General features: G+C 34.6%; 2 protein-coding genes across 7 annotated transcripts; both read left to right on the top strand.

Annotated features, from left to right (window-relative positions):
• Positions 1–45,478: 45,478 nt before the first annotated feature.
• Positions 45,479–48,881, top strand: LOC139867231 (uncharacterized). 6 transcript variants are annotated; one of them, XR_011765787.1, is made up of 6 exons: positions 45,479–45,859; positions 46,103–46,182; positions 46,867–46,919; positions 47,151–47,212; positions 47,831–48,236; positions 48,690–48,881. XR_011765787.1 is itself a non-coding variant. In XM_071855568.1 (5 exons), exons 1-5 carry the CDS (start codon positions 45,677–45,679, stop codon positions 48,702–48,704), a joined length of 393 nt encoding a protein of 130 aa, XP_071711669.1. In that variant the 5' UTR covers positions 45,479–45,676; the 3' UTR covers positions 48,705–48,881. The 6 variants fall into 6 exon arrangements, 3 of the variants coding, with proteins under 3 accessions (XP_071711669.1, XP_071711668.1, XP_071711667.1); XR_011765786.1 differs by having other exon boundaries at positions 46,864–46,919; XR_011765788.1 differs by having other exon boundaries at positions 46,847–46,919.
• Positions 48,882–62,078: 13,197 nt separating this feature from the next.
• Positions 62,079–69,879, top strand: LOC139869138 (hevamine-A-like). The gene is made up of 3 exons (XM_071857459.1): positions 62,079–62,092; positions 62,190–62,221; positions 69,014–69,879. Exons 1-3 carry the CDS (start codon positions 62,079–62,081, stop codon positions 69,877–69,879), a joined length of 912 nt encoding a protein of 303 aa, XP_071713560.1.
• Positions 69,880–72,089: the final 2,210 nt, after the last annotated feature.

The raw sequence follows: 72,089 nt of genomic DNA, 5'->3' as shown, positions 1-72,089 counted from the left end.
TTATAATTATAATAGCGATCATTAATAGTAGTTAAGGGTGCAAGTGGTGTGCATATAATTATATATATAACTACATATCTGTAACTATCACTTTATAATAATAGTAATATAGTAGATAGTGATATTCATAAAGTAATATAAATCAAGAAGAAACGTGTTTGGAATTTTAGCAGTCATCTATTTTGAAATTAATCTACCGACAATTTATCACAGACTACTATTTCGTACTCTGTTGTTAATCAGTGGCGAATAAAATGTCCTCTGAAAAATTCCATATTTTAAATTAAATAGCTTTATTTATTTCGGTCATTAACTATTAAATAAAAATTACATCAACTGTCCCTCTCATTTATGGGTATAATATAAAAAGTATTAAAATTAAATAACTAGATCCTAAGTACATTTTTAGTAAGCCTAAAATTTATAGAACTCATTTCCGGATCACCGTTTATTTTAAAATCATATATATTTTCAATATTCATATACGCGTTGCGAGTTATTTATATATTTAATTCTAATAATAGGTATCCTATTTATATATTCATATTATGTTATTTAAACAAAATATTTTCATAATCATATTCTATTGGGTCGAAAAGCGTTTCCTCAAGTTTAAAAAATAGATCAATCATTTATTATGAAATTCAGTTCTCCACTAACTTTTGTCTAACTCTTGATAGGTGACACTTTGATCTCACTTGTAAATTACTTTTCCATTTATTCTGAATACCGTTAAAAAGGACAGATTTCTCAAATCAAAGTGGACCTCATAACAGAGACTCGTAATCATAATTCAATGTATCTGATAATTCAATCATATGATATTATCTTTTAATCTCGTCGATAACTATAATAAACTTATATTGGAACAAAATGCGTTCATGTAAAATATTACATATCTAATACTTTGTTAACGTTTTCAATTAACAAGTATATATTGTATATACATATCTATATACACATAATTGTTCGTGAATCGTCGAGCACAGTCAAAGGGTAATTGATTACATGAATATTGATTTCAAGACTTTCGAGACTTAACATTATAGATTTTGCTTATCGTGTCAGAAACATATAAAGATTAAAGTTTAAATTTGATTGGAAATTTCCGGGTCATCACAGTACCTACCCGTTAAAGAAATTTCGTCCTGAAATTTGATCGAGGTCGTCATAGCTAACTATAAAAATGTTTTCATGACAAATATGAGTTGATAAATAGAGTTTTATCATCATTGAGTAATATAGATAAAACAATTTGATTACGCGAAGAGTATAAGTGAAGCTATCGCAAGAGAGTGAAATGGGTAAATGTAGAATCGTTTTAACCGATGACGTAGTTTTGATTGATTTTCGGAATTTGTGGGATTTAAAGAAAATCTTCGTAATAAGATTTGGTTCTTCGGCGATTAAGGAAATCAGGATCTTCTTTGATTAAATGCGATAATTTGTCTCAATTTCTCTGTCAGATATTTAACTATAAATCCACCCCCTTCGTTTCCTTACAACTCACACCTTCTATTCTTTCTCTCTTGATTCATACTTTAAAGCATTCATCACTATGCTCCATCCAGTTCTGATCCTTGATATATTCTTAACTTTTATATATGTCATTCTTCTTTTTCATTTACCACCGGAGGAAGTCACTTTCTTCTACCATTACCTTGGAGTTATAGTGTTTTTCATTCTCCCGTGTCTTTATATTGCTATACGTATTGATATACACGGTTTGTAATTTATGCGCTGTCGTTGTCGAGCTTTATATTTTCTTTTATATTCAAGGGTTCCATACTTTTGTCTCCTCTTCCCGACTTCCAGTCAAGCGAATAATGGTCCAAGATTCGTATGGATTTTGAAATGAACATAGTTAATGTACTCAGAAAGAAATTGTAATGGCACGATCTTGATTTGGCAAATTACCAGAATCTTTGAAAAGATAGAACTATCAAGAAGATATGTTCTTATTATGTTTGGAGATTGGGTAGAATGTAAGAGTCATGTAAATGGCACATGATGACGGTATGTTCTGTGAATCATCACGTTCCATTAGAAACTCAGCATGAATTACTGTAATATAATCACGTTGATCAAGTGTCATTATATTATACTAACTCATGCATCAGTTCCCAACATTACTTCAATAACATTCATATTTTAAGCTCGAAAGTTTACAGAATATAGAAACTAACAGTTTTCTATATGATGTAACACTGATAGCACGAAGAGATTAATGATTTCAGATAAGAATAGTTATAAAAATATCTTTAGAAATATGGAGGATATTTATAATGAAAGATACGATGATATCTTGGAATTTTTAATATCGAAGGATGGTGAAGAAAATTTGTCCGCAAGAGTTTGGAGTCAGAAGCAAGGTATTCGCTAAAGATTTCATCAGAAATGGAATCATCAGGATTCTTAATGTATAAGTTTAGTCCTTGTGTTTTGTTCAGAGACTCCTTCGTAGTTTGCTCAATCAGTTTTTCAGTTTCAACTTTTTTTGAGCTTTGCCAACATACAGTTCTTTATCATCAACTTTTGGCCGTTGAGGTTGTTTACGGTTGTCTACGGTTTTTTCTGCTTCATTCAGCTTCCTCAAAATTTGGAGTATTGATTCGTAGACTGGGTGCTTTTCGGAATTTCAGAATGAAAGATCATAATTCTTAAGAGACGAATATCATACATATAACTGTTGATGTATATATGCTGTGAGTTTTCAAAGTACCGATTGCTGATTCCCGTTAATTGGTATGGCAGTTCTCGTTACAAAATGCAGATGAGTATATGATAGGGTTTTAATGAATAAATATAATGATTTATCAGAGAGATTTAAGTCAAGAAGCAACGAAGTTGCTGGTACGTCTGCTGGTAATATGGTAGAATATAAAAGATTTCCCGGTAACAATAAAAGAGCATACATATAAATCAAGGTGATAATAATGTTGTTTCGAACGAAAAGTCGAAGTTGACTTGCCGGAGCTGTGACAAAATTTGCTACTTTGGAAGAAATTACCAAGTTATTTTGGGTAATAATAACGCTAAAGGAATTAGCACAGATACGTGTTAAACGTTTACTCAGGTTCCGAGTGTTTTCAAGTGCATAACTATATGCATAAATCTCTTCTTACGTAGATGAAGTATGGTTGGTTCATCCTCTCGATTGATGTGTTTTCAAGAATTACAAAAGGTTTGGACGCAGATTGTAATCGTCAAGATACAAATGAGGTTTTAGGGTGAAATCAAGTGGCAAACTTGAAGATTTGTTTAGTTTCATATGTTATAATCAATATTTTAATTCTTTTTAATTGTCCAATGTTGGTAGTCCTCGATTGAGAGTCCACAGTTAGCAATTCAACAATTCATATATAATTTAATATATAATATTCGAATTAATTAATACGTATCGTGACCCGTGTACATGTCTCAGACTCGATCACAACTCAAAGTATATATATTATTATAGAATCAACCTCAACTATGTATAGAGAACTCGATCATTACTGCATATAGAGTGTCTATGGTTATTCCAAATAATATATATATATGCGTCGATATGATATGTCAAAACCTTGTATACGTGTCCCGATATTTAAAGTGCGTAAAATAAATACAGAAATTAAATGACAATAAATAAAATTGCGAGAATGTAAATTGCGAGAATGTAAATTGCGATAATTAAATTGCGATAAATAAAATGTAATCAGTTAGCTAGGAACAATTAGCTAGGAACAGTTAGCGTGGATTCTTAACACAATTTCTCATAGTTAATTAGTCTGTTTCTAACAAATTTTATTTTGTCATATGTTTTCTTCATTATGCCACTTGTTGGATTCTGATAGGTCAAAATCCGAATATGAAATTGAATAAAAATGGTTATTTTGCGGTGAACGGATACGTATATCGGTGGTTGTAAGTAGGATAGTAAATGACTGTTGAATCAGATTCGAAGAATGTACAGTATAACTTATTAATGTGAAATCTAAATATTCCTCGGGTATTACCTACCCGTTAAAATATTTTCACCATTAACAGTTTGTACGAAAGAATTTTTAATTACAATCTTTATGAAAATATATATACATATATATTTTCTTCAGATGTAATTATGGATTTAATGAGTCAATGTGATATTAAACTCATCAGATTTACGGCTAGAACTAGAGTACATAATCTCTAAAACATTAGAGATTACATAATCACTATGAAGGACGAAGATAGTTTATGTAGAACGATTCGTAGAACGATGATTATGCTTGAGGTATAGACTGCGAGGTTGAGACGTGTGATGATGTTGTTGTTGTTGGTTCTGATTATGCTACTGGTGCTGCTGATGGTGGTACTGTTGCTGTCGGTGCTACAGGTGTTGTTGGTGCTAAGTTTGGTGATGATGTTGGTGTAGTAAGTATAGCTTGTAAATCACGCACCATTCTTGTTAGGTTTTCTATCTTACCCTCTATCATTTCTATCCATCCACTCATCTGATTCGATAGATCTTGATCATCAATTTTAAGTTTCCTAACTTCTTCTAATATTCTCCTTCGATTGGTATTCGGAAGTAGAGGTTGAATATTTTCTAGGATTGCAGTAATACAACCTTCGAGGTGGAAAACTTTAGCAAGAAGGGTGAATACAGTATTGCGCATAGGTTCACCGGTGAGTACATCGTTTTCTCCTATGTTAGGAGGTAAGTTTGGTTCGCGGTAGGGCTCGCCTTCTTCATTTCTCCATCGAGTGAGTAAGTCTCGGACCCACCCCCATCTCCTCCAGAAAGAAAAATAACTAAATGGTTGAGGCACTTCTGTTTCATTGACTTCAGAGTCTGCTTCAATATACATCTCGAAATCGCTTCCGGAACTAATGGAATCCAAGCTAGGTGTAGGATCCATCTCTCACGATCAGTTAAAGGGTTTTGATATGAATTGATTTTCGAATATCGAATGATATTCTAATTATATATAGAATATCTATACCTACTTCCAAAGATCCCGTGAATTACAGAGAAAATTAAGGAAACGTGTCAGATAAAGTCTACAGTGACAGATACGCTAAGATATGGATTAGTAGATATGCTAAGATATGAATTTTGTCTATACACTATTCATACAGTCAATGCAGTAAAACGTGTCTAGACTAAGAATAATGAGCAGATAATTTCCTAAGGATGATAAGCAGATGATTTCTGACAAAAATGATAAGCAAAACTTTTGACATGCAGAAACGGTCGAAGTTCAGACTCACTAATGCATCCTAATGACTATCAGTTAGACATACTAATGCAAGACCTGGTTTGCTAAGACCACCGCTCTGATACCAACTGAAAGGACCCGTCCTAATCCATTCGGACGAAATCAATATCGATTATAAACGATTCACAACAGTTGATTACATTGCGAGGTACTTGACCTCTATATGATACATTTTACAAACATTGCATTCGTTTTTGAAAAGACAATCTTTCATTACATCGAAAGTTGACAGCAGGCATACCATTTCAAAATATATCTAACTATAATTGATTTAATAATAATCTTGATGAACTCAATGACTCGAATGCAACGTCTTTTGAAATATGCCATGAATGACTCCAAGTAATATCTATAAATTGAGCAAATGCACAGCGGAAGATTTCTTTCGTACCTGAGAATAAACATGCTTTAAAGTGTCAACCAAAAGGTTGGTGAGTTCATTAGTTTAACATAAATAATCATTTCATAATTATAGTAGACCACAAGATTTCATATTTCCATTTCTCATAAACATACGTCCCATGCATAGAGACAAAAATATCATTCATATGGATTGAACACCTGGTAACCGACATTCACAATATGCATATAAGAATATACCCATCATTCCGGGATCCTCCTTCGGACATGATATAAATTTCGAAGTACTAAAGCATCCGGTACTTTGGATGGGGTTTGTTGGGCCCGATAGATCTATCTTTAGAGTTCGCGTCAATTAGGGTATCTGTTCCCTAATTCTTAGATTACCAGACTTAATAAAAAGGGGCATATTCGATTTAGATCATTCAACCATATAATGTAGTTTTCGATTACTTGTGTCTATTTCGTAAAACATTTATAAAAGCAGCGCATGTATTCTCAGTCCCAAAAATATATATTGCAAAATTATTTAAAAAGGGAATAATGAAACTCACCATAATGTATTTCGTAGTAAAAATACATATAACATCAATGAACAAGTGTAAGGTTGGCCTCGGATTCACGAACCTATATTATTCATATATTTATTAAAACATATAATTGTAATCGAACAAATTTATATATTATACCTTAAATTATTTATATCTTTTATATTTAATTTGTAATAATAATATTGTTAATAGAAAATAATAATAATAATAATAATAATGATAATAATAATAATAACAATAATAATAATAATAATAATAATAATAATAATAATAATAATAATAATAATAATAATAATAATAATAATAATAATAGAAATAAAATTAAAAGAGTTATACCCTTAAAGGCTTCAAGTAAAAAGAAATGCTCAAGACGGGACTCGAACCCGCAACCTCTAGTTTAGACCACAACACTCTTAACCATCCCACTGTTTCCATTTTTCTGATTTAAGTAACAGATTAAATTTATTTAGCCCGTAATTTACTGCCTTCTTAAACTCACTTACAATATCTCTGACCCAATATCAAATGATCCGTGGCCCACCACAAAAAAATGGTACAAGTTCATGGTTTCATTTTTTTTTTAATCGAAACAGTAAGCAAAGTCTCCATCATCTAATACTATCATCATCATCGATCATACCCACAAATATAGCATCATAATTATCGACTTTATCTTCATCTATATTCATCATCATCAATCGTTATCACCATTATGATCTTCATTTTCACCGAAACATTATCATCATCATTTTAGAAACAGAAACATAAGCTACTAACTATAGAAAACTGAAAACATTCATAGGGTTGTTAGGCGTCGGTTTTTGCATCTGATCGAGAATAAACCAAAGACAGATAACATCGTAGCAGTAGCAGGAAGAAACACTATGGTGATGGTTCAAGAAGAAGAAAAAAAAAATGGATGAGAGGGAGAGAGAAATTAAGGGAGATAGTAGTTCTAGGTGGGTTTAAGGTGATGAATGATTGTGGTGGTTTGTGGTAGGTTGAGGGGTGTGAACGGCTGCAGAGATAGCAGCAAAAAGGGCGGTGTGTGGTTGAGGTGATGGTGATTTCAAGGTGGTGACCGAAGGTTGTTTAAAGGTGATGATTGTTCGATCTTTAAAAAAATAGAAAGATAGAAGTAACATTTGCATGTAGTCGTTCGAAGTAATAGGAGGTGTTTTGCAGCAGCTGTAAACGGAAAACAAAAGTGGTTTTATGGTAGTCGAGCATAAACAGTCGCTGTGATAGCAATAAATAATGTATCGATCAAAAAGGGCGTTAGTGGTTCAGTTTGATGATCGTCCAGAGTGGTGCAAGGTGGCGGTTGGGATCCCAAGTGGTGGTGTTTGAAATGAACTAGAACCGGTCGTAGTAGTATGTGACACCCCCAAATAGGGCCTGGGGTATTTGTGTCTAATTATATCAAATCACAGTTGTATAAACGAGAACGACTCTACATTAGACATTTTATTGAGTTTTGCAGCGAAAGATAAATATGTCTTTAATTGATATGATATGTAATGAAGACTCCAAGCATAGCAATCAATCATCGTCAAAGCAGTAGATATACAGCGGAAGCAATATTTAAGTACCTGAGAATAAACATGCTTAAAAAGTCAACACGAGGTTGAGTGAGTTTATAGGTTTGTCATAAATAATGATTTCAGTAATAGTGTTAGACCACAAGATTTAGTTTGTAAAGTAGATCTCGCAAGATCCAAAAGTTGATCTCCCGCATGATCAAAAGTTATGCCAGTGCGTGATATTTAGACTAAACATTGTTTGCCCCGTGAAAAGTTGTTCTGTCCTTGTCGTTTAATTTCATTATCAAGTAATACAAAGACTTAGTCAAATGTATCGGGGACGTTACTCCTGATAGGCCTATCCCCAATAATTAAGAATGCCGCAGTAATTAAAAATATCACTGTAGGGACTTAGTCGGACATAGCCGGGTATAGCATAGTTTAACAGTTTGGTACTGATATTTAGACTAGACTTTCAAGTTTGCCCCGTAATAAGTTATCGTTTATACTTGTCGGTTGGGAACTTGCTGGTCATAGCCCAACATATCACAGTTTAATAGTTGGTACTGATATTTAGACTAGACTTTCAAGTTTGCCCCGTACAAGTTATCGTTTATACTTGTCGGTTGGGGACTTGCTGGTCATAGCCCAACATATCACAGTTTAATATTTGATACGTGTAAAACAGTTATAAAAGTTGCGCATGTATTCTCAGCCCAAAAATATATAAAAAGGGAACAGATGAACTCACGAAAAATCAGTTTTAGTATTTGTATTCATTTCATAAAAACAGTTATAAAAGTAGCGCATGTATTCTCAGCCCAAAAATGTAAAGAGTAAAAGGGAGCATATGAAAACTCACATTAAATAGCAGTTGAAGTATTCCACGCAAGAAGGAAAGTAAAGCAAGTAAGTGATCTGGATATCAACCTTGAGGTATAACGTTTGATTAGTTAATGTCTAACTTGACATAAAGTATGTTTATTAATATTGCAACTATATTGACAGTGACGGTTTTCGAGAAAAGTTCCTATTTCTCAAAAGTTTCTATTTTTGGAAACCTACTATTTATGAAAAACTTCCACTTATAGTAAGCTTCTAGTTTAAGAATGTTCGGGTTATAATTCTTAACAAAGATGTTGTACAATCTCGCCCAAACTTCGTCGCTAACATGCAAGTCACTCGAATGATCTATTGTTACCGAGCGGCCCAGGATCTCTTGACCAGAATCTAAGTCTTGGCATTCGAGATCCACAAGCGTCTCATAATGGTAACAAGGATCACCCTAGGCCACAAGTAGCGGTGATGTTTGTAGTCTTTGTACGCTATCTTTAATTATAACATTCACGTTAGGTGCGTATATACATGCATATTCATTAATTCGATTTTAATTATAACTCCTATATATTAATTCATAAAAATACTTTTATAATTTTTAGTAACATATATTACTAATTATAACATGTTATTTATTTTAATTTTAATTGCATATAATTTATAACATTATTTACATGTTTCGGTAAAAAAAATAATAAACTGAAGTAAATAGTAAAAAGTAAAAAGTAAAAAGTAAAAAGTAAAAAGTAAAAAGTAAGAAAAGAATACTTACTAGTAGTAATTCTTCAAAGAGAGAATGAGAGAAATTTTTGGTGTGAGTTTGAATGAGAAATGAGGGGTATTTATACTTGAAAAATTAGGTAAAAAGAATAAAATAATTAAAAGAAAAAAAATATTTTAATTTTTAATGGGATTTTAAAATTCAAAAGTATTAAATGTTAGGTCATGGGATAATGCACAAAATAAAATAATAAAAGTAGTTTTCCATTATAATTTTTAAAAAAGTAATTTATTTATTTATTTTATTAAAAAAATCATTTATTTTAAGGATTTTTTTATATATTTTTTTTTAAAATAAACAAATTGATTTACTACTTTTCCAAGAATATTTATCAATATTTGTTTTTTATTCATAATAACAATACTGATAATAAAGATATTAATTATTGATATCTTGTTTAAAAAGGATATTAATAATAATAATATTAATATATCAAATTAATGCGTAATTATTTACAAATAATTGTTCATGAATCATCGGAATTAGTTGAGGTTAAATGAAATCATATAAAGATTTTTGTTTAAATTTTGCCGGAAATTTACGGATTGTCACGGTATCCCCCTGTTAATAGAAATTTTGTCCCGAAATTTAGTTGTTGCCATCAGTCGGCGTTGTTTGTAAATAGGTGAGGATATTTTCGTTTTATTTGGTCTTCACGTTCCCAGGTATGCTCGGGGCCTTTCGTGAATTCCAACTAATAGGATATTGTTTTGTTTCTAGCGTTTAAATCTTACAATCCATAAATTCTACGAAGTGCATTTTATTATTAATGCGGAGGTTATCTAAAGGATTTAACAAGAGTTTCATTGATTAGGTTTTCCTCAGAAAGAGATGATGACGTTATACAAGCATTTCAATATACATGAAATGTGTGATGAATAATAGTGAGCTTATTTAAACCTTCAGCGTTTATACCACAATATTAGGGTAGACAAAATAGAGAGGAGTTCATAAAAATCATAATCATGAAATTTGATAGAGATCGTTATTCTTTACAACAAGAATGATGAATATGAGTTGAAAAATAGAGTTTTTATCAACATTGGGTAATATGGATGAAATGATTCGATTACAAGAAGAGTATAAACGAAGCTATCGTAAAAGATTGAAATGGGGAAACTAAATGTTCGCCTTAACTTTTGATATGGTTAAAGTTGATTTCCGGAATTCAAGGGATTTAAAGAAATCTTCATAATCTTTATAAGATTTGATTCTTCGGTAATTAAGAAAATTAGGATTTTCTTTAATTAAATGCGGTGAATTGCCTCGATTGCTGTGTCTGGAATTTCGCTATAAATTAGCTTCTTCCATTTCATTATCTTCACCACTTCTATACTTTCTTCCTCAATTCATATTTCCAAAAGATTTGTTAATATGCTCAATCCAGTTCTTGTTCTTGACCTTATATTGGTTATCGCCACAATCTTTCTTCTTTTCCAACTCCCACCAGAGGAGTCTGTTTACTTCTATTATGCTCTAGGATTTATTGTGTTTTTAGTTCTCCCGTGTCTTTATATTGCTATACGCATTGATATACACGGTTTGTAATTTCGGTGTTGTTATCGGGCTTTATATTTTCCATTATATGTCGAAGCTTCATGCTTTTGTAAAGCAAGTAACGGTTCAGAATTCGTAGGTATGAAGTTTCGAATGATCATAATATATAAAGTAGAAAGGAAAGGTAATAGCACGATTTGATTTGTCAAATTACCAGAATATCCGGAAAAGACCGAATTATCAAGAAAAATATTTTCTTGATATGTTTAGAGGTTAAATAGAATGTAAGAGTTATGTAACATGGTTCATGATGAGGGTATGATCTGTGAACCTTTATCACGTTCCATTAGAAACTCAGCATGACTTACTGTAATATAATCACGTTGGCCTGACGTCATTATATTATACTAACTCATGCTTCAATTCCCAACACTTCTACAGAATTCATTCATAATTTAAACTTGAATTTTACAGATTATAGAAACTAAAACAGTTTCCTTTATGACGTAATAAAGATATCGCAAAGAGATAATTAATTGCGGACAAGAATCGTTATGAAGATATCTTCAGAGATATAGACGATATTTATAATGAAAGATACGATGATTTTATAATCGAGGAAAATTCTTCTGTAGAAATTTAGAATGCATAAAGAGATCTTCGGTGATTTCCTTCAGAAATCGAATCATCTAGATTCTTTGGCTATAGGTTTAGTCTTTGGGATTTGTCCACAGCTTCCTTCATGTTTTGCTCAATCCGTCTTTTAATACCAGATTTTCTTTTGAGCTTTTCCAACACACAATTCTTTATTATCAAGCTTCTGGTCATTAAGACCATCTACGGCCTTTGCTGCTTCATCAAATTTATTAGGGTTAACGAATCTGAATCGTTGGTTATAGTTCTAAGGTGTTTTCAATAATTTTGAAGAATGTATAATGTAACATATTAATGTGAGATATAAATATTTCTCGGGTATTACCTACCCATTAAAATATTTTCACAATTAACAATTTGTACAAAAGAGTTTTAATTACAGTTTTTATGAAAATATACGTACATATATATTTTCCTTCAGATGTAATCATGGATTTAATGAGTTAATATAAGATTAAACTCATTTGATTTACGGTTGAAACGAGAATGAATAATCTCCAAAACCTTAGAGATTTCATAATTATCGCGAAATTTTTCGCTAATGAAGTTATGAATCAATACATTCGTCGTTACACTTGATTTATCATGAAATGGAGTTTATTGTGTTGAAGCAGTGATTAACAATTGTTAAGTCATTAACGAAGGGTGTACATCATAGCATATTAGTGATATGAATTAACCAAGTAGTACATACTAGTTAAGATTCACACGTAATAGCTTAGTACGAAAAGATTTATTATTGTTCCAAACCATATATATACATATATATATATATATATATATATATATATATATATATATATATATATATATATATATATATATATAAAGTATACATATATAATTCTTCAGGAAGAATGAGTCAATACATCTTAACTCATTATTACTAATATTCCTTGATATCTATGGTGTTGTTGTCTTCAGTAGTTTCGGATTTTGCGGAGCTTGTGATGCTACTGGTGCTTTCAGTGCTTGCGGTTTTGGTGATGTTGGCGGTATTTCTGGTACTGGTGGTGCTGGTTATGCTGCTGGCGTTGCTTGTGGTACTTGGGTAGTAGGTGTGAGCCTAGCTTCTAACTCGTGCACCGTTTCCTCCAGGGTTTCTACTTTATGCTCGAGTCTATGGATTTGTTCTACCCATTCCTCCGTAAGGTTTGTCAATTCTTGGTATTTAGTTCGAAGTCTTCTAACTTCTTTTAATAACCCTATCTGGTTAGAATTTGGGAGTAAAGGATGAATACTGTCTTGGGTTACATCGAGTCGACCTTCGAGGCGGAAAATCCTTGCGAAAAGAGTGAAAACGGTATTGCGAACAGGTTCGCCGGTAAGCGGATCGAGTACTCCGATGTTTGGTGGTAAGTTTGGCTCGTGATAAGGAGTACCTTCTTCATTTCTCCATAGGCTGAGTATTTCGCGAACCCAACCCCATTTTCTGAAGAAATTACGGTAATTGATCGGTGGGTGTGCTCTCGTCACGCTATCTTCAGAGCTAGAGGAACTTGAGGAATCAGGTGAGAAATCCATATTATATGATCGAAAAAAGGGTTTTGATATAAGATGGGTGTTGGATACTGAATGATATATTCGTCTTCTTGAATACGTATATATAGCAAAAAGATTTCCGTAATTTACGGAGGGACTTTAGGAAAAGTGTTAGACAAAGTCTATTGGGATAGATATGATAATATATGATGTCTCAATACTCCATTTATGCAATAATGGCAGTATGACGTGTCGAGATTTAAAAATGATAAGTATGTAATCATATAAACTTTCGATTAAAGACTTTCAATTCGCAATGGCATGTTCAGGTCTAGGGGCTTGAGCTATAGGATCCTTTAAATCGGTAATCCAAACCCTTCCATTCTAGAGTTTCGTAGACACCACCCGTCAAGAAAGTTCAATGATAAAAAATAACGAGAAAGCAAAGATTTTGAAAGTAATGAATATGAATAGTAGATATTTCAAGAATCATAGTTAACATTTCATGTAATACATATGTAATACACAAAACCATGATAGATGACAAAGGAATGTCGAGAATTTCAGAAATCATGGTGTCGCATTTAAATGTGGTGGCGGAATTGGATAGTACTTAGGAAAGTGAGCAGAGTTCTTACATTGGCTTGGCATTCTAAGGGAGATTAAAGAATTTAATAAGCATAGTTTCTAAGGTATAGTGTAGCATTTAACAGTTAAAGGCAACAATTAAAGGCACTATGGTCAGGGAAAGTTGTAGTCCTATATTGCTAAGGTACCTAATTGTATAAGGCACACATAAAATGCAATCCTAGTTTTCTACAACAACCTGCTCTGATGCCAATCTGTGACACCCCCAAATAGGGCCTGGGGTATTTGTGTCTAATTATATCAAATCACAGTTGTATAAACGAGAACAACTCTACATGAGACATTTTGTTGAGTTTTGCAGCGGAAGATAAATATGTCTTTAATTGATATGATATGTAATGAAGACTTCAAGCATAGCAATCAATCATCATCAAAGCAGTAGATATACAGCGGAAGCAATATTTAAGTACCTGAGAATAAACATGCTTAAAAAGTCAACACGAGGTTGAGTGAGTTCATAGGTTTGTCATAAATAATGATTTCAGTAATAGTGTTAGACCACAAGATTTAGTTTGTAAAGTAGATCTCGCAAGATCCAAAAGTTGATCTCCCGCAGGATCAAAGGTTATGCCAGTGCGTGATATTTAGACTAAACGTTGTTTGCCCCGTAATAAGTTGTTCTGTCCTTGTCGTTTAATTTCATTATCAAGTAATACAAAGACTTAGTCAAATGTATCGGGGACGTTACTCCCGATAGGCCTATCCCCAATAATTAAGAATGCCGCAGCAATTAAAAATATCACTGTAGGGACTTAGTCGGACATAGCCGGGTATAGCATAGTTTAACAGTTTGGTACTGATATTTAGACTAGACTTTCAAGTTTGCCCCGTAACAGGTTATCGTTTATACTTGTCGGTTGGGAACTTGCTGGTCATAGCCCAACATATCACAGTTTAATAGTTGGTACTGATATTTAGACTAGACTTTCAAGTTTGCCCCGTACAAGTTATCGTTTATACTTGTCGGTTGGGGACTTGCTGGTCATAGACCAACATATCACAGTTTAATATTTGATACGTGTAAAACAGTTATAAAAGTTGCGCATGTATTCTCAGCCCAAAAATATATAAAAAGGGAGCAGATGAACTCACGAAAAATCAGTTTTAGTATTTGTATTCATTTCATAAAAACAGTTATAAAAGTAGAGCATGTATTCTCAGCCCAAAAATGTAAAGAGTAAAAGGGAGCATATGAAAACTCACATTAAATAGCAGTTGAAGTATTCCACGCAAGAAGGAAAGTAAAGCAAGTAAGTGATCTGGATATCAACCTTGAGGTATAACGTTTGATTAGTTAATGTCTAACTTGACATAAATTATGTTTATTAATATAGCAACTATATTGACAGTGACGGTTTTCGAGAAAAGTTCCTATTTCTCAAAAGTTTCTATTTTTGGAAACCTACTATTTATGAAAAACTTCCACTTATAGTAAGCTTCTAGTTTAAGAATGTTCGGGTTATAATTCTTAACAAAGATGTTGTACAATCTCGCCCAAACTTCGTCGCTAACATGCAAGTCACTCGAATGATCTATTGTTACCGAGCGGCCCAGGATCTATTGACCAGAATCTAAGTCTTGGCATTCGAAATCCACAAGCGTCTCATAATGGTAACAAGGATCACCCTAAGCCACAAGTAGCGGTGATGTTTGTAGTCTTTGTACGCTATCTTTAATTATAACATTCACGTTAGGTGCGTATATACATGTATATTCATTAATTCGATTTTAATTATAGCTCCTATATATTAATTCATAAAAATACTTTTATAATTTTTAGTAACATATATTACTAATTATAACATGTTATTTATTTTTATTTTAATTGCATATAATTTATAACATTATTTACATGTTTCGGTAAAAAAATAATAAACTGAAGTAAATAGTAAAAAGTGAAAAGTAAAAAGTAAAAAGTAAGAAAAGAATACTTACTAGTAGTAATTCTTCAAAGAGAGAATGAGAGAAATTTTTGGTGTGACTTTGAATGAGAAATGAGGGGTATTTATACTTGAAAAATTAGGTAAAAAGAATAAAATAATTAAAAGAAAACGAAATATTTTAATATTAAATGGGATTTTAAAATTCAAAAGTATTAAATGTTAGGTCATGGGATAATGCACAAAATAAAATAATAAAAGTAGTTTTCCATTATAATTTTTAAAAAAGTAATTTATTTATTTATTTATTTATTTTATTAAAAAATCATTTATTTTAAGGATTTTTTTATATATTTTTTTTTAAAATAAACAAATTGATTTACTACTTTTCCAAGAATATTTATCAATATTTGTTTTTTATTCATAATAACAATACTGATAATAAAGATATTAATTATTGATATCTTGTTTAAAAAGGATATTAATAATAATAATATTAATATATCAAATTAATGCGTAATTATTTACAAATAATTGTTCGTGAATCGTCGGAATTAGTCGAGGTTAAATGAAATCATATAAAGATTTTTGTTTAAATTTTACCGGAAATTTACGGATTGTCACATAGTAACTAGCACAAGGTGATGGATTGCATGAGGGTCTCGGTTCTTGCTTGGTTCGAACAAAATTAATAATGAGCTTAAACAATTTGGGTTGCAAAGATTGATGATTAGCGAGAAGGATGGAGGTGATGGTCATTAATGACTTAAATGGGTTTGTTGTAGTGGTAGTAGAAAAATTAGTTCTAGATTTATAGTACTAGTCATGGATGATGGTTTTGTTATGGGAATCGAATTAGTTGTTTTTCCATGTGGTGAAAGGTTGTGTAAGTGGGTTTCATTAATCATGAAAGAAGTATAAAAAAAATAACACAGAGGTTTGATGGTGGTTTTAATTCAAGGTTGAAGATAGTGGTTAATTGATCATAAAAGAGAAAGTTGGTTATGGGTCTTTTGTTGTTAAAGCAAAAATTGAGCTTTGTTTTTGTGATGTACTCGAAACCAAAACAGAAATATGTATATTAGGCGAATAGTTAGCAAGAGGTAGGTAGACAGATATATCTATATGTTTATAATTATAATAGCGATCATTAATAGTAGTTAAGGGTGCAAGTGGTGTGCATATAATTATATATATAACTACATATCTGTAACTATCACTTTATAATAATAGTAATGTAGTAGATAGTGATATTCATAAAGTAATATAAATCAAGAAGAAACGTGTTTGGAATTTTAGCAGTCATTTATTTTGAAATTAATCTACCGACAATTTATCACAGACTACTATTTTGTACTCTGTTGTTAATCAGTGGCGAATAAAATGTCCTCTGAAAAATTCCATATTTTAAATTAAATAGCTTTATTTATTTCGGTCATTATGGTATAAAATTCGGTCATTAACTATTAAATAAAAATTACATCAACTGTCCCTCTCATTTATGGGTATAATATAAAAAGTATTAAAATTAAATAACTAGATCCTAAGTACATTTTTAGTAAGCCTAAAATTTATAGAACTCGTTTTCGGATCACCGTTTATTTTAAAATCATATATATTTTCAATATTCATATACGCGTTGCGAGTTATTTATATATTTAATTCTAATAATAGGTATCCTATTTATATATTCATATTATGTTATTTAAACAAAACATTTTCATAATCATATTCTATTGGGTCGAAAAGTGTTTCCTCAAGTTTAAAAAATAGATCAATCATTTATTATGAAATTCAGTTCTCCACTAACTTTTGTCTAACTCTTGATAGGTGACACTTTGATCTCACTTGTAAATTACTTTTCCATTAATTCTGAATACCGTTAAAAAGGACAGATTTCTCAAATCAAAGTGGACCTCATAACAGAGACTCGTAATCATAATTCAATGTATCTGATAATTCAATCATATGATATTATCTTTTAATCTCGTCGATAACTATAATAAACTTGTATTGGAACAAAATGCGTTCATGTAAAATATTACATATCTAATACTTTGTTAACGTTTTCAATTAACAAGTATATATTGTATATACATATCTATATACACATAATTGTTCGTGAATCGTCGAGCACAGTCAAAGGGTAATTGATTACATGAATATTGATTTCAAGACTTTCGAGACTTAACATTACAGATTTTGCTTATCGTGTCAGAAACATATAAAGATTAAAGTTTAAATTTGATTGGAAATTTCCGGGTCATCACACACGAGTTGTAGTCAACTTCTTAAAACGTCTTTTTGTAAGGTTTGGAACACCGAAAGCTTTAATAAGTGATCGGGGTACTCATTTCTGTAATAATCAACTTGAGAAAGTTCTCAAAAGATATGGAGTAACTCATAAAATCTCCACTGCTTATCATCCACAAACAAGTGGACAAGTTGAAAATACCAACCGAGCTTTAAAACATATTCTAGAGAAAACTGTAGGATCAAATCCGAAGGAATGGTCCATGAAATTGGAGGATGCACTTTGGGCTTTTAGAATAGCCTACAAAACTCCAATTGGAACCACACCTTTTAAACTTGTTTACGGAAAAGCATGTCACCTTCCAGTAGAAATTGGGCACAAAGCATTTTGGGCTTTGAAGACATGTAATCTTGATTTACATGAAGCCGGACGTCTACGGTTAAGTCAACTAAACGAATTAGAAGAATTAAGACATGATGCATATGAAAATTCGTTAATCTATAAGGAAAGAACGAAGAAATGGCATGATAAAAGAATCAGAAGTTCAAAAGAATTCAAGGAAGGAGACAGAGTTCTTCTTTTCAATTCACGATTCAAGCTATTTCCTGGAAAATAGAAATCAAGATGGTTTGGACCATTCATAGTCAAAAGAGTTTTCTCATACAGAACAGTAGAGTTAATAAATTCAAATGGGATTGAATTTAAAGTTAATGGTCACAGAGTTAAACATTACATACATGATCCGATGGAAGTTGACAATGAAGTTAATCATAATGTAACGACCCTAGAATTTTCAACGTTTATTTATTAATAATTGTTATTATTAATATGTGTGATTAAACAAATGTATGTTATTACATTTACACGTTGCCATGACTTAACGTACTTGACTTTAATTGCCCGAAACGTCTTTGTGACACCCGGAACTTTCACGAATAATATTTTTAGATATTATTTACATTCATGATTAAGTTTATTAATTATTTTAATTAACTAAGACTATTAGTTAGTTACTTGGGCTTTAATTGGTTTAACTTGTGATTTATTGAACTTGGGCTTTGTTTAATGTTAATGGACTCATGGTTTTGGTTTTGGGCTTATAAGCCCACCCTACATTTTAAGTGGACTAACTAGCCACTCTTTCACTTGTAAGTATCAATTAGATCATGAACTAGTTAGTTAAAAAAAGACTTGGAATCTAGTTGCACACCTTCCCCATGCATGCACCCTTAATATCCATCTTTTGTAAGCTTTTCATCCAAGTATCCAACAAACAAACTTCTCCCTCCATTTTTCTGCAGCAAAACCGTGAGGTTGAGGGCACCATATGGGGAGTTTTGATTTCATTATTCATCACTTCATTCATTTGAATTTCTCTCTCAAAAACACACACACATACTTGCTTCATTTCTCTCTCAATTCTTTCTACATACTTGTAAGAACATGAAGCTTTTCTTCCTTTCTTTTCTCTTGTAAAACCGTAGCATATGCTACCGATATCATCATCATCATTTGTTGTTGTTAGATTACTTGTTGTTGTTAGTTTATTACATATAATTGTTAGTTGTTCTTTACTAGTTACAAGATCAAACTTACTAGTTTGATTCTTCATAATATCTTGTATTTATCAAGAACATAAGAACATAAACTCACTAGTTTATGATTCTACTTTTATTGTTTCAAAAGTTTGTAAGTTCTTGTGTTGTAACTCATACTTGTAGTTCTTGAAGTAAACTTAAAGTTTACTTTACTTAAAGATCAAACCTTGGTTGAATCTTTAAAAGTATGAACAAACCATGAACCTTTTTCTTGTTTACTTAGTTTATTTAGTTACTTGAACTTTAATTTTATGTTTGTTGGTTATTATTGGTCAAGTGTTACTAGTTAACCTTGATCTCATTAATCTTGAACTAAAGGTTAACTTTGAAAGTTCAAGAACACACAAATAATTTTTCTTTAAAAATAACTTTGTATACTTATGCTTGATCTAGACTTTTGGTCTTGGATCTTCAAGATCTAACTAAGAACTATGTTCTACATCTTAAGATCTTGATTAGTTAGTTTACTTTCAAGTTTGTAACTTGTTATTAGCTTTAAAGTTCATGTATGTGTTAGAACTAAGACTTTGATGTAACTTTGGTTCATCAAACTTCATACAACTCTTAAGTGAGTTGTGCTTCATGTCTTAGACTTGCACTTGGGTTATGATGGTAAAATCTTGGTCAAGATGATGTAGACACATCAATGAGTTGTACACTTGAAGCTATATGCATCAAGGACGAGAACCATGATGAACATCAAGCACCAAGACCACCGGAACTCACCTAAACTTACTGTTTCTGTCCAAAACCTACTGACCTGCTGTTTCTGTAACAGACCAGTAGACCTGGGCTGTTCTAACCATGATTTTCAAATAGATCTTTTCGAGTATATAACTTTTCATATAGGACTCGTCTTAATCCGAGTTACGGTTTAGGATTTATGGCCCTCCGATCGTCACTATGTCCTTTAACGTTGTGCAGAAATTTCTGACCTACTCGCACTTAGATCGTCGCCACGGTCAAAACAAGACGAGTTTACTTCTGTAAATTTTACCACAACTAAAGGACTCATAGACGGAGCCATGGCCACTGGTCTCAACTTAATTCAGTAAGGGTAGAGGCCGTGGTGACTGACGGAAATCAGCCTTTGTTGTAAACTACTTTCATAAACGAAACTTACTTTACGCCTTTTTGTTTGATGATGAATGATGATGAACCTTAAGACCTTATTTACATACTTTTAAACCTATTAAGACGATTTACTAACTTAGTACTATTTGACTTAGGTTGAGGACTTTCGGACCGTTTACTTGCACACCTTTTCCGAACCGACTTTACGACTACATTATCATTATGAGTTATAGCATTCCCTTTTTACTTTAACTTATTTTGGGAACTGAGAATATATGCGGATTTTATGTTTTACATACTAGGTACGAGTACTTAAACTTATATATGTGTGGGTTATATAACGGCAGAAACATTCCCTTTAGCTCGGTAACGTTTAATCATTGGTTTTTGAACCGTGAACGCGAATCTTAGATATGGATCCATAGGGTTTGACATCCCCACTCGGGCTAGTAGCGCTAGCATTTAACGGGTGTTTAATACTTCGTAGCCATACGCACTTGCCAAGTGTACTTTCAGGGGGTATAAACGTTAAGTTAGTTACCAAGTGCCCACGGTTAACATATACTTTATCATACTGTTTTGAAACGCTCTTTGTAGCACTGAAATCTCGTGGCCTACCTTACATACTGTTATACTTAAACTATAGCTCACCAACCTTTGTGTTGACGTTTTTAAGCATGTTTTTCTCAGGTGCTTGAGGTTAGCTTCCGCTGTGTACTAGTCGTGCTGTAGACACCCGCTGCTTAGAGTTGTCGTCGCATGAACTACTTTACCTTGCATTCAAACTTTAGTACTTTTGAACTATGACTTGTAACGACCATTGTAGTCACATACACTTATTATTCGCTTCTACTTAGTGAAGCATGCTTTTGAAATGTAAAACATTTGATGTCGGTTATGACATCACCTTTTTATCGTGAATGCAACTTCTTAAATTACAGCATACAGTACTTAACCTTGTAATGATCCTGTTGTTGATGATTCGTATACGATGGTTTTGTACAGGGCATCACATTTGGTATCAGAGTATTGGTTGTAGGGAATTAGGTTGCATTAGTGAGTCTAAGACCGACCCGAGTAGGATTCACTAATAGGACTAATCTACAACTTGCTAGTTTACGTGTTTTCGCTGAACTTACTGCATGCTGCTGCTTACTTTCACTGCTATATGCCATATGTTACTACATGATTTCACTACTGTATGATATTACTTGCTTTCGATTGCATGCTACCTTGGTACGATTTGCTGTTATTGCCATGCTACTTATTGTTATACATGATTTAAACTGTTGGCCTAATACGTGCTTGCTTTATGACTTACTGACATGGAAAATTTATTTTCCTTGTTCAGATGTCGGATGCTCCACCTGCTAGCGTTTTGGGCAGTTCAGACTCAGACCCCGTCGCCCCACCTGCTGCTGCTGCCGATACACCGGTCCCGCTACCCATTAGTGATCCCGGCGCTTCTACTTCCGGAGCCAGTAGTAGTACACCTGCCCCAGTGGCTGCTTCCGATGGACACGTAGGCCCTACGGAGATTCCAGCTCCGTCTGCTCCCGGACCCTCGGGGTCACAGCCCCTCATCGGTGGGATTGAGATTCCCGCGGAGTTCGGGGAAGGGCCATTTCGTAACCATATGCGCACGCCTTGCCGACGCACTCCCGACGGACGTTTAGTGCCGATTCCGCTAGGCAGACACAGAGAGATGTTGGCCGCCTTCGGACTACCAGTTCAGCCACCCGTACCACCACCACATGATTCAGATGACTCATCATCCGCCGATTCTTCATCAGACTCCAGTGACGACGAGGACCCGGCTGATATACCTATTCAGGCACCCTCCACCCCGCCGAAGAAGCGGTACCTTCCTGATGGCACCTAATTCCAGGGGTGAATGGAGGTCATGCTTTCACGGACGCTTTTGGTCGACGTCGGAGGGTTACTGCCCGTAAGCGGCTTGTGCCGTACCCTTCCGACCCACTCATACGTAAGGCACCTCGTTACGTGCTGACTATTTCTGGAGCCGGGACATCTGCACCCCGCTTTGTGCGGTCTGCACCACCCGCTCCACCAGCACCACCCGCTCCACCAGCACCATCCGCTCCACCGGCCCCACCTGCACCACCAGCACCGCTTGCCCCACCAACTCCCACTGTCGAGGAATTGACAAGGGTGGTGGGAATCCTCCGATCTCGGGTTACTGAGCTCGAGGAGCAGTTGGCTCAGGTTTTAGACATCCTACACCCACCTTCACCGTAGGACCTTTTGTATTAGATTTCATGATGTAATCTAGTTGTAGTTTCATATTTCACTTATGTATTGTACGAACTTATTCAGATGTATGAAACTTATTATTATTAATGAATGGAAACTTTGTGATGTTACTTTTTGCACAAGTGTTCTATTTACGTTACTGTATGGTGTTTTGTAGTACTTGTATCAACTTGCGTTACTTAATTAACATGTGTTGTGCTGTTTACATGTTGGTTGTTATATATATACTATATTATTATATATTGAATACTGGATTTTGACTTGAGTCAAAATTTTTGTTTAGAACATCATGGCTAACGGTCGATCCACACCTACTGCTGCTTAAATTGAAGAGATGATCCAAGAACGTGTAGCCACAGCCCTAGCAGAAAGAAATCTTCAAGCTCCACCACCACCACCACCAGTTATCCCACCCGTTCAAAATGGGTGTACTTACAAGGAATTCCAGAGCTGCAAACCACATAACTTCAGTGGAACTGAGGGACCGGTTGGTCTCACCAGATGGTTCGAGAAACTTGAATCAGTATTTCGAGTTAGCAACTGTTCGGAGGATAATAAGACTAAGTTTGCTTCATGCACGCTATATGACGGCGCGCTAACGTGGTGGAACACGTTAGCTCAAGCAAAAGGCATTGAAGAGGCGTATGCTACGCCATGGGAGGAATTCAAGGCTGCAATGATTGATGAGTATTGTCCGAGAACCGAAATCCAGAAGATGGAAATCGAATTTATGCAGTTAAAGGCCGTTGGGAACGACCTTGATGGTTACAACATGAGGTTTCTTGAGTTAGCTCTTATGTGCCCGACAATGGTCACACCGGAATTCAAGCGTATGGAGAGATACTTCCGGGGACTCCCTAAGTCCATCAAAGGAAACGTCACATCGTCCAAACCACCGAATGTTCCCGAAGCAATGCGCATGGCGCATACTCTCATGAACCAAATCATTATTGATGAGCCGGAGAAGGCTAAGTTTGAAGCTGGTAGTAGCGAAAAGCGAAAGTGGGATAATAATAACAACAACAACAACAACAACAACAACAACAACAACAGGGGGAGAACCTATGACCAGACCCCCACCAAGAGGCAAAACAACAACGGTGGAAACCCCAACAACAACACCAACTCCAACCCAAATTACAAAGGAACTTTACCACAATGCAAGAGGTGTTACAAACACCACACTGGGTATTGCAATGTTGTCTGCGAGAAGTGCCAACGGTCTGGGCATATCGGAAAAGACTGCAAGGTCACCACTTTGAATGGGAAGCCAAACACCAATGGACCTAAGAAGTGCTATGAATGTGGACAGACGAGCTATTTCAGAAATGCATGCCCAAACAAGCGAAAAGACGGAGGTTCACCCCGTGGTAGAGCTTTTAATGTTAATGCAAGGGATGCACGCGATAACCCCGACTTGGTAACAGGTATATTCACAATCAACAATCTTTTAGCTTCTGTCTTGTTTGATACTGGTGCGGATAGAAGTTATGTATGTAGACATTTTTGCGATAAGATTAATTGGTCATTAGTCCCGTTAAAAGAGAGTATGCTTGTCGAGGTCTCCAATGGAAAACTTGAGAAAGTTGACCATATTAGTCGTGGAGCTATTATCAACATAGCTGGTGCAGATTTCGAAATTGATTTGATACCCATCAAACTGGGAAGTTTTGACGTGATCGTCGGTATGGATTGGTTGAGCAAGATAAGGGCCGATATTATTTGTGGAGATAAAGCACTTCGCATACCACAAGGAGATGGCGAACCACTGATCATCTATGGAGAGAGATGTACCTCGAAGTTGAACCTCATTAGTTGCGTGAAAGCGCAAAAGATTATGAAGAAGGAACGTTTTGCTGTCCTAGCACATGTGAAAGCGGTAGAAACTGAGGTGAAGAGCGTGAACGACGTTCGAATCGTGAACGAATTTTCCGATGTCTACCGAGAGGAATTGCCTGGATTGCCACCGCAGAGAGCCGTAGAGTTTCAGATTAATTTAGTGCCAGGAGCTGCACCTGTAGCTCGCGCACCTTATAGACTCGCACCTTCTGAGATGCAAGAATTACAGAGTCAACTACAAGAGCTACTTGATCGAGGGTTTATCCAACCAAGTTTCTCGCCTTGGGGCGCACAGGTTCTGTTTGTGAAGAAGAAGGATGGATCCTTCCGTATGTGTATCGACTACCGTGAACTCAACAAATTGACAATCAAGAATCGGTATCCTCTTCCACGAATTGACGACCTTTTTGATCAACTACAAGGATCGAGTGTCTACTCAAAGATCGATTTGCGATCCGGTTATCACCAGTTGAGGGTGAAGGAAAGTGACGTGATGAAAACTGCATTCAGAACCTGTTATGATCATTATGAGTTTCTCGTGATGCCATTCGGCTTGAAAAATGCACCCGCCATGTTCATGGACCTCATGAATCGTGTCTGCAAGCCGTACTTGGATAAGTTTGTTATCGTCTTCATAGATGATATCCTCATCTACTCAAAGAGTGAATAAGAACATGAGCAACACCTCCGTTTAGTACTTGAACTCCTGAGACAAGAGCAACTTTACGCCAAATTCTCCAAGTGTGAATTTTGGTTGAAGGAAGTCCAATTTCTGGGTCATGTTGTGAGCGACCAGGGTATCAAAGTTGGCCCCGCTAAGATTGAAGCCATCAGCAAGTGGGAGACCCCCACTACTCCGACGCATATTAGCCAATTCCTAGGTCTCGCCGGTTACTACCAAAGATTCATCGAAGGATTTTCTCTGATTGCGCGTCCTTTGACCGCGCTGACTCACAAGGGCAAGAAGTTCATTTGGGAACCCGCACACGAATCAGCATTTCAAACTTTGAAGAAGAAGTTAACCACCACACCTATCCTATCGCTTCCCGAAGGCTGTGAAGACTTTGTTGTTTATTGTGATGCATTAAAGAGTGGTTTTGGTTGTGTACTGATGCAACGATCAAAGGTTATTGCCTATGCCTCCCGCCAATTGAAGATTCACGAGCGGAACTACACTACTCATGATCTTGAACTTAGAGTCGTTGTCTTTGCGCTCAAATTGTGGAGACACTATTTGTATGGAACTAAGAGCACTATCTTCACCGATCACAAGAGTCTCCAGCACATCTTCGATCAGAAGCAACTGAATATGAGACAGCGTCGATGGATCGAGACGCTCAACGACTACGATTGTGAACACCGTTATCATCCTGGCAAGGCCAATGTTGTAGCTGATGCTTTAAGCCGAAAGGAGAGGACGGCACCTCTTCGTGTTAGGGCTCTGAACATCACCATCCATTCGAACCTCAACACCCAGATCAGAGTAGCCCAAGATGAGGCTCTCAAGGAGGAGAACATATCTCATGAGCATTTGAACATACTTGTCTCTCGATTCGAGGTTAGGGAGTCTGGACTCTGATGTTATGCCGGAAGAGTTTGGGTACCTTGTTATGGAGATCTACGGAACCTTATACTTGATGAAGCACACAAATCGAGATATTCAATTCATCCTGGAGCGGGCAAGATGTACCACAACCTTAAAGAACAGTATTAGTGGCCGAATCTTAAGAAGGACGTTGCGACTTATGTTGGTAAGTGTTTGACTTGCTCGAAGGTTAAAGCCGAGCATCAGAGACCTTCTGGGTTACTTCAATAGCCGGAGATCCCACAATGGAAGTGGGAAAGGATCAAAATGGATTTTATCACCAAGTTGCCAAAGAAAGTGGGCGGATACGATACCATTTAGGTTATTGTTGACCGCCTTACCAAATCTGCACACTTTCTAGCGATGAAGGAAAGTGATACAATGGAAAGACTTGCTCAATTATACATCAAGGAGGTTGTATCTCGTCACAGTGTACCTTTATCGATCATCTCCGATCGCGATCCCCGTTTTGCTTCTAGATTTTGGCGTTCTTTACAAGAAGCCATGGGAACCCGTCTCGACATGAGTACTGCTTATCACCCTCAGACTGACGGGCAAAGTGAACGAACGATTCAGACCTTGGAGGACATGCTGCGTGCATGTGTCATTGATTTCGGAAAGGCCTGGGAAAGGCATTTGCCACTCGCCGAATTTTCTTACAATAACAGTTATCACTCAAGCATTAACGCCGCACCTTTTGAAGCGTTGTATGGCCGTAAGTGCCGATCTCCTATTTGTTGGGCCGAAGTAGGCGAGAAGCAAATCACCGGACCCGAGGTAGTCCATGAAACGACAGAGAAGATTGCTCAGATTCAAGCTAGACTTAAGACTGCCCGTGATCGCCAAAAGAGTTATGCCGATCTTAAACGTAAAGACTTTGAATTCAACGTTGGTGATCGTGTAATGTTGAAGGTTGCACCTTGGAAAGGTGTGATCCGTTTTGGAAAACGTGGAAAGTTAAACCTACGCTACATTGGTCCTTTTGAAATCTTGGAACGTGTTGAACCCGTTGCTTACCGTTTGGATCTACCAGCACAATTGACCTCAGTTCATCCTACCTTCCACGTGTCAAACTTGAAGAAGTGTCTTGCTGCACCTGAACTTATCATACCACTTGAGGAACTTACGATTGACGACAAACTCTACTTCGTGGAAGAACCTGTTGAAATTATGGATCGTGAGATCAAAACTTTGAAACGCAACAAGATTCCGATTGTACGAGTACGATGGAATGCCAAACGAGGACCTGAGTTTACTTGGGAACGAGAGGATCAAATGATGCGAAAGTATCCTCACCTTTTCCCGACTCCTCCATCTACCTCAGCTTAAATTTCGGGATGAAATTTTCTTTAACAGGTGGGTAATGTAACGACCCTGGAATTTCCAATGTTTATTTATTAATAATTGTTATTATTAATATGTGTGATTAAACAAATGTATGTTATTACATTTACACGTTGCCATGACTTAACGTACTTGACTTTAATTGCCCGAAACGTCTTTGTGACACCCGGAACTTTCACGAATAATATTTTTAGATATTATTTGCATTCATGATTAAGTTTATTAATCATTTTAATTAACTAAGACTATTAGTTAGTTACTTGGGCTTTAATTGGTTTAACTTGTGATTTATTGAACTTGGGCTTTGTTTAATGTTAATGGACTCATGGTTTTGGGCTTATAAGCCCACCCTACATTTTAAGTGGACTAACTAGCCACTCTTTCACTTGTAAGTATCAATTAGATCATGAACTAGTTAGTTAAAAAAAGACTTGGAATCTAGTTGCACACCTTCCCCATGCATGCACCCTTAATATCCATCTTTTGTAAGCTTTTCATTCAAGTATCCAACAAACAAACTTCTCCCTCCATTTTGCTGCAGCAAAACCGTGAGGTTGAGGGCACCATATGGGGAGTTTTAATTTCATTATTCATCACTTCATTCATTTGCATTTCTCTCTCAAAAACACACACACATACTTGCTTCATTTCTCTCTCAATTCTTTCTACATACTTGTAAGAACATGAAGCTTTTCTTCCTTTCTTTTCTCTTGTAAAACCGTAGCATATGCTACCGATATCATCATCATCATTTGTTGTTGTTTGATTACTTGTTGTTGTTAGTTTATTACATATAATTGTTAGTTGTTCTTTACTAGTTACAAGATCAAACTTACTAGTTTGATTCTTCATAATATCTTGTATTTATCAAGAACATAAGAACATAAACTCACTAGTTTATGATTCTACTTTTATTGTTTCAAAAGTTTGTAAGTTCTTGTGTTGTAACTCATACTTGTAGTTCTTGAAGTAAACTTAAAGTTTACTTTACTTAAAGATCAAACTTTGGTTGAATCTTTAAAAGTATGAACAAACCATGAACCTTTTTCTTGTTTACTTAGTTTATTTAGTTACTTGCACTTTAATTTTATGTTTGTTGGTTATTATTGGTCAAGTGTTACTAGTTAACCTTGATCTCATTAATCTTGAACTAAAGGTTAACTTTGAAAGTTCAAGAACACACAAATAAGTTTTCTTTAAAAATAACTTTGTATACTTATGCTTGATCTAGACTTTTGGGTCTTGGATCTTCAAGATCTAACTAAGAACTATGTTCTACATCTTAAGATCTTGATTAGTTAGTTTACTTTCAAGTTTGTAACTTGTTATTAGCTTTAAAGTTCATGTATGTGTTAGAACTAAGACTTTGATGTAACTTTGGTTCATCAAACTTCATACAACTCTTAAGTGAGTTGTGCTTCATGTCTTAGACTTTCACTTGGGTTATGATGGTCAAATCTTGGTCAAGATGATGTAGACACATCAATGAGTTGTACACTTGAAGCTATATGCATCAAGGACGAGAACCATGATGAAAATCAAGCACCAAGACCACCGGAACTCACCTAAACTTACTGTTTCTGTCCAAAACCTACTGACCTGCTGTTTCTGTAACAGAACAGTAGACCTGGGCTGTTCTAACCATGATTTTCAAATATATATTTTCTAGTAGATAACTTTTCATATAGGACTCGTCTTAATCCGAGTTACGGTTTAGGATTTATGGCCCTCCGATCGTCACTATGTCCTTTAAAGTTGTGCAGAAATTTCTGACCTACTCGCACTTAGATCATCGCCACGGTCAAACCAAGACGATTTTGCTTCTGTAAATTTTACCACAACTAAAGAACTCATAGACGGAGCCATGGCCACTGGTCTCACCTTAATTCAGTAAGGGTAGAGGCCGTGGTGACTGACGGAAGTCAGCCTTTGTTGTAAACTACTTTCATAAACGAAACTTACTTTACGCCTTTTTGTTTGATGATGAATGATGATGACCCTTAAGACCTTATTTACATACTTTTAAACCTATTAAGACGATTTACTGACTTAGTACTATTTGACTTAGGTTGAGGACTTTCGGACCGTTTACTTGCACACCTTTTCCGAACCGACTTTACAACTACATTATCATTATGAGTTATAGCATTCCCTTTTTACTTTAACTTATTTTGGGAACTGAGAATACATGCGGATTTTATGTTTTACATACTAGGCACGAGTACTTAAACTTATATATGTGTGGGTTATATAACGGCAGAAACATTCCCTTTAGCTCGGTAACGTTTAATCATTGGTTTTTGAACCGTGAACGCGAATCTTAGATATGGATCCATAGGGTTTGACATCCCCACTCGGGCTAGTAGCGCTAGCATTTAACGGGTGTTTAATACTTCGTAGACATACGCACTTGCCAAGTGTACTTTCAGGGGGTATAAACGTTAAGTTAGTTACCAAGTGCCCACGGTTAACATATACTTTATCATACTGTTTTGAAACGCTCTTTGTAGCACTGAAATCTCGTGGCCTACCTTACATACTGTTATACTTAAACTATAGCTCACCAACCTTTGTGTTGACGTTTTTAAGCATGTTTTTCTCAGGTGCTTGAGGTTAGCTTCCGCTGTGTACTAGTCGTGCTGTAGACACCCGCTGCTTAGAGTTGTCGTCGCATGAACTACTTTACCTTGCATTCAAACTTTAGTACTTTTGAACTATGACTTGTAACGACCATTGTGGTCACATACACTTATTATTTGCTTCTACTTAGTGAAGCATGCTTTTGAAATGTAAAACATTTGATGTCGGTTATGACATCACCTTTTTATCGTGAATGCAACTTCTTAAATTACAGCATATAGTACTTAACCTTGTAATGATCCTGTTGTTGATGATTCGTACACGATGGTTTTGTACGGGGCATCACAATTTCACCACTCAAGGAAACCCTCAGAATGAAAACATAAATATGTTGTCAACGACATATGAAAAACCAAAATTGGAAGACGGGGAGGCTTCAAATTGGAGTGATGAAGAAGAATTTCTATATAAACCACCCATTCCAAGAAACGAAGAAAAATGTGAACAAGAAGTTCAAGTAGAAATGAAAGAACCAAGAAAAGATCACCCAGAAAAGGTTAACAAACCAACTCTACTTACTAAAGTAGGAGACCCAGGTGAATTTATCATTTCTTGCTTGCTTAATGATGGTGCTATGTATAATGGGCTTGCAGATTTAGGAGCGAGTGCGAATGTTATGCCTCTTTCCTTATATAAAAGATTAGGTGTGGGTAAATTAAGACCAACCAGAATAGGTGTTCAATTATTTGATCAAACCATTAAACACCCGGTTGGAATAGCCAATAATTTACTTGTTAAAGTCGGAAGTTTGACATTTGCTGCAAATTTCATAGTTATTAATATGGAGGAAGACCTTGATATTCCTATAATTTTAGGTCGCCCATTTTTAGCAACCACCGAGGCATTCTTTGATGTAAGAGAAGGTAGAATGACACTTAGGCATGGTGATAAATCGATCACCTTTGTGAACCGAAAGTTTAGATCTCCACCAACCAAAACTGTTGAACTAATAAAAACGCCTAAGTGTGGGGAAGATGAAGCAACACCCAATGATGACCTGATAACAAAGAACCCCGTTGTTGATACAAAATTAGATGAACCCGTTTTTAACAGTTCAACAAAGAAACTTTATAAACGGATTCAAGATGCTAGGATTAAGGGGAACTTTAAGTTATGTAACCGATTAGTATCCAATTTGTCTCCTAAAGAAAATGCGATGTTAATTGAATTTGTGAATGTTACAGAGGAAATCAACAAATGGCTTGAAGCAAAAGTCAGAGATATGCAAGTTGTTGATGTTCCAATTGAAATTAATAATGAAGTTAATCACAATTTCGACACCACAGCTAACTAAGTGTTGGGAGATTCAAATGTTTTAAAGGATAATATAATGCTGTCTAGAGTTAGATTTTCTGTTTTCGTGTAGTTCTCGAGAATGGAATCCGAATGGTCTTTCCCTAGCAGACCCTAAAGAACTAGTCTTCTCCCTCTATTCTGAATTTTTATTTCTTTTAGGTTTTACGAGATGAAGAATTCCTTTGATTTGAACCATGGTCTACTACTACACGCTATGATTACTAAACGTAATAATAACATCTTCCCGAATGAACTGGTATCATTCATAAGAGGAAAAATGGACGAAGTAAGGAAAGAACTCAGGAAAGATCATCATAAGACACATTTTGGCAAAGGAAAATCAAAATCCGCAACAAAAAGAAGAGCACGACACCTTGAAAGATGTCATAAATGCGGAAAATGGTCATAGAAGGTAAATGTTCGAACAATCAAACACATTCCAATTCTGAATTCGTTACTCTATGCAGAGAAGGACCATTCATATGTTTAGAAGAAAAGTTATTGAAAAATCGAGGTTACGCCTATGTAGCTATGGAAAACCAAATCGAACGACTCTCCTATGAGTCGGCTAAAGCAGGTCTCTGAGAATTCTTTCTCACAGGTAAGTATGTACAGTTTTTATTTGTTTTTATTTATTGCTTTTAACCTTTTGATAATAAACGCTGAATCGTTCGCTATAAAGTATTAAATTGATATTCAATAAAATTTGGTATGCGAAACCGAAATTATTGATATCATACAAAAATTTAATGCATCACTGCTAAATTTACCGTTTATTCATAATGTATAAATATCTTTAATCAATCAATCCAAAATATTTCAGAAATTCGTCAGGAGTAAAACTAGGTAATATAGCCGAAATTACTTTACCCAAAAGAGGGACGTATATTTTTGTTAATATTTGATTGATTAAAGTGGGATAAAAGACCAAAGAGATTTTTATTTTATTTTTCCCTTGTTTTTAAAAATTAATATATAACTATATTATTTCCAAATGTAAGATTGTAAAATTAATGTTTATAAATATTATTAATATTTATATGAAATTTTATGCATTTTAAATTTAAGTTTGGTGTGAATTTAAAAATAAAAATGTACTTTATTTCATTAAGTTAAAAATATGATTTTTAATATTCGTCGTGAGTTGAAGACTAGGTTGTGGAACCGAAATTGCTTTACCCGAGGGCGGGATGAGAAATTTTATTATCATTATTTTTAATCTTATTGATCTAAAGTATGCCAAAAATATTTAAAAAAAAACCCAAAAAATATTTGCTTTTAAAACAATCGCTTTGAAATTGAAAATTTTAAAATTTTGCCGGGGGACGAACTAGGTAAACGTACCGAAACGACCTCATTCTAAATATCAAGGAACACAAAATTTTAAAATTAATTAATTAATTAATTTTATTAGTTAAAGATTTATATAAAAAAAAACACCCCATGCGATCGCATGGCGATTGCAAGGGAAACCATTGCGATCGCATGGGCACCCTGATCTGCTCATATAGATAAAATGCATGAGCTGCTCTCTGTCTCATAACACCCACACACACAAATACGAAAACACTCTAAAAAACACCCCTAAAATCATCATTTTTTCATCAAAATTCACCAAATTTGTCACTACAATCCGCTATAATCATGCCTTTCTTCAGATGGGGAAGCAAAAAGGTAGAAATTTCACCCCTAAACTCCTGAATTTCCTAATTTTCGTGATAATTATAATTAATTGTCCTAATTTAATTTTGATGATTCCTAGCTTAATTAGAGTTAAATTGTTAGTATATTATGCTTGTATAACCTAGATTGATGCTATTTGTCATGATTTGAAGCCTTAAACTTAAAATTTTTTAGAAATCTAGGGTTTGTGTTCTTGAGCAATTTGGGGCTTTTTGATATAAACAGGTTATGGCCGATTTTTATTATGAATTATTGCTAAATTAAGTAGTGTAACATGTTTAGGTAGCTAAATGATCCAAACTTTGATCCTAAACATGATTTTTGAGCATCAAAGTGGACTTTTTAAGTCTAAAATTCATGAACTTGATTAAATTGATATAAATGCCATTTGAAACTTGTTTAATTGCTAGTAATGGTTATTTTAACATGTTATTTGAGTTGAATGCTTATGAACTTTGTATACCTTTTCATATATACTTATTTGAAAAATTGTAGAATTGATAAAAATATGAAAATAAGTATAAGTTTAATATGGATTAAACATGTTATTCTAATTGTTTTAATTTGTTATTTTGCTAACACTAATGCATATTTAGATACACAAATTTTGTGTTTAATGTGTTTTGCAGAGAAATACAGATACGGACGGTGCATCATCTTCTAGACAACATGAACAAGAACCTGAACAAGAACCTGATCAAGAACCACAACCGGAACCACGACCTGAACAACAACAACATAATGATAAACACATGCTATATTATGTGGCGGAACCACTGTTTTACACTCATTATCGTCAATTTTAGCCTCACCCGAGGATTATGCACCTACTTATCGATGACCAACAGTTACATCCCAACCTAAGATTCGATCGTTGTTGGATAGAATACCCGAAATTTCAAAAGAACATGCACATTCTTTACCACAAAAATATTGAAATGCCTCGGGTAATCGATTGGGAGCCTTTGGAAGTGGTTCACCTAGTCGAACCGGTTAGGGATTTACTAGTCCAGAGGTATGGTAGCTCTACATTTAACGATTGGATCCGCTTATTTACTACACGTAGAACTATATATAGAGAATGGTGTGTTGAATTGCTTAGCACTATAGAGTTAAATAATGAAGTTACTATGATAGGAGATAAAAGTTTTATTAGATTTCTTTTAGGAGGTACAATGTACAGAATGTCCATGTTGGACATGGCTAGAGCTTTATTAATCTACACCCCTGTTGAGATTATTACACCTGATTGTAATAGTTTAATTACTGAAGGTGAAAGAGTAGATAGGAGTTTTGACGCTAACGCCATATGGAGGCGTATGTCAAGATTTAGGGAATTTACGCGAGGTAGAAGACACTCCTACTTAGATATTGATAGAGCAAAGCTCCGGATAATACATAGATTCCTAGCGAACTCGATTACACAACAGGGTAGAAACAAAGAGAAAATGACCCTAAACGATCTATTCTATCTTAAGTGTATTCGAGACCCGAGGAGCTTTGTTAACATTCCTTATTGCGTAGGCCACTATTTATCTAATGTGGTTGAGGGTATGCAAGCAGGAAGTATTATAAGGGGAGGTATTTTTGTTACTCTCATTGAATAGTACTTAGGTGTAGATAAAGAGCATGGGGGTCCGATGGTAGAGATTGAGGAACAAGCCGAGAGCATAGGCTTGCAGGTTTATTAGGGTGCAAAGGTACTAAAACGGAGGCATAATATGCCAATACCATATCAGGGCACCCATCCACAGGTAGAGAGGGGTTCGGATGAGGAGATGAAGGAAGAAGATGACATTAGGGATGTCATTAGGGATAGTTATACTGATGTCTTCCAGTATGTAGATGAGGTAGAAATGAATAATCAGGCTAGGCATCATCAGTATGAGCAGTGGAGAGCTGCAAATGAGTATGAGCAATCCAGGCGACGCCAACACGATAGCTGGCAAGTTCATCAGCACCAAATAATGAGCCAGCTATCATATCAGGTACCACATAGCTACATCCCAACTCGACTTGCTTACTATTCACCACATCAGCCTGACATGCGACCACACTTTGACCTGTACGACCCCAATCAAGCCTACCAGGACACCTATCACCAACCATGGAACCCAAGCGATGATATGAACTGGAATCCCTATCCAAATCAATAGTGTTCCATTGGTGATTTCTTATCTTTTATTATTTTTATCTATTTATGTTAAACATTTAACATTTTGATACTTTTATTTAATGTTTAACATTTTTTTTATTTTGTACTAATATTTCATTTTTGTAATTTGAAAGTGGGATATTAAGTCCCATTTCAAAATACCATGCATGTTTATATTTGTATTGTATGTATTTTATCTCATGTACACAACAGGGTAAAACAGCGCATTTTCAAAGACTGGCATTAAGTTCAGCAAAAGCAACTAATTTTGACGACAAGATGCAAAATATATGTAAAATAACAACTGCAGGAATGAACAAACGAAGTGCACCATTTATCATTCAAACAAACAACAATATGTTTGTAAACTTTGGTAAAATTTAATCATTTTTCTATGCTAATTACCCTCAATAATTTAAATTGTTACTGATTTCTTGCAAATGAGGGCATTGTAAGATCTTAAGTGTGGGAAAGGATTAAATTCTTTCGGTTTTAAAAAATTTGACTTATACACTTGGGTTAATAGCCACCGTTAAACTTTACTAGTAAAGCAGTAGTTGTATTAGAATCTAGTGCTCTCTGATAATAAATAACAGCCCTAGTCTTATATACTGACTACCCACTTCTAGTAAAATTTTTAAAATTTTTTCAACTAAATGAACTCAAAATCATGTTTATACATATTTATGAACAATAAAACTAGGTGTTAACACCGAAATTATTGTTACCTCGGAAAGGACATAAATTGAGAAACAACCCAAAACGCTTGAATTCATTTAAAATGGAATAGAAGAGAATAAAAAGGCATAGAAAGAAAAATAAAAGCCAAGTGTGGGAAATATTTACCAAGTTATTTAAAACATATATCACATATTTTTGTACAAATAATTAAAGATACTTTTGGACAATATTAATCAGTTTTACCAGTTTATTGTAATATAAATGAAATATAAAAGGAAGTAAAGTCTTCCAAGAAAAAGAAATGCGCTTCTTGATTTAGGTCAGGAAGTTGTCGTCCAGACCAGTTGTAGAGTCTACGAAAAACCTTGAAAAGTTTTCTCGAAAATCAGCTGGAAATCTACGGACCTCAGCATCAAACGGGGTCGTCAAGTGGTCAGACTTATCCTAACCATGAGAGGATCTGTCTCGTACAATGGGGGGCACCGTGCAAATTAGCTTATAAGACTAATGAATCAGATCCCCAGAAAGGATAATCTCCTTAAAGATCAAAAATCAGCTTTTAAACCTGATATTACTCAATCCTTGAGATTGACTTTAAAGATTGAGAATTACAAACTCATGGAATTTGATGATATCTAAACTCGAGCTTGAACGATAAAATATTTTGATTAAAATACAAACCGATTTGTTTTCTGAAAACCTATTTTCAATGCGTTCATTACCATTAAACGTAAAATCCTAAGAATTTACCGAAATTCATTAGGTCACCTGAACCAAATCGGGTGTCAACCGTAAGAACGGTGGTTGTATAGCATGGTCAAAGACAGGACCTTGTGCCAGACCGAAAAACTATAGGGTGATCTTTACTATTGCTCCTACAAAGGATAGTAATTGCATCCGACACAATATAGACCATAATCAAAAGCATGTCATTAGACATTGCCTTAACAGTTGCTTGTTCAACGCTTTCCTTTACAACCGGACGGTAGTTTACCGAAAGGTAATATACGGAGAAAGTATACTGGACGTGTTGCTTTCCCAATACAAGGTTAGCAAGTGGGTGACACAAAACCGCAAGTTTTGAGCTAAAATTTTCAAATCTGAAACCCACAAAATCCATAAAAACATTTTGCAAACACCGGTGAAGGGTTATTCCGGAAAACTTATCTAGGGTAAAAGCTAGATTGAATTTTCAAAAGATCAAATGTTTTCATAAAGATTTAATTTCCTAAAGGATCTAAATTTTTATAGTCATGTGGGACTGTAAACCACATCGTTACCATCATTGTTCATATCGCCGTATTAAAATCACTGATGTACAAAGTGTGAAGAATAAAGAAGTGATTCTAGTAAAGTTTTTATTCAAGTTCTATATTACTTGAGGACAAGCAACGCTCAAGTGTGAGAATATTTGATAATGCTAAAAACAAACATATATTTCATAGCATTATCCTTCAAGAAAGACAAGCTTTTAGTTGCAATTGTTCTATTTACAAGTGATATTCGTTTAAATAATAAAAGGTGAAGACAAAAGACAGATTCGACGATTTTAAGACGCAAACGATCAAAAAGCTAAAAAGTACAAAGTACAATCCAAGTGGTTCAAATTATTGGTGAGAAACGTCTAAAAATTACAAGAGTACAAGCCACAAAACGCAAAGTACAAGATATTAAATCGTACGAAAGGACGTTCGAAAATCCGAAACCGGGACATAAGCCGAGTATCAACGTTTGACACAACGGACCTAAAATTACAATTCAACTATCCACATGAATATAATATAATATATATATATATATATATATATATATAATTATATAAAATTATATATATTATATATTTATATTTAAATGTGTCGGCAAAACAAGAAGACAAAGCATTGTGAGCTGTCCCAGGAGGCCATGCGATCGCATGGCCATGAAGAAGAAACTCCATGCGATCGCATGGAGTGAAATATCTGGCCAGGTCCTATAAATAGCAATCGAATTCGGACGAGAGGAGTACACCATCTTCAATCTCTTCTCTCAGTTTATATTTATATTTATATTTTAATTATAATTTTAATATTACTTTAATAATAATAATAAGGTTATAGTGACGAATGTTTTAAGTTTGTAAGTCAAAATTCGATCCGTGTAGCACTACAAGATTAATACTCATTGTAAGTTATGTTCAACCTTTTTAAATTAATGTCTCGTAGCTAAATTATTATTATGTTTATTTAAGCTGAAGTAATCGTGATGTTGAACTAAATATTAAGACGGGGTTATTGGGCTTTGGACCATAATTGGGGTTTGGACAAAAGACCGACACTTGTGGAAATTGGACTATGGGCTATTAATGGGCTTTATATTAATTAAATGATATCTCGTTGATTTAATATAGAGATTTATAATTTGACGTGTTTATATATAACCACATACGCTTGACTGGGTACGGTGGGCGGGATATCTATAAATACTAATAATTATTCATTTGACCGGACATGGGGATGGATTAATAGTCTCTGGACTCATTAAAACAGGGGTGGATTACATTCAAGGGTAATTGGTGTAATTGTTAATAAAGTATTAAAACCTTGGATTACACGCAGTCGATAACCTGGTGTATTCATTAAACAAAGTATTAAGACCTTGTTACAGTTTAAGTCCCCAATTAGTTGGAATATTTGACTTCGGGTATAAGGTTAATTTGGCGAAGACTCTCGCACTTTATAATTATGACCGATGGACTATTATGGACAAAACCAGATGGACATATCGAATAATCCAGGAAAAAGGACAATTAACCCATGGTAATAAATTAAAATCAACACGTCAAACATCATGATTACGGAAGTTTAAATAAGCATAATTCCTTTAATTTATATCTCATTGTACTTTTATTTACCGTCATTTTATTTATCGTAATTTAAATTATTGCACTTTTATTTATCGCACTTTTATTTATCATCAGTTACTTTACGCTTTAAATTAAGTTGTATTTATATTTAATATTTTACATTAGTTTTTAATTGTGACTTAAGACATAAAATCGACAAACCGATCACTAAACGATAAAAACCCCCTTTTATAATAATAATAATAATAATACTACTTATATAAATATATTTATATACAAATATAGTTTAAAACATATATAGCGTTAAACTCAGCTAGCTCCCTGTGGAACGAACCGGACTTATTAAAAACTACACTACTCTACGATTAGGTACACTGCCTATAAGTGTTGTAGCAAGGTTTAGGTATATCTCATTCAATAAATAAATAAATAACTTGTGTAAAATTGTATCGTATTTAATAGTATTTCGTAGTAAAATATAATCTATTTCGTACTACACCTCGCACATATCAACTAGTATTAATGATAATGATAATAATATTAATGATTCTCATAATAATAATATTAATGATAGTTTTATTAATAAATCTTATAATAATGATAATAACAGTTTTTAAATGAAAAGTTTAGTAATATTATTTATAAATATGTTAATAATACTAATGTTTAAAAATGATATTAATATTCATTAAAAATAATGATAACATTAGTAAGCATAATCTTAATAATAATAATAATACCTAAATGCTAAGATTAATAATAATTTTAATAATACATAAAAAATATACTAATAATAATAACGTCTTTAATACTTATAAATATAAATATGAAATTAGTAATGATAATTATAATTCTAACAATCGTAATAATAATAATCATAATCATAGCAATAATTAATGATACACATAATAATAATAATAATAATAATAATAATAATAATAATAATAATAATAATAATAATAATAATAATAATAATAATAATAATAATAATAATAATAATAATAATAGTAATTGTGTATACCCTTAAAGCTTTGCCTAAAAAGAATGCTCCAGACGGGACTCGAACCCGAGACCTCTCGCTCACCCACAAACACTCAAAACCATTGAACCGCTCATTACTTCCTTGAAATAACTCGCAGTTTTAGTCATATAACATGTAAGAATCTGTTTGCTTTTTCACTTAAACTTAAGACCAAAATCATCAGTAATCATATTACCCTATTATTTCCATCATCATCAAAATCATATCACCTTCCTTAATTCACGTATCATCTAATCATTTGTTCAATCAACATTCAATTATAATCACGATCACAGTTCATCTCATAATTTCATCATCATCAACTTTCATTATCGCCACCATCATCCGTAACCATCATCATCGTTAATCAAAATCAATACAACATCGTCATAAATCATAATCATAACATAATTATAATCATAACATAATTATAATCATAACCTTGATCATCATCGTCTAGCTCACTATCAAAAGAACATCACCATCATTATTTTGCCCGATGTAACACCATCGTATCACCATCATATTTTATGCATCTCCATCTCTAAAGTTTCATTTCACCATCTTCATCATACACGTTGTACAGTAACAAGGCAGGAAACCGAAAAGAACATGAGAGGGAGAGAGGGAAAGAGGAAGATGTGGTGATGGCGGTGTAGAACAGAAAAGAGGAAACAACTGTGGTGGTTATTAATCATGGTGATTAGTTTCGACTGGTTGCAAAATAGAAACATGAACTAGTTGAAAGAATCACGTATGGTGGTTTCGGTAGTTTACAATTGAGATTCAGAGAGAGAAAGAAGAGAGAGAGGGAGAGTGTGAGGTTGATGATGGTTTGGGACTGCTTGAAAATAACAAGGATTGATGGGGGTTCTTGGTGGTGTTGTCAATCGAACAAGAAAATAGCGAGATCAAAGGTGATATGGGTATCGTGAAGGTGATGTTCGAGAGTGGTTAGTATGGTGGTTGTGGCATATGGCTGTGGTCGGAGTGTTTTGATGGTGGAGAGAATGGGTACCGGAGTGGTGGTGATGGAGATCGACCAAAGTGGTAGTGAGGGTGAGGTTTTGTTGGTTGATCAATTTTACAGAAAGCCATATATATATATATATATATATATATATATATATATATATATATATATATATATATATATATATATATATATATATATATATATATATATATATATATATATATATATATATATATATATGTATGTATATATATATATATATATATATATATATATATATATACATCTCATATTCTTATATGTTTAATAATAATCAATTAATATTAATATAAATAATGTACTAATAATTGAAGAATAAGAAACGTGCTCTCAAACAACAGTCCCCTACCGACACTTTTTAATGGAATATTATATCGTGCTCCGGTGTTAATTAGGGGCGGATAAAAGTGTTCAGAAAAATTTCATATTTTTAAATTAACTTTATTTATTTATTTTGGTCATTATGGTATAAAATTTTCTCATTAATTATGAAATAAAAATTACATTAATTATTCACTCCCAACCCTAAGTAAAATATAAAAAGTTTTAAAATTTAACAAATAGCTCCTAAATACATTTTTACTAAGTCTATAATTTATAAAACCCATTTTCGGATCACCGTTTATTTTAAAATCACATAAGTTCGTTTCTAACTTGATTAATAACTATCAAAATGACAAACGAGCGCTACGAGCATTTATTAAATAAATTCTAAATTATATATATATATATATATATATATATATATATATATATATATATATATATATATATATATATATATATATTCAATATACTTTATATATATATATATATATAAAGATTTATAGTAATATCATATATTATTTTATTTACACAAATGAATTAAATCATATAAGTTTCTATTTCAAATTTATATATATATTTAAATATATATGTATTTATTTACAGATAGTGGTTCGTGAATCGTCGGGAATAGTCGAAGGTCAAATGAATTCATAACATAGTTCAACATTTTTGAGACTCAACCTTACAGACTTTGCTTATCGTGTCGAAATCATATAAAGATTAAGTTTAAATTTGGTCGGAAATTTTCGGGTCGTCACAGATACGGCCCTGCCAGCATCTTTTGCCCTTCAGCGGGTGAGATCAGTTTTAATAGATTTTCATAGATCCTTCAGGTTGAGAGCCAGGAGGGCTTGAACCTGACCCAATACCACCTTCAATGGTAGCACTGCTTGCTTCCAGGTGTCTTAAATCCTGTGGAGCCATCTTCAAAGTTAAGCATGTGACCCTGCATGTGATCACCAAATGCACCTCAAGGGGTGAATGTGGTGGAACTACCACTGGTGATAGTGAAGTGGCTTGTATTCGACGATGGATGCAGTGGGTGGTGTGGTTTTGTTCGAGTGTTCTGCCATTTTTGGTTGTTTAAAAATGGGTAATCACGCGGATAACGCCAAATGATCGAGCCAAATATAACTCGACTGCAATGTCTGGTGGAATACTCTTAACACTCCGGTCGAGAACCGTGAATAACCCTATATGAAATGTTGATTTCGAAAAGGGTGGTTATAGGTTATTGCGTTCTTGTAATTTGTTAAGTGTGCATAGTGAATGAGTTGAGAGAGTTTCTGTGTGATGTAAATAATGATTAACTCCAGCCATCGAGCAGTATTTATAGGTGAATGGTTTAGGTGTCACTAGTAACCGCCAACCTTCTACAACATCGACAATTATCATGTACAGTCAGCATCCACGTTCGCCATTACCAACATACTGATGTGCAAATAACTAGGGAGTGTGTAGACTTGGTCATTTTTAGTTGTCTGTCCCCATAGTCCGTGACGAAAGTCACCTTGCATAGCGTTTATACAAAACCAATGCCAAATGATTTCAAATCCTTATTTTAGCAGCCACACGCTTGCACATGAGTTCCAAATAAGGTAATTTATGAAAATAGTTACGTACATGACGAAATGCACATCATTAGAGTTCTTGTTGACCTACAACTGGACTGAATTCTAACCTAATATTCAAATATATACTTAGAAGTTTTCCGTAGTCTTATTGATAGTGGTTGAGCTGATTATAGTAGTTCAAATGGCAAGATCTAATTGATTTAAGGATTATCGAAATTTGTGAAATAGTTATAAAAATTTGAATTTAGAAATGTTTACCGTCGACTCATCCCCTTTGTAGCATGTTGTATTATTTAACGTTGTGTTTTTTACAAAAAGAATCAAGTCCAATAAATGTTGTAGTTAATTTCGAACAATATTGGGACGAACCACTTATGGTTGTTTCCAACGGATACATCTCGAATATACACGATTTTAAAAATAAAGGTGACTAAATCGGAGTACGAGTCAAAAGATACGACCATTCAAACTTTAGTTCCAGTGTAGCTACCACCATGCACGGCGTATGGTGCTTGGTGCTTGTTCCGCCATAAATTAGGTTGTCTCGATGAAGATCTCTGTAACAAGCACCACACACGGACTTGCAGGTACCGTGCATGATCATGGAACAATTTTGCAATTACGATTTTTTTAGGGCATATTGTTAAACACTTTCGAAAATGAAGACATTTTGACCAATTTTGCTTTATTTATTACATGATTTCCATTTCTTTAGACAATCGTAATATTTTTAGTGTTTCGGGTTACAACTTTACATAATGTAGTTGTGGCCATATACTATTATGGGCTTAAGAGGATCACATACATATTTGTGATGGGTTTACAAGACCCATAGGTAGCCCAATCACTGCAATCTGTTTATAGTTTTCTAACATATAAAGCTCACAAACAAACCGATTGATTCAAAATAATCATACGGGCATCTATCTATTCTTCTATCTATCTATAGTTTCTATTAAAATGCTAAAATGATGATGTCATTATTAAACTAATTCCTTTGTTAAGAAAAAATCAAAAATAAAAAGAAAAAAATCTAGGTCACTTAGATGATGTCATTAATCCTAAATATTTTATAATTAAAAAAAATTGTATTTATAGTAACTAACTTGATGATGTCATTAAAATAATTAATTATATTAAATAAAATTATTAACATGTTAAAATACTCAATTTTAGAGCAAACTTTATTATTATTATATTATATATTATTATTATTCAAAACGGGGTTATCTTTACGGGATTAATTACGTTACATATGTATGCGAAATACATATCCCAATAAAATGTTGTAATGTAGCTTTTATGACAAAAAAATAATAATTGTGATGAAAATTGGAACAAGGTGGTGGGAGAATAAATGTAGTTCATATATACTGACCAAGTTTCTTAGTCGAAATCTATGGTTCTACGGGTTATTAAACTAAATGAGTTTAGCATTTACATTCACTTAATACCTAAAACATATTATTAAACTGTATCGTTTAAACAAACCCGTGATTTCACGGGTCATTTCACTAGTATACCTTATATTGTTTCTTTTTTCAACCAATATGAAATTTTGGAAACTTCATATTCCAAAAATTAGTTGTTGCATGCATCCTTCTAATTTCTACATTTAAAGCTATCAAAAGATAATCCTAATATTCTTCTTTTATTCTATATATGAAACAAGGTGACCTGAATGTCATGCACATTGTGACTGGCTCAACTTTAGTTTTAATTAAAAAAATACTGTTTTGAAGTTTTATTGTTTTGCAGTTATAATTCTTAGACAAAATCGCTGAAATGGTTCCTGTAGTTTGTACTAAAATCCTAGTTTCGTCCCTATACTTTTTTTGATGGATTTGGTCCCAATGGTTTGTCAATGTTGCTGATTTAGTCCCTATTGCCGACAGACGTTAAAAATTACCGTTAACTCCAGTCACACGCCACACACATGAGGACAAAAACGTCCTTTTATCTTTTTATTTGGACAAAATTGCTGATATGATCCCTGTGATTTGTCTTTCATTTGAGAAACTTCAACGCCTATCTTCATCTTCCCCAAATCAAAACCTTTTTAAAACTCTAAAATTAAAACCAAATTAAAATTACTAGATTCATCAACTAAATTCACGTCACTTTAATAAAAATACAGTCTCATATATATGTATTTAAAGATTAAAGATAACAACCCAATAACCCACTCATCAAAATGCAAGCTTACATTCCTCATTTTATATCAACAAAAACCCACTCATCAAAATCAACCATTGGTCGTGGCAGTTGATGTATAAAAAGAGAGCACCACCACGAATAAATTCGCCGTTGACGGTGCTCGATTCTTCAACATATAGTCATCTTCGATTCTTCATTAGAAAATACATTTTGGGAATCATGAATTGATAAAATTGGGGAGAAGAAGCAGATGGAGTATTACTCGTTGTTTGTGCCGCCGTAACAAGATGGGGAATAGCAGCTTCAACAACCGCCGTAGCAACCGCCGTCGTAGACCTGAATGATTGTTGTTGTTGTTCTGTTGGATATGAACGATTAAGGAAACAAGAACAGAAGTTTCAGATCCAAAACTGATTTACCTCCAATTTAAAGAAATAGAGTATTATTAGAAGAGTAAAAGGTTAAAATAAATGTGTGAGGATGAAAAAAGAGTGTGTTAGAATCATCCCCTTACTACAACTCTATTGTCTAAAAACAATTACTTCACTATTATAATGCTTCTTACCCTTTAACTTTTTCACCTTCCCATTTGTTTTATTTAACCTCACCTTTATTCTTCCAGCCTCCACCCTCTTTGCCTTCTTCACCCTTTTTCACCCACCACAGCTGAAACTCATCATCATACACACACACACACACACCCCTTATCATCACCATATTCAGCCTCCAATTTAGTTGTTTCATGTCCAGATGACGATGACGAAGACGAAACTGAATCGGCAGCAATAACACCACGCTATCTTCTACTTCTACTCGCTCAAAATTAGGGTTCATAATGTTATACAGTAATAAAATCAGAAGATGCACAATCGCTCAAAATTAGGGCTAAAAATTGTATCGTCACTGTGTGTGGTGGCTTTAGCTGAACACAATCGCTACCACCCGTCACCATCCACTATTGTCGGACTGCTGCTGAAAAAGCTCACCGCGGTCACCACCTCCCACCACCCGTCACACTTTACAACGCCTGAGGTGTTTCTTACGGTTTGTAATGTTGATTTTAGTTTTCTCTGTTTTTTGTATTTGATAGGTGTGTGGTGGTTTATATGAAATCAGTTTATTGAGTTTCTAATGTTATTTGGTTTTTATTTCAATTTCAAACACACGTTTAGAATCATTAGAACCTTGAGCCAAATGGTACTAATACATTCTCATTTGTATTCTAATCGGTAACTCTGTCTTTCTATTTCAAACCCCTTATTGAAAAGATTTTGATTGGTTATTCAGGTAATACAGAAGAGTGATGTGAAGGACATGGAGATCATCGGTCTTCTGCATATATTGATGAACTTGCTCAAGCTTCTAAGGTAGGGTTTCTGATTTTTTAATGTTGTATTTTTCGGTTTCTAATTATAATTTTATTACTCTAAGTTAGATGTAGTTGCTTTGTTCTGTACTATAACTATATTATTGTTATTATAAAAGCTAATCTACACAAATAAACACCAACCTCAATTACGATCTTATTGTTCGTCATCTTATACGTACTGCCGTTGATTCGGTGTTCTGACTAAAGAGGTAACTTACCACTCGAATGTATTGACACCTTTTTTAGATATCAAACACTTTATTATTGTTATTATTATGTATATACTCCTAAAATTCCATTATATATATAATTATTTCCTTTCTCACAATATATTTGTTACTGTTTTTCGTCTCTTTTTTTGTCGATGCATTATGTCTCAATTGCTGACATTGGCTATGTTTTTCAGTTTATTCGTTAATTTCCGCGTTTTTTCAGATAATCTTATCATTCAATATAGATTTTGAGGTTGTGTTGGTTTTTTATATTTTTGCCCGTATTGTAGTTTTTTATGTGTTATTTTGTCAATTGATGTGGTTGTTTGAGTGTGTTGTTGATTGTATATTCTTAGTTTTCTGCAAATTCGAACACAATTGGTTATTCCCGCTGTTGCTTCACTATATTTGACTGTAATTTGTTGGGTTTGCAACATGGTAATGAGAAAGTTGCTGTTCAACAATAGCAGCAGTACCAGTAGCTGGAGCAGTTTGATTTCGCATCTCAAGATTCAGATTCAAGGTATTTATGCTTTTGTTGTATATATATATGATGCATATAAGTATTTGTCATAGTGCCTGAGTGAAAATAGGTAGAATGACTTAATTGTATCTGTATTATCAGTAGTGATGGTAGACGTAACCGGAATATGATATAACATGATCTATTAGTACAAATCCGGGATTCTAAAAACAGCAATCGAAATAACGATTTGAACAGCTTCCCTAAACAGAAACGCTGCTTTTTTTCCAGTTGTCGCCTGCATTTCGGTGTTTTTAGCGACGTTGGATTCTCCGTTTCTGCCGCAACTGCAGGTATTTTACTTATTTGGATTTTTAGGGCTTATCTTTGTTTCTGTTATACATGATACATTGCGCATTCCTTTAATTTCTGTATGATATATCTGTTTAGGATTTGTTAGTTAGACGATTTTCAGAGCTTCTTTTTGTTTCGTTATACATGATACATTGTGCGTTGCTTTTAATTTTTCTATTATATATCCGTTTAGGATTTCTTGGTTAGACTTGGTTTTGAATATGTTGATAGACTTGGGTTTTAGAATTAGTTGGATTTTTTGATTCATACTATAATTATAGGATAGTAGAACTGGAAGTCAATAAGTTTTTATCGAATTCATTTCGGAATTTAATATGTGGAAATGCCATATTTGTAGGCTATGTTCTATTGTTACGGTTACTCTAAACTCCATAAATTGATAAAGAACCATGAAGTAATAGAATCCAACTTATTACTCAGTAACTCATAGAGATTATTGTCACTGAAATGTGGAGCATATTTTTCGGAATGTACACATTTATTCGTCTTCATATATCTATGGTGATTCAGAAAATATTCTTCATGGTTTTAGATGTTTAAATCCGACCATCTTTGACTTATATCTAACAAAATGTGACAATGTATGTTTTATATAGGATCCGTTAAAGTTGGATGTTGTTCTAAACTTCCAGGATTATGGTTTTCATAAACGTTTTGACCCATGATCGCACGTACTCAGTTGGACCTGTATCTTGAAGTATATAATCTCTGTAAATAGTTTACTTTGCATTATATTTTGTATGCATTTATTTTACTGCAGCAAGTTACTTTTGGTTGGCCTATTGTGCAAATTCAGTTTTTTTACAGCTGTCCAAAACGTTGCACAGAATAAAGCTAGAATTTTAGAATATCTTTGGGTGGAGTTTGGACAATAAGCCATTGAGTTATATTTCGATGTTGCTAGATCAAGTCTTAAATAATCTTTTTTTAGAAAAGGAAAATTCTGGACATGTTAATTCAAAGTTATTGCTGCACTATTGCCATCTAGAAAATCAGAATCAGGTATGATGATTTTTATTCTACGTATAGTTATGTGGTTTAATCCCTTATTCTAGGTATTTTGTGTTTTATTCTAGGTATAGTTATGGTTTTAGTCAGAGCTGATTATGTATTACTTTTGCTTAAATATGGATCTGAGTTGATCCCATTTGACATTTACCATTAAGCTATAATATAGGATTGACATATTTTTTGTTTAATTATCAAATGGCATCTACTTATCAGCTCTAACAATTGATAAGCTCTAAATACTTGGCCTATGTTTTATTGTTTTATTTGGTTAAAAAGCGACGTGTTGGGCCTCCTGTTTCCGGTTCGTCGGTTGTTTGTGACGACGGGGATCGCCAATGATTGAGCCTTTTGATGTTATATGCATGCTTATATTGTTGTGTATGTTACAATGGATTTCATTGCCTTCTTTATTAATGATCATGTTCATGTATATCTAATACGCAGCAAGTCACACTTTGAAGGTTGCTTTGAAAGTTAGAGCTACTTAAAAAGTAATGTGTTTGCTTTCCAGTTATTTTGCACAATGAAGTGATCATGGCTTATCAATGCACCCCAAGTGAATGCTATTCAAGCCAACGTGAATTAGAAGGACAAAAACCAAACTCGGCGTACAGAATCTCAAATTTCATATGTGAGCTCACCAAAAAATGGGACCAAAGTACCAAACAATCGCAAACTCAACTTCTCTGATATTTGGGTTGCAAATGTAATTCAAAAGCATACATGCAGTAGGATACCCACAAACACTACTTTGAATTCAAATCATTCAACCAACTAAAAGGCTTAACAATGAAAGGTAACACTACAAACACCACAAAAACATACACCCCATTTGCAGAATCTTTATCATTACATAATGTCATTCACCCTTTACTATCATTACGGAATACGTTTAGGGAAACATATATTTGGCGAAATAAACTATGTCATTCATCCTTAACTATGATTATAGAATCAGTACAATTACTAACAAACTCATTAAACAAAGCACATCGGTTGCGTCCAAAACATCTTGAAGGCGCAAAACAAAATGGTACTACAAACAAAGACCAAAAAGACTGAAGATCAATCGACACCAATCCTCCAACACCAATCAAACATCAAGAAAGAGAGCGAATGTAAAGAACAAAAGAATGTAAATGGAACAAATTAAGTATCATACAAAAATCAACAAACCAGAAAGTAGCCGCAGCAACGCGCGGCCCGATCTATTTTCTAGTATATATATATATTTTTTGGGTAAGCGAGGAAACCCTTACTATGAACGAGCACATTGACTCCCTCATAGAAGGTAAAACCTCGGGTAATCAAGCTCCCGAGCGCGAGACCTGGTACCGGGTGAATTGCGCATATAATTACACTTTGTTAAAGTGTTAGTAGTATATATTGATGACTAAGTATATAACTTATGATGCATATAATTGCTACATATAACTATATCACTCCTACCAATATTTAACTATATATATTCGCTTGACTCTGTGACCATATGAATTTCATTTATTCATTATGCGATTTTCAATTTTATAAGACCGTGTTAATTTTACCGTTTTGGGTTTACAACTTTAAATTATTGAATAGAATTGTTGCCCAATACTATTATGGGCATATGTGGATCACATACAGATTTACTATAGGGGTTATCACTAAAATGCCCATTTTTCTTCCCTTTTTCGACTCAGAACCCATAAAAAAACAAATTTGACAATTTGCCCGCGCAAGGTGCCTGTTTTGCGACCTTGCTTCCCGGTGGACGCAAGGACGCAAGGCGCCTCTTGCGACCTTGCTTCCCAGGGACGCAAGGACGCAAGGTTCCTCTTGCTCCTGCATGATCAATGTTTTCTTTCAGATATTTCATCAAACACCTTACGTGCATTTTTTGAACGTACCACACTTCTTGAAACATGAAACATGTTACTAAAGTGCTATATATGGTCAGCTAAATAACTCTTGTCTAGTTCACGTCATTCAAACTGGAAAAAGAAACAACCACCAACGAAGTTAAAAGTAAAAAAAATCTTCTTATTAATTTCATTTTTTAATTTATGTTGTTGTCTAATATTCTTAATAAGTTATATAATCTTAACAGGCATGCATCAATGAATTGTTTTGTTACATTCTAATTGCAGGTAATTACAGGACTCGTATCAATAAAGTTTCCATGAGCATTTTGACACGAAGCATATACATCGTCACTAGTTATCACTAAAAGAATATATGCACGTAAGGTGTTTGATTAAATGTCTGAAAGAAAACATTGATTATGACATCAGGCAGGAGCAAGAGGCACCTTGCGTCCTTGCGTCCCCGGGAAGCAAGGTCGCAAGAGGCACCTTGCGTCCTTGCGTCCACCGGGAAGCAAGGTCGCAAAACAGGCACCTTGCGCCCTTGCGCCTTGCGCTGGCAAATTGTCAAATTTGTTTTTTTATAGGTTCTGAGTCAAAAAAGGGAGGAAAAATGGGCATTTTAGTGATAATCCTTTTACTATATCTTGGGTTTACAAAACCGATTTGTAGCCTAATTATTTCAGATGGTACAGAGCCTTTATATAAAAAGCCCACAACTAGCCTTACTTCCTTTTTTCACCAATCACCAATTCACCATAATAAAATCTTGGAAACTTCATATTTATATATATATATATAAATTGTGGTAATTGGGGTCAAAATTTGATTGGTAAATATGGTGCGTTAACAGTAACTAAAATTAGTACCCAGAACCTCCCCTTACCCGACTCATTTTCTTTTATTTCATTCATTCAGCTACCTCCCCGATGTTCTCTCGCGCTGTCATCGACGATGGTTACGATTGCCTGTCATCTCCGCTCCTCGGTGGCCGTCTCCTAACGTCCCCGACGGTTGATTTCTAGCGGTGGTCATGGTGTTGGTGTGGTTTCTGCCCCCGTATTTTGGTTTTGCGATGTTATCGGTGACGGTTTTTAGCTCTGTTATTAACACCTCCGATGGGTAATTTCTACCTTCCTTTGTGGCTTTAGGTATTATTATATCTTGCTAATTAATGGTTATAATACTTGATTTTGACCCTTTTACGACAATCGTTGGTCTTGATTTTGGTCGTTCGGATGGCTGTTGTCCTGGGTTTATTAAGGTAACTCTCTATTCTTGATGATGTTTAAGTTTTACTCTTCAAAATGAATTCTTAAAACATAATGAAAATTGATTTAAGGTTATTGTTGATGTTTATTTGATGAAAAAAAAATCAACAATTATGGGTTGCTATCTGTACTGCTGTTGCTATGGTGTTGTACTTTATCCAATGAGAATTGTAGACGCTTTCATACTGTTGCTATGTTGTTATGCTGTTGCTATGCTGTTGCTATGGTGTTCTGTATGTTTTGTTGTTGCCTATAAAAAATAATGAGATTTTAGTAAGTTATGTAGCATATCTATGATATTAAAATGATATGTATTCTCTCCTGACAGGATTATGTTTGGCACGACAACATACGTGTTGCAGCTTTGGTGATCTAACATATGTGTTGTGAGTATGGCTGATCATAGTCATTGTCGTTGAAACACATGTTTGCAGGATATAAATTGCAGACATGATGATGCTTGGACCATGATGATGAACATGTAGGAGCTAACCATTACATTCATAATAAATGGGTTTGCAACTTGGCGGGGCAACATATGTTGCAGCCATGGCAACTCATTATTTTTCGATTAGCTTCTGTACATGCCTGAGTCCAAATTATTTCCTCTATATACTAATTGTGAAAGTTGCCTACTTGATGTTGTGGGAATTACTGTTCCCTTTGGACTGGCCTGTCATTTCACTTAATTTTTTGAAGGTATTTTGGTCATTTTGTGTGCTTTTTCCACTTACCTATTTATACCTCCTAGGGTTTTTGGAACCCCATTTCATTTTTTCATATAAACGAAAGGGCTATGATGATAAACATCTCATGCACTTTGAATATTGGCGGGGCAGCCTATAGGTAGCAGCCATATATTGGCAAGGCAACCTACAGGGTGCAGCCATGTTGTGGCGAGGCAACCTATAGGTTGCAGCCATGGTGGACCGTGTTCTGTTGATAGAACTTACCGACATAACTGAGCCCGATTTTTTAGTACACATGTTTGTCTAAAACTGTTGTTATAAGAAGTTTGTTTAACAACTAGAGTTATTATTGGTACAAAACTGAGCCTGCAATTTTATTACCATGTTTTTTGCGTTTTATCATTTATGTATTCATCGTAAAGTCCAGAAAAAAATTCATCATAAGGTTGTCATAGCTCTCCAGGTATACTATTTTTTTTAGTCAAAAATATGTATTGAAGTATTTATATTTATATGTTTTCTAAAAAATAATGATTTAAATAAGTTGCTCACGGTATTTGCAGACCAGATACAGACGCTTTAACTCCGTTGATAAAGACGCCTAAGGTGGTACGATTTATTTGTTTCTTTTCTGTTTTATTCAAAGGTATTTTGCTTTTGGAGTTTTTGACCAACGTTTTAGAATGAAGTTAATGTTATGAAGTTAATGATTTTGAACACCAAAATATTTTCTAATGTGTATTACCTTAAATAAAAGATACGGCAAATATTAGTTGCACAATCTTCATCCATTCATGTAATACTATTAATATGCATCTTATTAAACACCATAAGACGATACATGGATGGAATACAATCTATTGACGGATTTGGTATGATATTTGACATAATGCTATTTTATCGCTGCCATTATTTTTTTGCTGGGAAAACATATTCATGATATTTGATAATGTGGTACAGAACAGACATTGGTACTTCGGATTATTTTGCTCTTGATGTGCTGCTCAAATGCCTCACTATATTGAGTTCAGAGTAAGCATCTATCCCTCCTATATTTAAGTCAACAATATGTATCTCGGATGCTTACAACCTGTTTTAACATGATATCAATCTTTTAATGTATGATTGGGTTAAAAAACCTGTAGGAGGTAAATTAGGCAGGTAAAGGTACTAAGAGTTATTGTATTGAGTATAGAATATTTGAGAATGATTTCAGTATGTGATTAGTGTGATTAAATGTCATTTTGTCATTGTTTTGCTTCAAGTTTTTTTTTGTTGGAAGTGTATTTTCCAAATAAATTTGTTTGAATGTAATGTTTTTTCTCTATGCTACACCAATTTGTTTATTGTCATAAGATTACAGTAAAAAATGTTATATGTGTTGTGTTTTTATGATAGTTCACTTGAATGCAATTTGTGTTATCATATATGAATGCTGCAACAGTGTCACACAGCCTAATGGCAGCTTCAAAATGTCAAAGAAAGTCTTCTCTGAGTTACAATGGATCTTTTGGTTTGCTGCTACAAAGACGTTCCGAGATTGTAATCGTGCAGAGTCTCCGGTTTCGTACCCTTTTACTGCTGCTGCAGACAGACCTGATGTATTGACCCGTATATTTCATATGAAAGACAAGCGTTTCATTGCATTTTTGAAGGACAAATATCCATATGAATGGTTCATACCAGGTCAGTTATATGGTTACTGTAATTTTCTATTAGTAACTACATGTTATTAATTTGTTGCAGCTCTTTATACAATTGAGTTTCAGCTGGTGAATGCATTCTATTTGGTGTCTTTTTCTGTGTGAAGGTACTAAGAATTGAGTTTAAGTTATGATGTTTGTTATCGCAGTTAGCTTTTATGAGTTGATGTTCTTTTGGCAGTTGTAGTTGTTCAACTGATTTTTTACTAATAGTGTCATTGTCGAGTGAAGGATATGCTTATTTGTTTATGTTCTAATGCTTCCTAAAAAAGGGTAAACCATATTATAGAGGGTTCTTTGCCATCTACTAAGAAATTTCACATTAGGGTTTGTTCTTTATACGTACCATGTTGTGCATTGCGATTCTGTGTTTAACTATATGTTTGCTTAGGGTTTGAATGGGTGTGTGTATAAAAAAAAAAATTGCTACGCAAATTGCCAAGAATAAACATTTGCAATCATAGTAGCCTTTTACATGCGTAGTGTTTAAAGTATTTCAAACTCTTGGAAGGCCTCAAAGGGATTCAGATTGTCGTACTCAAAATTGGAAATAAGTCTCGGTCTCTTTTAAATAAGCTGTACATAAAGGATTACTATAGTGTGGCCATTGCTGACAGTTTTTATTGATGTTTGATTAATTGTATCCTATTAACATACACCTAACTTACTGCTAGAATATACCAAACACAACACAACCGCTCCACGTGATTTATAAGATTGATTTGTATGCAGGTCAAGATATGCTGCTTCTTTACATAAAAAGGCATGACCTAAATTACAAGTTGCATATAAGTACAACGCATGCTACTTTCAGATATTTTCCGCTACGATCTTTGGTGGAAAGTATGGCTGCAAGAAGATATTTATGTTATTATTATTGAACTTCAGTTGCTCTTTCTGCTACACAATTCTGTAACATCCCAAATATTTAAGGTATTATTTTATGTAAATTTTTTTATTGCTAAGAAATTAAATGGTAAAGGTTATTTTATGTTAAATGGATAAAAGTTAAGTTTATTGGTTAAGTTAGGAAGGACTAAGGGTGAAAAGTTAAGAATAAGGACTTCTCTAACCATAGTTGTGGTGGGGAGGGTAGAAATTGCTAATAAGCCAAAGTTATTTTATATAAAAGGGATTAAAATGCTGGAAAAATAAATTATTAAGTGCAAAAAATACAGAAAACCTTCCTGGAGTTCTTGTGAGTGTCGACATTTGCAAAGGGAAGAGGAGGATCCATCAATTGTTAAAATTAAACTCATGCAATCTTGAATTAGTGAAATCTAAGACACCCTAATCACTTTAGCAAGCTCTAATCTTCCAATTTCACTCTCTTTGTGCACAATTAGGGTTCTTAAACTCTAAAAGTCAAGGTGCTAATCAAGGAAAAGAGATTTCAAGTGATCAAGGAAATTCAATTAAGCAAGGTACTAAAGTCCATCGTGAAGGTAAGGAACCCGTGTGAAGCACTTGAGGAGCATTGGCATTAGAGTAAGTGGTATTGCAAGTCCCTTATTGTAAACACGCTCCATGGTTACCGCTTATCAACGCCTAGTGTTTTGGTATGAGTCATGTTTGTTGTTGTCAAACTTGGGACCTAATGATGGTTGGAGTATGAAAACATGTTTTGAAGTCTAAATGTTGTTTATGGATGGTCTAAGATATTAGAAACTGAATCTTTATGTTGGTGGATGAATTATGCTGTTTTAAATGTGTTTGAGAATGATGAAATGTGCAAAAGTTGGTTTAAGTAAAATGTTGCAGGTCAGGCACCCGGACCAGTGTTATGTCGCGCCGCGGCCAAGGGCTCCGCGCCGCGGCAATGAACTAAGGTTCAAAACAGAAGTTGGGTTAAGGAGATAAAAATTTTATGTGTTGTGTCGCGCCGCGACAAGGCAGGCCGCGCCGCGGCAAATGCCTTGTCCGGCCAGTAACTTAACTTTTCAAAAAAAAAAAAAAAAAAAAAAAAAAATTTACTCGAATCAAGGCGTTAAAAGTTGGTATCAGAGCTGAGGTTTAAGGGACTTGGATAACCCACGATAGGGATTATCTAGGCTTAAACCATTGTTGTGAAAGGATAAGCGGTTTAGGACTTGCATAAGTGTTTAAGTCGTATAGTTGTGCCATGCTCCATACGGTAGAGTCATTGACAAGACCCATAGAATAATGAATAAGATTACGAATTGGTTTATGTAAGGAGTTTGATACTCGCTAGCCATGATGTCGTGGTAGACTAGATGTGTAATGAAATGGTGTAATAACAACAGGCCATTGCTATTATTTCATTCTAGTACACATGGACGTCTACTATGGTCATGGTGAATCGAGTTAGGAATTCTTTCAGATTGTTTGGTTTTGATGAATAATGGTGTTACCGGTATTTGAACTAATGGGTTGAATGTAATTTTTAGAAATGGCTATTGTATCACCAAACCGAGGTCAAGATGAGGATGATGAGTACGTCCGCACCCCATCCACGGAGTCTATAGAAGACTCTCAAAACGAATCGGAAGAAGTTAACATGCTAAATGACATTTCGGGGCAAATAGGGCAAGCCTTGATACGTTATACCCCAACCTTGTTAGAAAAGATCAAGACATTGATCAATGATCAATTAGATGAGAAGTTAAAGACTCTTATTGCTAATAACCCTACCTTAAGAGGTGAAGGCGGTAGTGGGGTAAGACAAGAAGAGGTAGAAGCCCCAAAGAAGAAGGATGATCGTTTTGAATACAAGAACTTTGCAAATTGCCATCCCCCCGAGTTTCATGGTAAGGTTGACCCAATCGTTAGTCAAAGGTGGATAGACGAAATTGAAGAAACTTTTATGTTATGTGAATGCCCCGAGCATTTAAAGGTAATTTACGCGGCACATCAAATGAAGGGTAGTGGTTATGAGTGGTGGAATTTTATAGTTAAGTCTCATGGGCGAGACGTGGCTACAAGTTTCTCATGGGACAAATTCCGTGAAATGTTTATGACTCAATTTGCTCCGCCCGCCGAGGTTAGTAGGTTGAAATCCGAGTTTATGAATATAGAGCATGGAAGTAAGTCGGTGACCGAGTTTAATGCTGAGTTCAATGACAAGTCTCGTTTTTGTCCGGACTTCGTGTCAAGTCCCAAGTTGATGATGGATCATTATCATGAAAAGTTAAATCCCGAGATAAGTGAATTTATCGACAAGAGCACTTATAAGACCTTAGCCGAGATGATGAATAGAGCACTTGTTAGAGAGCATGAACTTAGGAAGAAGGCGGCGTTTAAACGGAAGTTAGATCAAGACTCTAAGGCGATGCATAATGTTAGTCCGAAGAAGGGTAAGTTTGGTTCCGAATCCCCGCACAAGTCAAAAGGGGGTTTTGTGTCGGGTAAGAGCGGTGGGAAAGAAGCCAAGTTGTGTACTAGATGTGGTAAAAATCATACGGGTGAATGTAAAGCGGGTACCTCCGATTGTTACTCTTGTGGAAAGCCGGGACATAGGGCCGCCGAATGTCCTAAGAAGGGTAAGCAATGTTATTATTGTTTTGAGAAAGGTCACTTTCAAGCCGAATGTCCGGAATACAAGAAGAATTTAGCTAGTGGTAGTGTTAAGAAAGAGGTTAAGACGGAACCGAAGACTAGTGATAGCCGACCAAGGGCCCGAGCTCATCAGATTACCGCACTCGAAGCGAAGGAGTCCCAAAATGTGGTGTCAGGTACCTTTATTGTAAACTCTTTACCTGCGCATGTTTTGTTTGATTCCGGTGCTACGCGGTCGTTTGTATCATATTCTTTTTGTAAGCATTTTAATATGACCCCAAGTATGTTAGAACACCCATTAGAGGTTGAAATAGCGGATAATAAGACCGTGATGGTGTATAGTATCATTAAGGGGTGTGAAATTATTTTGGATGATGAAAAGTTTGTCATTGATTTAATACCCATGCAAATGGGGGAATTTCAAGTAATTGTGGGCATGGATTGGCTAGATGACAATGAGGGGATAATTTTGTGTCGTAAGAAAATAGTGTTAGTTCAATCACCAAGTGGAAAAGTTATATGGATTTATGGGGAACGAGCTAGGCGTGCAATTCCTATATGCACATATGCTAAGGCTAAAAGATTTTTGTCTCATGGGTGTTGTGCGTTTTTGGCACATGTTGTTGATGATTCGAAAAAGGTTGTTGAATTAGATGATGTACCAATAGTTAACGAGTTTCCGGATGTGTTTCCAAGTGAATTGCCCGGTGTACCTCCCGAGCGAGAGGTAGAGTTTAGAATAGATTTGATACCCGGGGCCACGCCAATTGCCAAAGCTCCCTATCGATTAGCCCCGTCGGAAATGAGAGAAATGATGACTCAATTACAAGATTTGATAGATAAAGGTTTTATACGTCCTAGTAGTTCACCTTGGGGAGCTCCGGTTTTATTTGTGAAAAAGAAGGATGGAACTATGAGAATGTGTATTGATTATCGAGAATTGAATAAAGTCACTATTAAGAACAAGTACCCGTTGCCAAGGATAGACGATTTGTTTGATCAACTACAAGGTGCTAGTTTCTTTTCAAAGATAGATTTAAGGTCGGGTTACCATCAATTGAAGGTGAGGGAAGAAGATGTCCCTAAAACGGCTTTTCGAACAAGGTATGGTCATTATGAGTTTGTGGTTATGCCGTTTGGATTAACAAATGCTCCGGCCGCGTTTATGGATTTGATGAATAGAGTTTGTCGACCGATGCTTGATAGGTTTGTAATTGTGTTCATTGATGACATTTTGGTATATTCTAAGAGTGAAGAGGAACATACGGTACATTTAAGACAAGTATTAGAGACTTTAAGAAGAGAAAGATTGTTTGCTAAGTTCTCTAAGTGCGAGTTTTGGCTTCGTGAAGTTCAATTTTTGGGCCATGTCATTAACAAGAAGGGTATTTGTGTTGATCCGGTGAAGATAGAGGCAATTATGAGATGGGAACCACCTACGAATCCTACCGAGGTTAGGAGTTTTCTAGGTTTAGCGGGGTATTATCGGCGATTTATACAAGATTTTTCTAGAATAGCCACCCCACTCACCAAGTTGACTCGTAAAAGTGTGCCATGGAGATGGGAAGAAAAGCAAGAACAAGCGTTTCAACTCCTTAAGGAGAAGCTCGTTCAAGCTCCCATATTGGTTTTACCGGAAGGGAATGAGAACATGACGGTTTATTGTGATGCTTCTAAGAAAGGCTTAGGGTGTGTATTGATGCAAAATGGGAAGGTCATAGCTTATGCTTCCCGACAATTGAAGGAACACGAGAAACGCTATCCTACGCATGATTTAGAATTGACGGCCGTGGTTTTTGCTCTAAAGATTTGGCGTCATTATCTTTATGGTGTTAAGTTTTCCATTTATACCGATCATAAGAACTTAAAGTATTTGTTTGATCAAAGGGATTTGAACGATAGGCAAAGGAGAGGTCTCGATTTGGTGAAAGATTATGATTGTGAGATCTTATATCACCCCGGAAAAGCGAATGTAGTAGTGGATGCTCTTAGTAGGAAGTCAAGTCATCAACCGATTAAGATAACAAGCTTGGCTATGGTAATATCACCTCAAATATTTGATGATATTCGTGTTGCACAAGGTGAAGCATTATCGCCCGAAAACGTGAGAAAAGAAAGAATCAAGGGGCAAGTTGACGATTTTGTGGTAGATTCTCGTGGTTTAAGGCTTAGATATGGGAGAATTTGGGTACCTTTGCAAAGTGATGTTAGAAGTGAGCTCCTTGACTTAGCTCACAAGTCTAAGTATTCGATTCACCCCGGTGCTACGAAAATGTATAGAGATTTAAGGAAAGACTATTGGTGGCCGGGAATGAAGAGGGATATAGTTAAGTATGTGCACAAGTGTCTTACTTGTCTTCAAGTGAAAGACGATCATCAAATGCCCTACGGTAAAATGCAACCTTTAGAGGTACCGGTGTGGAAATGGGAGCATATTATGATGGATTTAGTGACTAAGTTGCCTAAGACCCCTAGACAACACGATGCAATTTGGGTTATTGTTGATAGATTGACTAAGAGTGCATTATTTTTGGCAATAAGAGAAGCTTCGTCGTCGGAAGCAATGTCAAAGTTATATATGAAAGAAGTTGTTGCAAGGCATGGAGTGCCGGTTTCTATTGTTTCGGATCGAGACACCCGATTTACATCGCGATATTGGAGAAAGTTTCAAGAGGAAATGGGTACTAAGTTACATGTAAGTACCGCGTTTCACCCGCAAACAGATGGTCAAAGTGAGCGGACTATACAAACTCTCGAGGATATGTTAAGAGCATGTGTTATCGATTTTGGTGGTAGTTGGGATGCTCATTTACCATTAGTTGAATTTTCATACAACAATAGTTACCACTCTACAATTGGAATGGCACCATATGAGATGTTGTATGGAAGGAGGTGTAGAACCCCGATTTGTTGGGGCGAAGTAGGTCAACGGGAATTAGGAAGCACGGAAATAGTACAACAAACCACCGAGATGATTGACCAAATTCGTGAAAGAATAAAGGCGGCACAAGATCGACAAAAGTCTTATGTAGATAAAAGGAGAAAACCGATAGAATTTCAAGTAGGTGATAAAGTGATGCTAAAAGTTTCTCCATGGAAAGGCATCATTCGTTTTAGAAAGAGGGGAAAATTGGGTCCAAGGTTCGTGGGACCATTTGAGATAGTGGCGAAAGTTGGGAAGGTAGCCTACCGTTTGGCTCTACCCGATGAATTGAGTAATATACATGACACGTTTCACGTGTCACAATTGAGGAAATGTTTGGCGGATGAATCAACCTATGTTCCTTTGAATGAAATTGAGGTCGATAATAAGTTAAGGTATGCGGAAAAGCCGATAAAAATTATGGATCAAAAGGTTAAGCACTTGAGGAATAAGTCGGTAATATTATTGAAGGTATTATGGCAATTTAGAAAAGGTTCCGAGTGTACATGGGAACCCGAAGAATGGCTCTTGAAGTATTATCCGTCGTTGCATCAAGAATGGTTCGCGAGGACGCGAACGATCCAAGAGGGGGAGAGTTGTAACATCCCAAATATTTAAGGTATTATTTTATGTAAATTTTTTTATTGCTAAGAAATTAAATGGTAAAGGTTATTTTATGTTAAATGGATAAAAGTTAAGTTTATTGGTTAAGTTAGGAAGGACTAAGGGTGAAAAGTTAAGAATAAGGACTTCTCTAACCATAGTTGTGGTGGGGAGGGTAGAAATTGCTAATAAGCCAAAGTTATTTTATATAAAAGGGATTAAAATGCTGGAAAAATAAATTATTAAGTGCAAAAAATACAGAAAACCTTCCTGGAGTTCTTGTGAGTGTCGACATTTGCAAAGGGAAGAGGAGGATCCATCAATTGTTAAAATTAAACTCATGCAATCTTGAATTAGTGAAATCTAAGACACCCTAATCACTTTAGCAAGCTCTAATCTTCCAATTTCACTCTCTTTGTGCACAATTAGGGTTCTTAAACTCTAAAAGTCAAGGTGCTAATCAAGGAAAAGAGATTTCAAGTGATCAAGGAAATTCAATTAAGCAAGGTACTAAAGTCCATCGTGAAGGTAAGGAACCCGTGTGAAGCACTTGAGGAGCATTGGCATTAGAGTAAGTGGTATTGCAAGTCCCTTATTGTAAACACGCTCCATGGTTACCGCTTATCAACGCCTAGTGTTTTGGTATGAGTCATGTTTGTTGTTGTCAAACTTGGGACCTAATGATGGTTGGAGTATGAAAACATGTTTTGAAGTCTAAATGTTGTTTATGGATGGTCTAAGATATTAGAAACTGAATCTTTATGTTGGTGGATGAATTATGCTGTTTTAAATGTGTTTGAGAATGATGAAATGTGCAAAAGTTGGTTTAAGTAAAATGTTGCAGGTCAGGCACCCGGACCAGTGTTATGTCGCGCCGCGGCCAAGGGCTCCGCGCCGCGGCAATGAACTAAGGTTCAAAACAGAAGTTGGGTTAAGGAGATAAAAATTTTATGTGTTGTGTCGCGCCGCGACAAGGCAGGCCGCGCCGCGGCAAATGCCTTGTCCGGCCAGTAACTTAACTTTTCAAAAAAAAAAAAAAAAAAAAAAAAAAAATTTTACTCGAATCAAGGCGTTAAAAATTCCCACCGTTTTGTGGGTCGCGTTCTATTATTCCGAAAGGTAAGTCAAGCATACATTCATTTGCATCTTGATCTATTTTAACACCATTTAGCAAGATTTTTGTATATATATAGTAAACTATTTAGTTGATTCTTTATTTTGTTTCTATTTTTTTGTAGTGTGATTGTTGAAGTTCTTAAGATGGATAGCTAATATGCATTATAAATGTTATCAAAATCGTAAATCGTCAACAAAGCACATAAAAAACGCAAAAACAAAGTCGCGGCAACTCGCGGCTGCCATCACCTAGAAATGGTGTCAACATGTGATTGGTAGGGTTAGAAGTTTAGTTATAAGTTTAGTTATAAGTTTAATTACTTTAATAATAAGTTACTATTAATCTTAAATTTTTGATTTTTGATAGTGTTGGTAATTTGAATTAATGTTTATTTTACATGTTGATTATTTTAACTGTATGTAACAATCCGAAGCAACAAACTGAGAATAGTTACGATTCGTCCCCACAACGGTTGCCAAAAACCGCGGCAACGCGCGGACTACAACACTGGTTTCAAGAATTTGTTGTTGCATGCCCCTTTCTAATTTCCACATCTAAATCTATCAAAAACGATACTCCTAGTTTTATTCTCTCTTTCATAATATATGAAAATATGATATAAGGTGACATCGGTGTTACGTACGATGAGAGTGGATTAGTCGGTCGGCATAATGAATTGAATACTGTGTGTGTGTCCAACTTAAATGCATATAATTGTCACATATAATTACCCAATATACTATTTGCGAAATTTCCCTTTTTAGAGAGTTACTGTTTCCTTCGTCCTTAGATGTCTTTTTATAATTTACTTTCCTTTTTTCATTTTTCTATTTAATACACTAACCAATCAGCATCATGGTTTGAATGCCAACAGACTAAAACAGCCCTCCTTAAACTTGCTCAATTGTTTCAACTGTTGTTCTCGACTTCTCGGAGGAATTAGATGTTACCACCGCCACCATAAAATTCTAAATCTTCTCCCGATCGGATCGAAACTAATTTCACCCGATTTGGACTTCTGACGCGCGCTTCCTGAAAGCAGCCGGACCTTTACCAGAATCATATTTTCCGGCCAACCATTTTTCTTGATCCGCTTGGTTAATTGGAAGACATCTACAATAGGCTACAATGTATCCATCTTGATTTGTTTCAGACTGTAGCAAAAAAATGCTAAGAGTTAGCTAAAGTTTAAGGTGGTTTGAAAGTGAAAATTATAGCCTCAATTAATAACAAAGCTTAAAACATGTTTTAATGGAGTTGCTTTTAACTTTGAGGTTTTGGTGGAGAGGAAAGGTTTGGTGGAAAGATATTTCGATGCTCTCAACTTCTAATTGTTGCTACGTATTTCATTTTAACCCTTTAGTTATGACCGGAACTATTTTAATCACCTACGGAGTACTAATGTAAAACATTAACCTTTGAAATTTGTTTATTAAAAATATTGTTGGATAATAGAGTCAGTGTCCAGTGTTTGTAACGATAAAAATAAAAAGGAGGATAGTTTCTACAAAGAAATTTTAAAATTATAATGAAATTAAATTAACTTAATCTATTAATCCATATAATTTTACTAAATGTTTGTAGTTTTAAATTGTGCAATGTCTTTAATACAAATTAATGAAAAAGTTATTTACCTACCTTTTACTAGCAAAAATAAGTACCCCGTATTATTTATGGATATAACAATTTTTTTATAAGAAAACATAATAACATTAATAACGGATTCGAATATGACATGTACGACCACTATAACTTCTACTGTAATTTTCATCGCAAAACAATATCTAAATTTATTTATGATAATCAATTTCGTACACACAAAAAAATATTACATGCCGCCGCAATGTGCGGGGCTTAATAACTAGTTATAACTATAACTGTAACTATAATATTAAAAATAAATACTATTTTAGCATCTTGGCCACCACTATCATACCTAATCTGAGTCTACAATCAAACATCCACAGCTTTAGACTCCTCACAAAACTCTTTCAACTTATTCTTCTCCTTCCTAGACAGATTTGACACTAGCCTATCACGAACTTTATACCTACGTCGGCTTATAAATAACGTTGGCTCCATAGGAATGAATCATACTCTCGCACGTAGCGATCAAGAGTAATATTAATAATTAATGAGACTGTTTCGATGGCCCAAAATCAGACATATACAACATAAACTCATAATAAGACGTAAAAGACAAAAGCAACAAAAAACATCAGCATTACATTATGCTCACGAGATGAACATTAAAAATATAATCTAAAAAAATTGGGCCATTAGTATATATGTATACAGTATACGTATAGTACGGAGTCACTAATAACCAAATTGGTAGACTGTTTTGCATCAGTTAATTTAAGATGGACATAAACTAATCGATTTAATTTAAGATGGACTTACACTAATCAATCAACAGATATCATGCTCTTAAATTAGAGCGTCATCAACCTTTGGAGTTTCTTAATGGGAGTTGATCCGTACACCACCTCTATTTTGCCATACACCACTAAATAATTTTTTTTGGACATTTTTACCCTTCCTTTTATTCACCACCAACTCCCCTTAACTTCTCAAATGAAGGGTAAAACTGTCCAAATAATTGTTTTGGTGGTGTATGGCAAAAACAATGTGGTGTACGAATCAACTCCCTTTCTTAATATATCTATTTTGAAAAAAGCAAAATGTCAACTTAATTAATTGAAGACCAAATGGCATTGTATAGTAATGGAAGACCACTTCAAACAATATCTCCATAATCCATAATTAAATAATTGAAAAATTATTTGAAAATATATTAAACTTTTACTAAATTTTTATTGTGTGTATGCAACTTTTAGAATTTTTATTGTATGCTATTTAACCTGTTATATAACAGGTAAACATCAAGTCACCTCAATTTCATTTCTACACAAAATTATATATCATTCGTCCCTCATATATTTATAAGATATTGCATGTCTATCATTTACGTTAATTTTTGACCGCATTAGTCACCCACCCGTTGTATTAGTCACCCACCCATCACCCACTTAAACTCGGCTCTAGTTATTGAGTCGACAGCAAGCGTCGATTTATTGGCGACTTGACTGACTTTAGAGCCTAAATTAAATTTCAGGCAGGATTTAAAACCCATGGAAATTTGATTTTACCATTTTCATGGCGTCTCAATTTATTTTATTTTATAAAAAACTTTTTCCTACTTATTGGCCGGAGGTCCACTCGGAAGCAATCTCTTTATCCGTCGAATAGAGAGAGGGATGACTTTCTCTACTTTTGAGAGTGTTTTTCACTCTGGGTGGAGAAATGACTTGTCTTTATTCTCGGTTAGGGGAAGGATTGTCTACATCTCACATCCCCTATACACCACTTATGTGGTATTGGGTTTTGTTGTTGTTGTTGTATTAGTCACCCACCCATCACCCACTTAAACTTTCTTATCTTTTTCATCTTCATCACCATATTCTTTTCTATAATGAAACCCCACAGTGAATTAAGAATCAGGATCATTATTACCGAGCAATACACATACATAAACAAAGAATGGAAATCATTCAATAATCAATCATTCATCTTCTCTGATTATATTACAACTCAATATCAAAATTAGATCTGAATCAAAACCAATGATAAAAAAAACGGCGTTCCATTTTGCAAGAACTTTAATCAAATAGACAAATTGGTGCCCAAGTGTTATTTAAATCGGTGATTGGGTTTTGAAGAGCTGCAGTTAAATCAAGACTTCGGTGACGATAAATCAAGTCTCCGCGGGTAAATTAAGTCTCCGACGAATGTTGATGTTCCGGATCGTGTTTGAAGGGTGTTGTTTAGAAAAGACTCGGGTTTATATTAAGATTATGTTAAGAGTGCTCTCAATAGTTACATACTCCGTAACTATTTGCTACATCAGCGTCATATCAGCACTTCATTTTCAGGACTAACCTATGACTAAACACTACCAACAATAACATACTTCCTCATCATCACATTGACCCACCTTAATTATTTTAATAATTATAAATAAATATTATTTATTATTTATAATTTATATTATATAATTTAGTATTTATTTTTATTATTAAAAATTGTGTTGAAATAGATGGTAGCTAGGTAGAAATTAAATTGGAACCAAATTACACTATTAGACAAAAACTATGAATAGTATCAAGGGTATTTTCGTCTTTCACCTTTTTTTTTCACCTTTCTTTTATTTTCCAAAAAAACCCCACACTTTTTCAAAAAATTTAAATCGACCCCTAAACAGGGGTAAAGTGTCAAATACTTATTTTCAAAAAAAAAAAAAATCTTAAATAAACTCCACCTAAATATTCAACGAGTCATATCTTTTCGCAACTTTTAGACAAAATTATGAATAGTATCAAGAGCATTTTCGTCCTTTCACATTTTTTTCCACCTTTCTTTTATTTTCCAAAAAAACCCCACACTTTTTCTAAAATTAAAATCGACCCCCCAAACAGGGGGTAAAATGTCAAATACCAAGTTGGTGGTGGTGGAGTGGACAAGGGCCTACCCCTTTAACAAGGGGATCATGGGTTCAAATCCATGCAAGCAATTAAAAAATCTCATCTTGGCCACGGAGGTTCACCCGCGATGACTCCGGGCTGCCCGCAAAACGGGTAGTCGCCCTGGGATATAGTCGACTCGCATAGCGAGGAGAAAACCCAGGCTAATAAAAAAAAAAGTGTCAAATACCTATTTTCAAAAAAAATCTTAAATAAACTTCACCCAAATATTCAACGGGTCATATCTTTTCGCTCGCAACGAGTTAAATTTTTTCGGCACCATCATTAAACTCGAAATAATTTTAGGAACACAATGTCACTAACTATGTGCAAAACGGACGCTTTTGAAAAATCCTAAATATTTGAGATACTTTTCATACACGTTGATTTTGCGTTAAATTTTTAAAAGTCGACAATTTCATAGCGAAACGCGGAGATGCACATGTATTGTTAATTTAAAATAACATTTAAAACTTTCACGGATTATACCTTTTAGTTCGACTCGAGTTGCGTTTCAACGACATCATCGTTAGCCACGAAATAATTTTACAAACTAAACGCAATAAAATACATTGAAAAACGAACCCCCGGCGCGAAGCGAAGGTTCGTAAACTAGTTAGACCTGATGGTGAGTTGGTGACCCACATGTAAAAAACACATAAAAAATAAGAAAATATCATCTTCCCTGCATTTTTCCACATTTAAAACCAAATTAACCTACCTCCATCAAAAACTCCATTTTTCTATAATCTCAATCTCCAAAATTATTTCTAATTTAAAAAAGTAAAATAAAGTTGAGATTGTGCTTGAATAGGGCCCCACCATACTCCAATTCTCCCGTCCTTGAATTTGCGAGAAAGAAAGAGAGAAGCGCGAATAAGGCAGGGCGGCCGACACGGCGGCTTGCTGCCATCGGCGCACCGCAGGGCGGCAACGAGAGCGGCCTCCACCACACCACCGTTGAAACCGCTCTTATTATATTATCTTGATAATTGATAATATTTGTAGAGATTAATTGGTAGTTTGATTTAGTTTTCAATCACAATTAGATTATTTATTTATTATTATTAAGTTTGATTTGCTTATAAATATAAATATAAATATAAATATTATTATGTCACTCACTATCTTAATATCTTTTAACCCAATTTTTTTTATTCGACATCAGCGTCACATCAACACAAAAAAACTTTAACATTCCTTTAACTAATCACTTCATATTTTACACTTCACCCCAAACTTTAAACAATTTTAAATTATTATTTAAATACAATAACTAAATTAAAATAACCCTTAACTAAAATAAAAAACAAAAATAAAACATTGCATTAAATAAAAAAGATATGATTATATAAACAAATAAAAATAGCCGAACAAAAAAAAGCATTACGATTACATTAATCGATGTTGTATCCCTCATCTGTCATCACTAGTGTGAGGAAGGTCGTCGAATATATGCTTACAGTACAATGTATGTCGTTCCGAGCGTCTAAATACTTTCCCGACGAGTTCTTCCCATTCTTCATCATAAGAGGCAAATTCCGATGCCTCGAAATCAACTTGTTCTCGTAATAAATCGAACATAGTGGCTAAATTAATGCCAATAACGTCAACATATTCTAACTTTTTTTTTCTGAAACCACTGTGGTATTTTCTCATGTCTTCGTTAAAATATCCACCCGTATGCAGAGGCGGAACATAGAGTAACCCAAGGTGGGTATCCGTCCACCATGGATTTTATGGAACAAAAATTTTTACACTAAAAAAAAAAATTTACTAAAAAATAAGGTTTTTTTAGTGTTCGTCCATGCTGAATATGAAAGATTTAAAAAAAATTTACACCCGCCCCACCTGTATCCGAGTTCAAGTTCCGCCGCTGCCCGTATGAACGTCGAATGTACCCAAACATGGAGTCGTGATGTTTGTTGAAAATGGTAAAATGATATTGAAGAAATAGGAAATGAAAGTAAAACTAGTATGAAATGGTGAGATTGTATGAAATGGTAAATGGTTGTGTTGGGTTGTTTGTGTTGGGTTGTATTTATAATAAGTAAATTATAAATAATTTTTTTTTTTTTTTTAAATCTAGTTCTATCCGTTAGAATTCAAAATTAACAAAACAAAGCATTTGGGTCCCACATATATGTTCGTTACTCTCGGTGTAGCAGTCGAGGCGAAGCCAGTGGCGATTTCCTGTCTGTCGTTGTTACCTAGTTACAATGGTTAAAAGTGATTGGCGATGGTGTTTAACTGAAGGTAGTGACTGGCCTAAGATAATATGTAATTTGTCGAATAAAAAACAAACATATTATTATTCATAATTTAACATTGTCGTTTAGAGTGGCATTGAGACCGAGCCTAGTTCCCTTCCACTGGCCTGCAGCTTATTATCACATTTTGTTTATATAAGAAAGTCAACGAGCCCATTTCAAACCATATTATAAATACACATGCATCACCACTCCGTCTTATATTGCAACAAAAAATGACTTCAAAATCAACGCAACTCAACACTCTCCTCTTCCTCCTCACCATATCCGCAACCGCTATTTACGCTTCTAAAAAATATGTTACAGAAGTCGCCATATCCAAAACCACTATTTACGCCTCTAAAAGTGGCGAGTTAGCAGTCTTCTGGGGCCAAAATGGTAACGAGGGAACTTTAGCAGACACATGTGCGACTAAAAAATTCCCTTATGTTAACCTTGCATTCCTTAAAGTATTTGGCAACGGGTCAACCCCAATACTTAACCTAGCGGGCCATTGTGACCCAGCCTCGGGTGGGTGCGTCTCATTGACTAACGACATTCGTGGTTGTCAAAAGCAAGGTGTTAAGCTCATGTTGGCTATTGGTGGTGCCGCAGGTACATACACACTATCTTCAAAGTTAGACGCTAGACATGTGTCGATATATTTATGGAAAGCTTTTTTAGGGGGCAAGTCGTCATCGGTGTTTCGTCCCCTAGGTAATGCTTCACTTGACGGCATTGATTTTGATATTGAACAAGGATCATCACAGTTTTATGACGATCTAGTTAGATATTTAAAATCATATTGTACTAAAAAACACAGAGTATATATTACAGGGGCCCCACAATGTCCATATCCTGATAAGCAAAACGGGCCCGCTTTAAATACCGGTCTTTTTGATTATGTGTGGGTTCAGTTTTACAATAACCCGTCATGTGAATATATTCCTGGTAACTCTTCAAATTTGATTAACTCGTGGAACCTTTGGTCGAAGTCGTTAAAGGCAAAAAAGTTGTTTTTAGGGTTGCCGGCATCGACACAAGCAGCCCAAAATGGGTTTATTCCGGCTGATGTATTGATATCTGACATTCTTCCGATGATTAAACACTCACCAAAATACGGAGGTGTAATGTTGTGGTCTAAGTATTGGGATGATCAAAGTGGATATAGTTCTTCAATTGTATCAAGCGTGTAAATTGTATAACACTACTTCCGAGTGCTTTTTTTTTCTTTTCCCTTTTTGAAAGTCAATCATCATTTATAAATTAAAAGTAATCTAGCAAGAAGCTAGTAGTTACGATAATACTAAATAATAACTTCAACAAACAAGATTCCACGACTCTACCGATCTTCAAAAAGTACAATAATTGAGACTACAATTTGTTGGTGCATATTTGTAATCTCTAGTTATGTATATCTCTATGGTTACATTTGGTCATGTAATAACATTTAACATTGTACTTGTGACTATTGAACTTATGTGTGTGTGCGTTAACGTTTTATATCAATAGTTAAACTGTCTACACAGTCGACCAACTGATACACACATTCGACCGACTGTCTTACACAGTCGACCGACTGTGTTTGGTGACAGTATATATACGGGTTTAAACCTCCTTTGTGAGGTTACTCATTCCCTTAACCCTAAACCGTGCATTATTCATTCCAGTCATTACCCTACATCCATAACTCACCGAATAACCAAGTTAGTAGCCGTTCTAATCTATATTTACACCATAGGTTTGATTCATTCCGCCTCTAGATCGAGTTACAAACGATTCAAGATCCTTAGTTATTTCGTCTACACAATCTAACAATCGAAGCTTCTACTCGCCGTCTAAATCAACACCATACAAGACCACTTATGGGCAATACTCGTTAGAAAACATGAAAAGGGATGAAAAACTAACCACGACAAACACAACGATGACTAAGATAAAACCCGTCGATCATACAATCTAACCAAATGGTGGTATAGTGAAATGTAGAAAAGTTAGCAGAGAAAGAAACTCTGAACGTAAAATCACAACCAATATCCACGACTTGAATCCCACATAAACACCAAATCAACAAAAACCCACAATCATGAAATCACCTCGAACCAAAGATCGAAATAATCCGAAACCGCTAATCCATTCACGAACATTAACCTCAAAATATAATGATCATGAACTTTGATTATAACCATAACAATCTCACATGTTGACACCCTTAACACTACGACCTAAAAAGCATAAAAAAAAACCTGAAAATACCAACACAAATCACTTGCAGTCACTATCGGATATCACAACCTAAAATCACCCATAGCTACTATTCTTAATCATCTGAAACCACGAATAAACAACCCAAAACAATCCGCATAAACTTCTACTTTATATAACCAAAAAACATATTATCAACAAGCAATTAAGCAATTAATTTATAGCTACTATCAACTAGCTATTAACTAGCACATGAACTGCTATCAATTAACCATGATTTTAATTTTAACTTATAGCTACTATTATATAACGAAATTTTAGGTGGTTTCAAGTACAGTTCACATGAAAAACTCGAAATCATGCAAATTTGCAAATAACTTTCATAATGAGGCAAAATTATATAAATCACATCTCCATTTATTTGCCAACTAGAAAGAACGTGATGATAACATATTGGCAATCGTTGCAAGATAAAATACCGACCGAGAACACCCGAAGACAACCCGAAACAATCCAAAAATGCCCTGAAACAACACAAAAATATGGAGAAAAGGCATAAGCAGCGTAATATCATTCATCACACATATGATGAATGATCATGAATGATAATTATCATTCATCCCTTTATTTCCCCCTTCACCATTTTTTTTGTTTCTCTCTTAATTGTGCATATATATATATATATATATATATATATATATATATATATATATATATATATATATATATATATATATATATATATATATATATATATATATATATATATATGTGTGTGTGTGTATGTGTGTGTGTGTGTGTGTGTGTGTGTGTGTGTGTGTAATAAGAATAATAAAGATAGAGTATCAAATTATGGGGATTTAACTTGCTCCCTTATAGCACGAGGTGTCGTTCAGTGTCTCTACAAGAAAATGAGAGTTCCCCGATGACGCTTTTGACGACGACATTATGTCGTCGGCAATAACCAACAAAAAGACAAAAGTCAAACTTTTTTTATCAGAATTTCGTCGACTTTTTGAGTCAACTAAGTGTTCATTTTTAGTGTCCGTTTGTTATTTTATTCATTTTTTAATTATAATTATTCTAGTTTATGTTACATAGAACAATAATATAAACAATATAAATAATTAAATAAAAACCATTTCATTAACTAAAAAAATATATTACTTAAAATAAAATTAAAAGTAGAAAAAAATAAAAC

This window comes from Rutidosis leptorrhynchoides, chromosome 9 (genome assembly GCF_046630445.1).
Source record: "Rutidosis leptorrhynchoides isolate AG116_Rl617_1_P2 chromosome 9, CSIRO_AGI_Rlap_v1, whole genome shotgun sequence".
Lineage (NCBI taxonomy): Eukaryota > Viridiplantae > Streptophyta > Magnoliopsida > Asterales > Asteraceae > Rutidosis > Rutidosis leptorrhynchoides.
This window is presented reverse-complemented; position numbering and strand designations above follow the sequence as displayed.

Coding starts and splice junctions, on each gene's coding strand:
- LOC139867231 (XM_071855566.1), top strand. CDS start 45,677: ATGCACAATCGCTCAAAATTAGGGCTAAAAATTGTATCGTCACTGTGT. Junction 46,920..47,150: donor TCTCAAGATTCAGATTCAAG/GTATTTATGCTT, acceptor CTTTTTTTCCAG/TTGTCGCCTGCATTTCGGTG. Junction 47,213..47,830: donor CGTTTCTGCCGCAACTGCAG/GTATTTTACTTA, acceptor TGTTTTATATAG/GATCCGTTAAAGTTGGATGT.
- LOC139869138 (XM_071857459.1), top strand. Junction 62,222..69,013: donor AGTTATAAGTTTAGTTATAA/GTTTAATTACTT, acceptor ATGTTACAGAAG/TCGCCATATCCAAAACCACT.